This window comes from Lepidochelys kempii, chromosome 13, assembly GCF_965140285.1.
Source record: "Lepidochelys kempii isolate rLepKem1 chromosome 13, rLepKem1.hap1, whole genome shotgun sequence".
NCBI classification, from domain to species: Eukaryota; Metazoa; Chordata; order Testudines; family Cheloniidae; genus Lepidochelys; species Lepidochelys kempii.
In genome coordinates, this window is record NC_136392.1 from 5389134 (window position 1) to 5456268 (window position 67135).

General features: G+C 44.2%; 1 protein-coding gene across 1 annotated transcript; it reads left to right on the top strand.

The window, feature by feature from the left end:
- The first annotated feature begins 19482 nt into the window (after window positions 1-19482).
- On the top strand, window positions 19483-55588 carry OPRL1 (opioid related nociceptin receptor 1). Its single transcript, XM_073308999.2, has 4 exons — window positions 19483-20093; window positions 20628-20880; window positions 49170-49525; window positions 52664-55588. Exons 2-4 carry the CDS (start codon window positions 20657-20659, stop codon window positions 53185-53187), a joined length of 1104 nt encoding a protein of 367 aa, XP_073165100.1. The 5' UTR covers window positions 19483-20093; window positions 20628-20656; the 3' UTR covers window positions 53188-55588.
- Window positions 55589-67135: the final 11547 nt, after the last annotated feature.

Below are 67135 nucleotides of genomic sequence, written 5' to 3' on the forward strand. Positions count from 1 at the left end.
CAGAATGAGTCCAGAGAGTGTGATGAGATCATGTGTCTCAGAACCAGACCTGCTGAAAGCTTAAAAGGCAGGATGAGCTCAGTGTGTGGAGAGAGAGAGAGAAAGAAAAAAAAAAAAGAAAGAAAGAAAGAAAGAAAGACTGACTGACTGACTGAGCTTCCAGGCTAAAGGCCTGGGAGAATGCAAGCTTACAGGGAACAGGAGCTAGCTGGGAGGGCTGTAAGAACAGGCCAAAACCCTACCCCAAGGGTGTGAGCCATTTAGGGAAGTTGTATGGGAGTTCTGAACTTTATGTTCATCATCCACACTCCTAAAGGGGGAGAAACATCTGCAACATGGAACTGTTTTACTAGGGAGAAAGGGGAAACTGAGACAGCAGCAGAGCCCAAAGCCAGACTGAGTAAGCTGTGGTCTGGGCTCTGTCACACACACAACAGATTTCACTTTCTGGGCATCCTGATAAATTCACACTGTTCCTCCCAATGTGAGGAAAAGGGTAAACATAGCAATATCAGAATTTATATGTTGTTTATTTCAGGAAAGACAGGAGGCCATTTAAGGGAATAATAGGATGCAATGACCTGGGGAGAGACATGCTCTGAAAAGTATGCTTCTGTTTATACTGCCACTCCTGCAGTGAGAGCTCTCGATACTTAATTCTCCCTTTTGATTGTTGTTCACTGCGTCGCCCCACACTGCCGCAGTCTGCTCGGATAGATCTTTTCACTGAAGGAGTAAATCTATCCCCTTGCGTTACTAACTATTACTGCAGCTTTCAAGAAATGCAGCTTATCTCACATGTGGAGTGAGGAAGAGAGACCGGTTCTCAGTTTATCCCTTGCTGGGAACTGTCCGTTTTAATAAAAGAAAAATTGAAAATACTCCTAATTTAAAATTATTCAGCCCTTTGAAGAAATGCTTTTGGATTTTGGTGTCATGTGGCAAGCTAGGGAAAGGAATTGAAAAGGAGTGGGCCTGGAAAGACAACCATTTCCCATTTGAGGTTAGGATTGTTAATCTGTGTCACTTTGTGGGTAAGGGGCTTGGTGTATTATACCTAATATAATTAAAAATATGACCAGGTTTTCAAAGATGTGTGTAACTCAGCTATAAAACCTGGCCAGACAGGTTAAAAGCAAGTTTAAACATACACACTTGTCTGCCTTTCTGTTTATACACTGTGCTCCATATGTAAATCTATGTATGCACACACCCCCACGCAATTAATGTGTGCATCTGTACAAACATCAGAATACATTACATTTAGCTAGATTTGGAAGCATTTTGTTGTCTAGTTAAAAAGTGGCAGAGGTGTATTGGAGTTGATTTATGCCAGCAAAGAATTTGATGCTAAATTCTACTTAACGATATAGGGAACAGATATTTTTATATTTATAAAAAACAGGTTACACGTCAACTTTTAAAAATATTCACCGCAGGAATATTAAATGTATTTCACATAATTTTCCCAATGATTTATGCACTTCATATCAAGCATCATAACGGAATGCAACACATAAGACAGTTACAGACAGCATACCCATTATATAAATATTCTGTATCCAGTTCGTGTTTCAAAGTTGAACTATATGCAGGTTTCCCTTTCCTAATGATAAATTTTCTAGGGAGACTTGAATTGTTTCAAAGCGCATGTTCAAATCTCTTGAATAAATAAAAAGCAAATGGATTATATTTTTCCACACACGGCTGCATATTTCCACGATGGAAACCATAGGAAACAATTTGGATTTTCTTAGTAATTGAAGAGTTCCCCTGCCCTTTACTTCCATTAACATAAACAATCAAATCCATGAAAATAGTTGTAGATGAAAAAGTTAAATTTAAACGGGTCAAAATTGTGAAACAAATTGACCAAAACCAGAATGTCAAACATCTGTAGCTACATCCATATCTCAAAATGACTGAAAAAGATTTGGGGGTTGTCAAGGTTCCTTCCCCACTCTGAACTCTAGGGTACAGATGTGGGGACCTGCATGAAAACCCCCTAAGCTTATTTTTACCAGCTTAGGTTAAAACTTCCCCAAGGTACAAACTATTTTACCTTTTGCCCTTGGACTTTATTGCTGCCACCACCAAGCGTCTAACAAATATATAATAGGGAAAGAGCCCACTTGGAAACGTCTTTCCCCCCAAATCCTCCCCAAACCCTACAGCCCCTTTCCTGGGGAAGGCTTGATAAAAATCCTCACCAATTTGCATAGGTGAACACAGACCCAAACCCTTGGATCTTAAGAACAATGAAAAAGCAATCAGGTTCTTAAAAGAAGAATTTTAATTGAAGAAAAAAAAGTAAAAGAATCACCTCTGTAAAATCAGGATGGTAAATACCTTACAAGGTAATCAGATTCAAAACATAGAGAATCCCTCTAGCCAAACCTTAAGTTACAAAAAGACACAAAAACAGGAATATACATTCCATTCAGCACAGCTATTTTATCAGCCATTTAAACAAAACAGAATCTAATGCATATCTAGCTAGATTACTTACTAAGTTCTAAGACTTCATTCCTTTTCTGTTCCCGGCAAAAGCATCACACAGACGGAGAGACCCTTTGTTTCTCCCCCCTCCAGCTTTTGAAAGTATCTTGTCTCCTCATTGGTCATTTTGGTCAGGTGTCAGCGAGGTTATCCTAGCTTCTGAACCCTTTACAGGTGAAAGGGTTTTTCCTCTGACCAGGAGGAATTTTAAAGGTGTTTACCCTTCCCTTTATATTTATGACACGCCCCCCAAATCACAGATAGGGTGAAACGCTGGCTGTGATTTCTTCCTGGAGCTCTAGGAGAAAACAGAGTTAATAAGACACATGCACCTCTAAATATACTACCAAGTATATAAAGACTAACAATATTTTCCACATCTCAAGGATGATTTTAACCAGTTGATTCTGGGAAACTTTTACGGGAGAGTGCATCAGCCACTTTGTTAGAAGCTCCTGAGATGTGTCGGATGTCGAAATCAAAATCTTGGAGAGCTAAACTCCACTGAATAAGTTTTTTGTTATTTCTCGGGGTGGTATGAAGCCACTGTAGCGCAGCATGGTCGGTTTGCAGGTGGAAATGCCGTCCCCAAAAAGATGGGCTTAGCTTTTCCAGAGCATAGACAATGGTGTAACATTCTTTTTCACTGACTGACCAGTTGCTTTCCCTCTCAGACAGCTTCTTGCTGAGAAACACTACAGGGTGGAATTCTTGATCCAGTCCTTCCTGCATTAAAACTGCTCGCACACCACACTCAGACGCATCTGTGGTTACTAGGAATGGTTTGTCAAAGTCTGGGGCCCTTAGTACAGAGTCAGACATGAGTGTCGCTTTAAGCTGGTTAAAGGCCTTCTGACACTCTTCGGTCCACTGAACAGCATTTGGCTGTTTCTTTTTGGTTAGGTCTGTCAGTGGGGCGGCGATTTGGCTGTATTGCGGTACAAATCGCCTGTAATATCCAGCCAAGCCTAAGAAGGACCTGTTTCTTTGACTTTGGGACAGGCCACTTTTTTGGATAGCATCCACTTTGGCCTGTAGGGGGTTGATAGTTCCTTGACCCACCTGGTGTCCAAGGTAAGTCACTCTGTTTAGGCTTATTTGACACTTCTTAGCCTTAACAGTTAGTCCTGCCTCCCTTATGCGCTCAAAGACTTTTTGTAGATGTTCCAGGTGTTCTGCCCAGGAATCCGAAAATATGGCCACATCGTCAAGGTAGGCAACAGTATATTCTCCTAATCCCGCTATGAGACCATCTACAAGTCTTTGGAAGGTGGCGGGTGCATTCCGCAGCCCAAAAGAAAGTACATTAAATTCATACAGCCCGACCTGTGTGGTGAAGGCCGACTTTTCCTTGGCGGATTCATCTAGTGGTACCTGCCAGTACCCCTTGGTTAAGTCCAAGGTAGAGATGAACTGGGCCCATCCCACTTTCTCTAATAGTTCATCTGTGCGTGGCATTGGATAGTTGTCTGGGCAAGTTACAGCATTTAGCTTACGGTAGTCCACGCAAAAACCTATCTCCCCATCTGGTTTGGGAACTAGAACCACTGGAGATGCCCATGCACTGCCAGAGGGACGGATTACCCCCATCTGTAGCATATCCTGGATCTCCCGTTCTATAGCAGTTTTAGCTTGAGGAGACACCCGATAAGGTTGGACTTTAATTGGGTGAGCATTACCTGTGTCAATGGAGTGGTATGCCCATTCAATCAGTCCTGGGGTGGCTGAGAATGTCGGCGCATAGCTAGTCCACAAATCCTTGATCTGTTTTCGCTGCATATGCCCAAGGGTCATGGAGAGGTTCACCTCTTCCACGCCACCAGCACTTTTCCCTTCGTAGTAGACACCTTCAGGCCACTCAGCATCATCTCCTCCCTGGGCTGTAAACTGACAAACCTTTAATTCTCTGGAATAAAAGGGCTTTAGAGAATTAATATGGTACACCTTAGGCTTTCGGTTGGAGGTGGGGAATGCTATGAGATAATTAACAGCCCCCAGGTGCTCCTGGACCGTGAATGCCCCTTCCCATGATGCTTCCATTTTATGGGTCTGGAGCGCCTTTAAGACCATGACCTGGTCCCCTACTTTGAAGGAATACTCTCTGGCATGTTTATCATACCAGGCTTTTTGCTCTTTTTGAGCATCCTGTAGGTTTTCTTTAGCAAGGGCTAAAGAGGTTCGGAGGGTGTTTTGTAGGTTGGTTACAAAGTCCAGAATGTTAGTTCCTGGAGAAGGTGTAAACCCCTCCCATTGCTGCTTCACCAGCTGTAATGGCCCCTTAACCTCGCGGCCATATACAAGTTCAAATGGTGAAAACCCTAAACTGGGATGTGGTACAGCTCTGTAGGCAAAGAGCAACTGCTGCAACACTAGGTCCCAATCATTGGAATGCTTATTTACGAATTTACATATAATGGCCCGCAAAGTTCCATTAAACATCCCCCGCATGCCATTTGTTTGATGGTGGTAAGGAGTGGCAACCAAGTGATTCATCCCATGAGCTTCCCTAAGGCTTTCCATAGCTCCTGCCAGGAAAGTAGTTCCTGCATCTGTGAGGATGTCGGAGGGCCAACCTACCCTGGCAAAAATGTCTGCTAGTGCCTGGAACACACTTTTAGCCCTGGTGTTGCTTAGAGCTACTGCTTCTGGCCATCAGGTGGCAAAATCAATGAAAGTCAGTATGTACTGCTTTCCTCTGGGTGTCTTTTTTGGAAAAGGACCCAGAATACCCACAGCTACTTGTTGAAATGGAACTTCAATGATGGGGAGTGGCTGGAGAGGGGCTTTGACCTGGTCTCGGGGTTTTCCCACTCTTTGGCATACCTCACAAGACCGGACATAGGTAGAAACATCCTTGCCCATTCCCTCCCAGTGGAATGACCTCCCCAAATGGTCTTTGGTCCTGTTCACCCCAGCATGGCCACTAGGATGACAGTGGGCTAAGCTCAAGAGCTTGACCCGGTACTTAGTTGGAACTACCAACTGTCTCTGAGGATGCCAGTCTTCCTGGTGTCCACCAGAAAGAGTTTCCTTGTATAAAAGTCCTCTTTCTACAACAAACCTGGATTGATTAGAAGAGCTGAAAGGTGGTGGGTTGCTCCGTGCCACCATCCAATCTCTCTGGAGGCTTTCATCTGCTTGCTGTTCAGTCTCAAACTGTTCCCTTGATGCTGGAGACATCAGTTCCTCATCGGATTGTGGACCTATGCTTGGTCCCTCTGGAAGTGATGTAGGGGATGGCGCTGTTTCCGTTGACTGTGAACCGCTCACCGCTGGTGCACTATGTTGGGGTTCAGGCTCTGGCTGAGCCTCTTGTGTAAGGTTATCGGCTGCTACCGGTTCAGGTTCGGTGGGGCCCTCTAGTGTTGGGGTTGCAAGTACTGGATTCAGTGCTGGCAATGGTTCTGGTGCTAGTTGTTCCACCGGTTCTGGTTCTGAGACTGGCTCTGTCTGGGTCTCTGGGACTGGATCCACTACTGCTGTTGCAGACTTTGGCCTGGGATCCAGGTCCTTCACCTCTGACCGGGGCCTGGTAGAAGTTTCTGGAATAGAGCTAGGCATGATGGCTTGTTTAGCCTGGCTGTGGGTGACCATTCCCACCCTCTTGGCTAGCTTCACTTGATTGGCCAAGTCTTCCCGCAACAGCATGGGGATGGGATAATCATCATAGACTGCAAAAGTCCATGTTCCTGATCAGCCCTTGTACTGGACAGGCAACTTGGCTGTAGGCAAATTGAAAGAGTTTGACTTGAAGGGTTGAATTGTCACTTGGATCTCTGGGTTGATTAAATAGGGAAGCATGGATAGCCGACACTTGTGCTCCGATGTCCCTCCATTGCTGTCCTGTGGGCAGCCTCTTGGTTTTTCTCTGCCTCTTTCGCTGCCTCCATTTCTTTGTCCTTTGCCTCCATAGCTCTCCTGTGGGCAGCTTCAAGGGCTTTTTCTGCCTCTTTTGTTGCCTCCAGTCTGGTTAACTCCAATTTGTGTTGTGTCTTGGTTTCTGTCATGTTTGTCTCTCTGTTTTTAACTAACTTTACACCCTAGAGTTAGAAATAAAACAAACAAAAAACTTGGCTTGTAAAATTTTGCTGTGCTGTAACCAGATACCTATGTTCTCTGATAGTGATTGTCAGCCTACAGAAAAATCCTTAACCCCCCCCCCCCAAAAAAAAACAAACCCTAACACCTTTGTCTCCAGGCAAATAGACAGAAAACCCCTCTAGTTGCTCTTAGGTAAAAAAGAACTTCAGGTCTGTGAAGACTGGTGAATTTCCCTGCAGGAGGTTAACTACCCTGCCTTTGGGTAGAGAAAACTCCAGCTCACAAAAGACAATTCCCTTTTGTCTCTGCTCTGGCCCTCAAGCAGAGATAAAAAACAACACCTCTAACTGCTTTCAGCTTAAAACCTGCTTTCCAGCAGCCCAAAGGAAAAAAAAATTCTTTTTCAAATCTGTGCTTCTGGTTCAAAAAAATTGATCTCAAAATGATTTCACATTAATCCCACCACTCTGCTACCATGTCAAGGTTCCTTCTCCACTCTGAACTCTAGGGTACAGATGTGAGGACCTGCATGAAAACCCCCTGAGCTTATTTTTACCAGCTTAGGTTAAAACTTCCCCAAGGTACAAACTATTTTACCTTTTGCCCTTGGACTTTATTGCTGCCACCACCAAGCATCTAACAAATATATAACAGGGAAAGAGCCCACTTGGAAATATCTTTCCCCCCCAAAATCCTCCCCAAACCCTACAGCCCCTTTCCTGGGGAAGGCTTGATAAAAATCCTCACCAATTTGCATAGGTGAACACAGACCCAAACCCTTGGATCTTAAGAACAATGAAAAAGCAATCAGGTTCTTAAAAGAAGGATTTTAACTGAAGAAAAAAAGGCAAAAGAATCACCTCTGTAAAATCAGGATGGTAAATACCTTACAGGGTAATCAGATTGAAAACACAACACAAAACAGAGAATCCCTCTAGGCAAAACCTTAAGTTACAAAAAGACACAAAAACAGGAATATACATTCCATTCAGCACAGCTATTTTATCAGCCATTTAAACAAAACAGAATCTAATGCATATCTAGCTAGATTACTTACTAAGTTCTAAGACCTCATTCCTTTTCTGTTCCCGGCAAAAGCATCACACAGACAGAGAGACCCTTTGTTTCTCCCCCCTCCAGTTTTGAAAGTATCTTGTCTCCTCATTGGTCATTTTGGTCAGGTGTCAGCGAGGTTATCCTAGCTTCTGAACCCTTTACAGGTGAAAGAGTTTTTCCTCTGGCCAGGAGGGATTTTAAAGGTGTTTACACTTCCCTTTATATTTATGACAGGGGTCATGGTGGATGATTAGCTGAACATGAACTCCCCGTGCAATACTGTGGCCAAAAGCACTAAAGCAATCCCTGAATGCATAAACAGGGGAATATCAAGCAGAAATAGAGAGATTATTTTACCTTTGTATTCATCACTGGTGCAACTGCTGCTGGAATCCAGTGTGCAGCTCTGGTGTCCACGATTCAAGAAGGATATTAATAGATTAGAGATGGTTCAGAGAAGAGCCAGGTGAATGATTCAACCTGCCTTACAGTGATAGACTCGAGGAGCTCACTTTATTTAGCTTAAGTCACCCCTTAACTTTCTCTTTGTTAAGTCTGCAAGTATCTACAGGGGGACAAATATTTGATAAAGGACTCAACAGTCTAGCAGACAAAGGTATAACAAGATCCAAGGGCTGGAAGCTGAAGCTAGACAAATTCAGACTGGAAATAAGGGTGTAAATTTTTAAGTGAGAGTAATTAGCCCCTGGAACAATTTACTAAGGGGTGTGGTGGATTCTCCATCACAGGCAATTTTTTAATCAAGACTGGATTTGATTGTAAAGATCTGCTTTAGTTCAAACAGGAAGTAATTCAGGGACATCCTATGGTCTGTGTCGTACAAGAGGTCAGACCAGCTGGTCACAATGGTCCCTTCTAGCCTTGGAATGTAGGAATCTATGATCACGAAACTTTAGCCACCAAATTATACAGCTAGAGAGTTGATGGACACCCGCTATGTCTAGAGGAAGTGAACCTCGCTAGAGTAAAGTAGAAAGTCCTAAATGGTTTCTTTCATGGGTATGAGCAGTTTTTTCGTTATGGCAAACCTCTGCCACTGGAGAAGTTGTTTACTAAATAAAATGGGGAAAACTTGCAGGGCTGTAATGAAGACAAAATCAATTAAGAACTATGAGATGTTCCATTATTAGGGTGATGGAGTCTGGATAGGTACCTGTGAAGACTGGGATGCAAAAACTCTTGCGTCAGTTCCCTTCTTTGCCACTGACTTCCTGTGTAAACATGGGTAAGTCCCTTAATGACTCTTGGCCTCAGTTCCCCATCTACAGAATGGAGCTAGAACTTCTGGTCTTTCACCCTTTTTCTTGACTGTTTAGACGGCAGGGTGAGGACTGCCTCTTACTAAGTGTTTTATACATTATATGCCTCTGATCTTGACTGGGGCCTCTGTACATTACAGTAATACAAATAAGAAAAGGTAGCAAACCTCATGGATACCAGATTGTGCAAAAGATCCGTTCCCAGCATGGTGGAGATTATTTAGGGCCCAGTTCTGAACACACAGGGCTATGCTTGTGCTAAACCCCAAGGGGGGTTGAATATGGGTTGTCTCATCTGCAGATGCCCTCTCAAACCAGTGTAAGCGTAGTAAGAAATGAGATAATGAAAGAGAGTGTGCTGCTCACCAGCAGCTGCTGATGCGTCTTTCATTTATTTAAGATCCAAACATAACAAAGAGAAGAGGCATCACCAGACATGAGGGGACAAAAGAAACCAGGGGACATGGTGGATGGGAAAAGAAGTCAGCCAGAGAGTGAAGTGGGGAAGAGAGGTGGCAAACAGTCAGGACAAAAGACAGGGGAGGAGATCACTAAAAAGGGTCAGGAAAAAAGAGAGCAAATAAAGAAACGTCAGAAACAAGCAAATGGGAAAAGGCAGGAGAGAAAAGGGGAAATGATCTAAGGAGAAGGAAGAAATAAAATGGGGACAAATGAAGAGAGAAGTTGGAAAAAAAGATGCGTACGGAGCGTGTGCTGAGGAGATGGGGTAAAAAGCACGCGTGGAGGTGCAGGACTGTGGGGCAGAGGGTGAGTGAGGAGTAGATGGGGGATGAGGGTTATTTTATAATGAAGGAAAGTGTTGTTTGAATGCTGAGGTTACACATTTATTATACATTGGAAAACAAAATCTGAGCTGGGATAAAAGAATGAATCATGGTAAATGACAAATATGACTGAAAAAATTAAATATCTGCACCTGGTGTTATTCGAGAGCCTGTCTGTCACTCTTGATATCAGTAGAGCTGCAGGACATTTTAAAAGGGTTTTTTGTGTGTGCAAAGACATGACCAACTCTCTTTGAGATATTATTAAGCTGAAAGGTATCAATGGCTGCCATTAGGAGAGTCTTTGATCCTAGTTAAATGGACGGAGCAATTAAGCCCTATTATGTAATAGCTACAGAGAATGGAGGTTACTGCCCAAGGCACATGGTAGGTTTGAGCTAAGCCATGTGAGCGGAGGTGTTTCCCTGATTGCAAACACAGGCGATAGGACATTGGTTTTGCAGCCCATATGTGTCAGAGACCGAAAGCCTGGAGAAAGACAGCAGAGAGCCTGGAGAAGCAGTAGTGAACTTGATCTCAAGAGGAAGTAGAAAGACAATGTTTCTTGGGGCACAGAACTCACTGGAGTGGCAGGCTGGGGTGGTTTCTGAGCAAGCAGATTGCCTGCTATTGTTATTTTCTGCTGTGTGGAGGGCAACAGGAGTCTGACAACATAGTTAATAAGATCACAACAAAGAATAAACCTGACTCATATTATTGATTTCAGATCCTATCAGAAACAACCCTGCAAGGCCCAAGTTTTGGCTAACTGGTGCAGCCAAAGGGTTGTCAGCGATGAGGGAGGTGTGTAATGAATCCATCTGGTAACATGACTGTCTACACGCCTTTCCCAGATTGCATGGCCTCCTGTCATGTATTCTTAAACCTTTTAACTGACTCCAGAGTCTCTTGAAAGCGTTGTCATTTGAAGTTCTGGAAGCACTCATGTTAGCTCCATGGGGGGATGGCAGGGGAGGGTAAAGCGTCCCACACAAGCCACTTTTTATCGGTCCCTTCATGTACCCTTTCTTGTCCTACTGTCCTGAGCTTTGTGTGTAATGCTAGAAAGGAGTTGTGAGCCTTGTGGGAAGCTTATGTAGAGCTATGGGGATGAAACGTTGCTATTGTTTTACCCTCCGTTTGTCAAGCATCCCAGGTGTGACTGAATACGCAGCACTGTCCTCACCATGGCTGCAATGCAGTACCCGTGTACAAAATACACCCGCAACCTACCTCTCCGATCTGTATGAGCTTGCACGCTCCAGACACCACAGCTCTATACACCCATTTCCTGGTTCTCCTATCCATGTTCTCATCATGGGGCAACACTCATATCATAGACTGTACTTCCAAGGATTCAGGTGTGTTCACTTTACCCATCCCCTAATAGAAGAACAAGGAAACAGTGAAGCTGAAAAGCAGACGGTCATCCACACATTAGCAATTAGCAGGGGATATGATCCCATGAATAGTGGCAGATAGAATTCAAGCTCTTTATTCATGAGTGGCAGGGTTTTTTTTTTCTTTTTTTTTTTAACTTATTTGACCAGCTCTAATCTTACCCAGAATGAAATCCAGCCCTGCCTAGGGGCAGTACTTCTATTCCTCTGTGTGTGTGTGTGTGGGGGGGGGGTTGGTTAATTTTGGACTGGAACCTTGTGGGGTTCTAAGCCCCTCACTGCCTTCCCTTGGGTTGCTTTGAGTAGTATCTGACTTCCAGACGCTTGCCTGGTCTCAGCCTCCTTAGTTCCTCCTTTGAAATTGCTCTGGTGGCTCCTGAGGGATTCTCAGAGCTTGGTTTGTTCTGTGAGGTGCTGTACTTTGGTGCCATACGACCTTGCTCGTACATCGGATTACCTCACACTACCTTCTGCCAGGTTATGGTGTAAGTATTATGCTGTAAATATTATCATCACAGCTCTCAGGGCTCTCTCCTGGGTCCCTGTGATGAACTGGGAATATGTCTGTACAATTTATGAATTCTAAGTGAGATTCTGGACCCTATTTGTCTGTGTAAGGCTGCAAACTCCATTCTGAATGTGCAGTCTTTTGCCTTTTCTATGTTCTACTCTGCCTGCATTGTGGGTTGGAAATTCCAAAGACTGGTGGCAGAAGAATAACAATAGAGGGTAGCTGACTGTTAAGTGCCCAGTCTTTGAAAATCCATTCACTCTGGACAAAAGACTGGTTCCTGCCCAGAAGAACTGGTTTACCGGGGGAAGTCACCTTAGCAGCAAAGTCGCCTGACGTGGGTCTGTGCTCATGTGGGAAAGCTGGCAAGGGTGTCACCTGCCACAGGGGGTTGAAGGTTTTAAAAGGGCAGAGGCTGGTCAGCTTGAAGGCCATTTTCTCCAGTCATGAGGGAGAGACCACTCACCATGCCTGCCTTCCTTCCTTCCTGGACCTGGGTGGTTCCCCAAAGGCTCACGAGGGATGGGTGAGATGGAAACAGAGGGACATTTGGGTTTCAGATATTTGTTCTTTTATATGATCTGTACTCTCCTGTACTTCACATGATTTAGGATAAAAGATCATAAAGGTGTTTGACTGGGCAAAGTGTGTATACATTGACTGCTTTACAATTTCCTTGTGCCTCTGAGAAGGTTAGATTGTGAACCAGAAGCTTCACACCTTTGGGGTGGAGTTCTGGGAAAGCAGTGTGTTTAAGTACTGGGGAATCTGAAGGGTCAGCACTGTGTCCAAAGAGGCTAGGTGGCTGGTGAGTGGGCCCCAACACTCAGAGGGGGTGCCAGATGGAAGGTCTGGCCCTGAGAGTATGCCTAGGGACCCAAAGATTGGGGCCATGTCTGGACTCTGTTCAGGCTCCAGAAACGTAACATACTCCAAGGGGTCCATAGCACAGAGACTTGGATTTCCCTCGCAGCAGTCCTAGTGGGTGGCCAGGCAGGAGTACCCGCTAGGATCTGTGACAGCTCCCTTCTCTTCTCCTGCTACACCTTCTCTCATCTGCTGACACAATTTCTACTACCATCTCCATGCTTGACAACTCACAGATCTGCTTCTGTATTCCAGATCTGTCCCTTTCTGTCCAAACTAAAATCCCAGCCTGTCCCTCTGACAGTTCCTCATGGAGATCTAGCCATCAGCTGAAGCTCAAATATGGCTGAAACAGAGCTCCTAGCCTTCTCCTTTATGTCCTTTCTCAAGCATGGTGGACAACATCACCATCATGTCTGGCACTCAGGCCTGTAACCTGGGCATCATCTTCGACTCTCTCTAGGTTCTCACATCCAGGCTATATCTAAATCTTGCTGATTCTTTCTGAGTAACAGCTTTGAGATGTGGCCTTTCTTATCCATCCACATAGCTAAAACACTCATCCAGGCCTTCATCCTATCATGTTTTGATTACCGTCTTTCTCCCTGGTCTTGTCAAATGCAATCTTGTCCCACTCATATCCATGCAGAATACTATTGCAAAGATCATTTTTCTAGCTCATCACTTTGATTATCTCTTTGCATCTCTCCACTGGTTCCTACCTCTTTATTGCTTCAGACCACAAACTGCTCTCACTTTGAAGGCCCTTCACAACCTAGCCCCTTTCTGCCTATCATCCTTTATTTGTGATTGAGATTTTGATTCCCGCCTCTGATCAGCACCATGGTGCCATTCTCCATCACCCAATTTTCAAACAAGCACCTTTGTTCTTCCTCTCATACTGCCCTTCACATTTTGGGAGGTGCTTCCCATAAACATCCACTAACCTAGCACATCAGCTTGGAAAAGAAATGCCTAAGGTGGGGTAGGATTGAGGTCTGTAAAATCATGACTGGTGTGGAGAAAGTAAATAAAGAGGCGTTATTTACTCCTTCCCATAACACAAGAACTAGGGGTCACCAAATGAAATTAATAGGCAGCAGGTTTAAAACAAACAAAAGGACGTATTTCTTCACACAACGCACTGTCAACCTATGGAACTCTTTGCCAGAGGGTGTTGTGAAGGCCAAGACTATAACAGGGTTCAAAAAAGAACTAGATAAGTTCCTGGATGACAGGTCCATGAATGGTTATTAGCCAGGATAGGCAGGGATGATGTTCCTAGCCTCTGTTTGCCAGAAGCTGGGAATGGGTGACAGGGGATGGATCACTTGATGATGACCTGTTCTGTTCCTTCCCTCTGGGGCACCTGGCATTGGCCACTGTCAGAAGACAGGATACTGGGCTAGATGGACCTTTGGTCTGACCCAATATGGCAGTTCTTATGTTCTTATTATCTGCCTTTAAACTCCCCTTTCCCACTATGCCTTCAAAACTTGGCTGCTGGTCATGTTTGCCTGTTATTATTTATTATTTGTATTGCCGTATTGTCTCACTGTTCCCCTGCCTTCCCCATCAGTCTATTTGTAACCATATGTAGTGTTTTGTCTTATACTTCCATTGTAAGCTCCTTGGGACTAGCACTGTCTTTTGTTCTGTGTTTGTACAGCGCCTGGCATAATGGGGACCTGGTCTATGACTAGGCCTCCTAGATGCTTTGGTAATACAAATAATTGATAATCCATCACAAATAGAGATTATTAGTTATTATAGTTTACTATGAACCTAATTTCACTGAAATAGAAATGATTTTGGAATGATAAGAATATGCAGCAATTTTTTACATCTGGGATAAGGACCTCAATCTTGGGCTCATTAAGATTAATGGGGCTTTTGGTGTTGATTTCAGTGGAAGCAGGATTTCAACAGTAATTGGGGGCTTCTGCGGAATTTGTGTGTGGGCAGTGGCAAGACAAGTGATTTTCTGAGTGTCTATATTTTTATGAAGGTGAACATTTACCAGTTGCTGGATGCATAATGTGCAATGATTAATGACAAACAATTCAATATCTTCCACCATCAATAGCAGGCAGTGCAAGATGTTGCTAATTTGCAACCCGCACACACACTGCAGGTACCCATCATCCAAGAGAGACAGATGGATTTTCTGACCTTTCCTTTAAACCGATCAGATGTACTTTGCATTCTCAATAAACTTTCCTCTCTTGCTAGATTACTCACTTGTATCTTTGCGTGCAAAATGATTTCACACCTTGGAAGATTAATTCTCTGCTCCTGGTTGGCTTGATTAACAGTTCAGCAAACTGTGCTAAATGTGGCAAAACAGCCATGACACACAGACATCTTCACCTCCCAAAAGCAAGGTCAAAAAAGGCAAAGCTACAGATTGCTGCCATTGTGAATTGCAGGGGGTTGGAGCTGTTTTCTGGAAAAGTAACAAACATCTGCTGTATTTTGGAATACTGTTTATGATTTAAAAATTTATTTCTACAACTGCCAGATTCTTTAGTTATTGGCAGCAAATTTTGATTGATTAGCTACAAACGTACGACATTTTCTTCTCTGGGTAGTTTTCGTCTGGCTAAACATTGAACCCAGATGGCGGTATGGTGTTTTTTGATTATGCATTGAAACTCCTGCGATTTTGAGATAGGTCTGATACAGACGCACTGTAAAATTAAGGACCTGATGATACAAACCTATACTCATTCAGTGATACTATTTACCTGAGTAAAGACTACTCCTGGGGTTAAAGCTTTATACAGGCTACTGCGAGTGCATCAGACCTGTCCCCTGCTCTCTGCTCTGACTTCCTATAGAATTTCAAAGCGAGTTCAAGGTCTCAGTCCTTATCTTCAAAGTGCTCTGTAGCTGGGCCTAGGATATTTAAAAGACAATCTAAAGCTCTGAAGACCGTGGTTGACAGCTGTGCATCCCTGGCACAATGGAACTCTCAAAGATAAGAGTAAAACCTGTCTGTTCAGGACACAAAACCTTCTCTGGGCATGGCCTGAGACTGTGGAATGAACTCCCCCAAGAACTAATGACCACACAAACCTCACCGCTTTCTGCTCCAAGTGCCAGGCATGTTTCTTTGCCCTGCCTCCTCTAACATAAACACAGAACAACGGGAACATTAATACACCCCTCCCGCAACAACCCTACCCAAAGAAGACACTCCACCACACATGCTTCTCCCTCTGGGGACAGGATGAGCGAACAAATTACATGTGACAGATATGTAGTGACCTTGCTTATGGCACGACTGGAAGGCGCTCAGATAGTACGGTGGTGAGTGCTCTGTAAGAACTTACATCATGATGATGGAGTCTCACACTGGTGTCAACGTATAAGAATTCAGCAAACAATAGAGGTGAACACATATGTGAGAGGTCAGAGCAATGTGAGAAACACCAGAATGGTTACATGTGGGACAGCTAACGCTGTTCATGACCAGTGCAGGTTGTTGTATCCTTGCTTGCGTTGTTCAGGTTTTTCCCATAAGCTGTTAATGCACCTTGCTTCACATGGTTAAGATGCAACATGGCCAATCTACCACCGCGTTGGTCTGTGTTGGCTGTTGATTCCCAACTGCCAGGGTCAATCTGATATGCTTTCAAATTTGACTTTAGTGTGCCTTTCTATTGTCTATACTGACCACCATGAGAATGGGTGCCTTGCTTTAGCTGACCTAAAATATGGCCTTGGGTGTTCTTAGGTCAGCCACATGTCCAGACCAACACAGCTGAGCTTTCATGAACGTACTTTGAATGCCAGATATCAGACAATGAGTATGGATTTCAATATTGGGAATTTTGTTCCCCCATTTGAACATCCAAACAGACCGAAGATAGTGTGTATGAAACTGATCAAACTTCCTAATGTGGCAGCAATATGCTGTCCATGTCTCACAACCATATAGAAGCATCGTAAGCATGTCTGCCAAAGGGTGCTAATGACAGACTTAAACTCCTTTGCAAAAACGTATATAGAAGAGAATATGTAATCCTACCCTAAATGTGATTTTTCTAGCATGCTTTATGATGCAAACTTCTGAGACTTTACAAAGCAAGTCAAAACACAGCCAAAAAAGTCAGTTCAAGCACGTTATTTTTATCAGAGTCCAAAATATTTGTTAAAGTGACTGCCAGACTCTCAGATAATATGGATTTGGCACTAAAATTATACAATAAACTGTTTCACATATTATCAGAGTATTTGCGTCATGCCGGGCCTGATCCAACGCTGATGTTGGATCAAATTGAAGTGGGTAGTGGTCGTCTTCCATTAACTTCCATGAGTGTTGCAATGGGCACTCAATGCATTCATGAGATGTATGTTTTTGTTAGGAATCCTGTACATGTGCGCTGGACTTTAACTCAAATATCAGCATTTATTCATGTACATATTTGTTTACAAGCATAACCCATAAAATGATTTCATCTTGCTGACAACTTGGTTCTGCCATCTGTTGTTAATTTGGGATAATTATAAATCGGGAGCGTCAAACACTGTAGGTTGACATTGGACATGTCTACATCTGTCTATTGCCATTTCAGTTAAAGGTAAGGTAAATATTCCATTAAGTTATTTTCATGAAACATTTGCTCTTGGATCTCCCCGCCCCCTGTGAAAAAATTAGGAGCCACTGGTCTAGGTCCCATACAATATATATACACTATGTGTCATAATTGACAATCCCTGCCCCCAAAGAGTTTACAATGTAAACAGGCAAGGCAAGGAGGGAAATTGAGTTGCAGAGAGGGGAAGTGACATACCCAAGGTCATACAGCAGGTCAGTGGCAGAGGTGGGAACAGAATCCAGTTTTCCTGACTCAATCCGGTGGCCTATTCACTGGACCTCATCATCTCTCTAATCTAGATCCACCATTAGTATCTTTCACAGAGGACAAAGTTTTTTGTTGCCTGTTGACATTCCCTACAGCAGTAACACTGATCCCATTGGTGTGTAACTAGAAATATGCCAAATGTTGGCACTGACCTTCAGGCCTGTTCAAACTGGGCCTTTGGTTTGAGGCTTGGTGTGATTGTGAACTTCAGCCCCCAGCTCAGTGAAAGTAGGCTGAGGATGTTCACGGAGCAGGAAAGGTGACAAATACCCCCTGTCTGAGAGCTGACCTCCTTGCCACGCTGCCTCCCAGGCTCCCCAGCTAGTCCTAGGAGACCTGGTGAGAGCTAAAGCCCGGATCCTGCGACCCATTTTGGGTGGATAGATCTCTGCATTTGTGGGGAGACCCACTGATTTCATTAGGGTTCCATGTGGGTGGAAGGGTCTATTCACATGGAACAACTTGCAGAATTGGGGCCAAAGGTAGAAGGAAAGGTGTCCTTTTGGATTATTATGGGAGACAGGGTGGGTATGCAGGATGAAGGGGCCAGGCGAATGGGGACGGGGGGTTCCTTGATAGATTCAAGTTACTTTAACTCAAGCCTTCAAACGAATCTACAAAGAATCATTTGCTCCCAACTTCAGGCAACCAACTGCATGGTGGAGATCACACAACCCCCTTTACTCAGCCCCCTGAATAGCCTCCAGTCTCAGTTCAAAAATCAAAGCAACTGCGACAAACCAAACAGCTTTAACACACTGTATTTGGTGCATAAATTAACATAAAATGAATATCCGACGACTTAAAAGCATTAATCAGATTGGGAGCCAGCAGAAAAGAGCCGAGCAGAATTCATAAGTGTTCTTCTCTGAACCTCCTGCCTCCAGTCGCGCTTCCTGCTTCCTTGCACTGATAGATCACTGTCCTTCCTGCAGGTTTGGAAAATCAATCCATTAACAATTAAAGTAATGGCTATCCCATTACTTATCTCACACATTTTTTAATGCACTGACCAAGAAAATGTGATGAAAACATGCCCAGATGTGTCCCACTCTGTTTTGAGCCCACCCCTTTTGATGTCTGCTGCTGAGTCCAGAGACCAGTGAGTCTAGGAGTTGCTATTAAGCCCTAAATCATTATTATTTATATTCTAGTATCCTTTGAGGCCCCAGGAGATCAGAGCCCCATAGCACAGAGGACTGTAAAGGCATAGTGAGAGACAACACCTACGTCAAACATCATACACAAGACAAACAAAGGATGGGAGGGGAAGGCAACTGACCAAGGTCAGTAGCAAAATCCTGTTCCTTATGCGAGTGCCCATACCACCCCGCTGTCCCTGGTTTAGGATCAAAGTAAAACTAAGGGCCCATCCCACAAGATCCTAATCCTGCCCATAGATCTGAGTGGCAAACCCCTGCAGCTTGCCCAACTCCAGCTGTGGTATCTCCCACTGAAGTCAGGTTGTAAGATGGTGCTCTCAGTTGTTGTGCAGCGTTGAAATGCCAAATTTACAAGCATCTGCTGACCACTTGCTCTTAATGCTTTGGTTGTTTTCAAAAGGACAGTATTCTGCTGGGGCCAGATTTTTTAGAGGGTACTTTTGCGCATTTTGGGGGTTGCCTGAGGCAACCCCAGCTGGCCACTCATGTGCACATGTGCAACCAGGTGCTATTGTTAATCTGGTTCCAGACATTCTGGCCTGTGTTACAAAAACCTGAACTGGAATCAAAACAATTTTAAAAAAAATCCACAAACCAAACAACAGCAACAAAAAACCCCAGGACACTGTACTTCCCCCTTGTTATGCTGCTTCCGGTTCTCGGGCACTAGCAGAGGGCATAATATTTGAATCGCAAGGAAACACTGCAGGGAAATGTTAATTTGTTAAAAAGAAAAAATAACCCAGTTTCCATTTGAATTTTAAAAAAGAACCATGGGGACATTTCCATTGGTCTGATACTTTGTATAAGCCTTTTTCTTGGGCCCACTTTGGTCTCCCGCTCTCCCCTCAATGTCTGGTAGATTTTTCGGCCCATCTCAAACTCTGTTGTATTTCTTTAAGGTGGCCATCCCTAGAAGAGCACCTCGTGTGGCTTTGTCTGGCGCTGAGCTCCAGCTCTGGTCTGCGGTTCGCTGGCAGAGAGATGCATTGACACTATGCAAAGGGAGGGGTAAGGAGGGTGGATTGCAGTGCACTGGCAGCGTGACTGGCCAACAGGAGACTGCTTCCCCCAAGTTTGCTTCGCTCTGCAACTGGTAGAGAGGTGATGTAAGCAGAGCTAAGCCGGACCCACTAGAAGGCTTTCAGACTGGGGTGGACAGTTATACATGGGAATGAAGGGGGAGGAAAAAAGCCCCTCAGGTGTTTTACACATTGGGAGAAATCACAGCCCAACTGAGCTAGGCTGGAACTGCAAGCCAGTCCCTCTGCACCGGGAGACCTAGAACTGCAGACGGCCCTGGAGCAGCTTTGGTTAGCAGATCCGCTCTGCTCCGCTCACACTTCTCCTCACCTCCCCGAGTTTAGAAACGTGTGCATGGGTGTGAGATTTCCCCCTGTCGAAATATCTTCCTTCTCTGTGAGCACCACATTCAAACGCCTGCTAAAGCAGCAGCAGCATCTCACAATCAGGGAGACCGAAGGCTGGGAGAGCTCTCCTGCATTTGCTTTGTTTCTCTTTTGTCATCCGGATTTAATTGATGGACCAGAGCACTGCTGAAGCCAAAGGGGGGGAAGATCTAGTTTCCTAACCGAAGGGAAAGGAAGCGTGTGCATTGAGGTAAGGCGCAAGCATGCTTATTTAACTTTACCTAGTCCAAGATTCCAGCTGAATTATTTCTGTTACGCTAGGGCTGCATGCAAGGGCAGCTTGGGGCTCCCATAGCAATGAACGGAGACGACAGACAGCAGCTGACAATGGGCATTGCAAACAACGATGTGTTTTCTGTATGTCATTTCACCTGCCAGAATACAGAGGTGTTCATCTAGCCAGTTCTGCAGCAAAAAAACAGGCAGGGCAAGACAGATGCTGTGTGTGTGTGTGTATGCATGCAAAGGGACTGGTGCTACAGTAGATAGGGACATACAGTACCCCCAAATGAGTGCAATGTTTTTGTGTGTTGTTGATACATTTGTGTGTGTGACACAGAACCATACATAAGATGACGGTGCCTGTCTTGCAGAAGCAGGGCTCCGCTTGCTTGACCATATCTATTTCCCGAAGGGTTTGCCCCCGGTGTATGGTTATTTCTGCTCTAGACATTTATTGATTGTTATTAATCCCATTTTCATTATTGGTCTGTTGGTGCCCCAGGTCTTTGCCACAGGCTGGATAGGTTCAGGATGGATCCTCTCTTTCCTGCTCATATTTTGGAAGACCCTGATCTGAGGAAACTGCTGAACGACTCCTCAATCCTGAACCTGAGCTTCCCCAGTAACTGGTTTAACAACGGCACAGGAGACAGCTTCCTGCCACTGGGCATCAAGATCACCATCGTGGTCGTCTACTCCATCGTGTGCATAGTGGGGCTGGTGGGCAACTGCTCGGTCATGTATGTTATTGTCAGGTAGGCAATGCACACATCTCACCAACCCCCCTCCCCTCGCTATTCTTCCTGAGAGTGGGGAGGGAGCAGAGGGCAGTGGGGTAACTTTAGACTGCAAGTGGAAGTGAACTGATGCCCTGGGTGATAGAGACCATGTTTGAAACTCTTGCACTTCTCCAAGTTCTTTCCTTTGCATTTTAGCTAAGGAATCCCCCCACCCCCAATGGTTCATCAGGGATGATGAAGGTTTTCAGCCACAGTTCATATTAAACAACCCTCTGGTGCCTCCTAAAGGAAGCAGAGTTAACCCAGAGAACAGAACAGAGAGGTAAAATATATTTCAAAAGGTGGACTCTTCAAATTGTGTAAGGCGCTGCACTGGCTGTCAGCAGGCAGAGCAAGGATTTGGAAATAGTCAGCTGGCAGTCTGTGAAGGTCCCTGGGGGACCACAGGCGCCCCCGTTTCACACCGCAGCTCCTGTGCCATGTTAGGGTTTGGATTTAGACTGGAGAGGGAGTCTAATCCCTTCCTTTGGTTCTATGCAAAAGGGAAATGAATTGCTTGGGTGGCCTCATATCTCTGTAGGGTACAAATCCTAAAGTTCCGAGTGTCACTATTTTTAAAAACGCCATAGAAATAGAATGCAACACAATGTTCCAGAGATGAGGGCAGCATCTCTAACTGCAGATGAACGTCCGGCTCTAGATAAATTGGATGGATTTTCTACAGCAGAAAGACTTGTGTGTGTGTGTGTGGGGGGAGAGCAATGAGCAGATGTTGTCCCCACCAGGGTCCATCTCCCAGTGTTTAGTGACATGTTTCTGGTCTTTAATATTTAATATATCAATGGTTTTGATGATTCTGTATGTAGAGAAACTCAAAGGAGTAAAAACTCTCATTTTCTTCCATGATTTAAACCACCTCAACCCATGAATCCAGAGCAAATCATTTCCTGTAAATTAAAATAAAAATTTGCATCAAGATGGGGCATCCCCTCTGTTGATAAAACCAATGTGTCACTTTTGACTCAGGTCACTGCTTATTTAGGGCTGGACTGTGACCCCCTTTCTATTGAGAATGGAGTCACTCAGGTGAGTAACTGCTCACTAATGTGAGGGTGTTCACAGTCTGGCCTTGAATTTGGAGCTCTAAATGCTGGAGTTATTTTATACTGGTCTGAGCACATCAGGATGGAAAATGTTTATTGAAATAAAATAAAGGGTTACATGATTATATTTTCTTTATTCTGGGCCTGATGCTGCATCTCTCATTCATGCTCAGAAGCCCTTACTCTTGTGAGTAATCCCAATGGGACTACTGTGAGTAAGTGCTGCTCAGCAGGAGGAAGGGTCGCAGAACCTGGCCCAAAATATCACAGCCATTCAGATGAGTCCGGACCTTTGAGAACAGGGCAAAGGCTTGCTTTTTCTGAGCAGGCAGCCTTTCAGTGCTCTTACGGCAGGGAAGTTGGTGGATGGAAGGAGGAGATCATGACAGGAGGGGCTGACCCTGGAGCGTGTGGAGACATGGAGGCCATGGTGCAGCAGCTGCACCATGTTTACTTGGTCTGTTGCGAGGGGATCAGTGTTCAGCTAATCTTTGCCTTTCTGATCCATTTATGTTGTTGTTAGTATTATTATTCAGTACCATCTGTTTAGCACCAGAGTTAGGCATGATGCTTTTTGATAGCCAATCAGGCAAGGCCTTCTGCATCCTTCCCCATTCTCCTCGTGCAAGCCCCAGGATCAAGAAGTCTCTGCATTTTCAGGAGCATTGGATTGCTCCCACAGTGCCCCTCCTGGGCCTAATCCACTCCAATTGGTACAGGGAGGAGATAGGGCTAGGGCTGTGATCCCTTTTCCTTTCCACCCTGACTGGGTGCGGAGAGGGGCATAGACTGTAGCATGCCAAGAGCAGTCCCTGCACTGGGAAGGGCTGTGCCTCCTGGGGCTTCCCCGGGGGTTGTTCGGCTGCACAACTCGTCCAGTGCAGGCTGGGGCCTTCACTGCATGACCTGTCTGCAAACGAAGACCTGCATCCACTGACATATTAAGTACTGCGCATGACTGAGTGGAGGGTGCCGGGAGAGGAACTGTCGGGTGACAGAAATGGGAATGGGGACAAGTTTTGGGAGAGCTTCTGAAGTTAGAATGAAGAGAACCCTGTAACTCTCGGACCATCATTTCAAAATGGGGTACACGGGTGTTCTCCCCCCCCCCCAAAATTGCACTCATCTATTGCCTCTGCAGAGCGCCTGCATGTAGTCCAGTTGGGGTTGCAGAGGCCCCAAGTGGTCTGGCTCAGAAGAGGAGCATGGGGGTGGGGCAAGCCAGGGCCATTAAATGTGTCCTAATGTGCTCGGGGCTGCAGCCAATATTCCAGTCTAAGAGCAGCAACCGAAGGCAGCCTGCAGGTTGCGGGGAGTGGTTTCTGTCCCGTGGAGTTCCCCCCACAAAGTCAGACTGTTGATGAAATTTGGTCTCAGTAACATTCAGAAGGAGACGCACCCACAGAACTGCATGGTGTGCAAATCGATACAGTCATTTCACATAACTCCGCACTCTGGCTCACAGCAGGAGCACATGGAAGTAGGCGATTTGATGCTTGTTTACTGCGCTGTGGCTGGGATATTGTGCAGCTGGCCACATTTTGCCTGCACTGCTGAGTAACTGGAGAGGGGTCCCCCACAGGTTCTGTGCCACGCCTTGGCTAACACTACCATGCACTTACTTCCTCGGCCAAGCTAAGTGCTGGATCGAAATGGCTGCACAGGTGATTTGTTTATGATCTGGTTTTTTAGGCCCTTGAAAGCTGTACTCCTTCCCTGCTGAAATGGATCCCTTCCCCACCACCCCCGCATAAGAACTGCCTAGGAAGTTCAAACCCTTCTCCCAGTGAAAAATATGTGTAGGAATGTTTTATGAGTCCAGATATTCCTGCTATACCGGGAGACGGGCCTGAACCCCTGCCCTGGATCTGAACAGCCCTGAACTCTAGGGAGCTGGAGAAGGGGTTTCAAAATCCACATCCAAAGAGCCCCGATTCTGATAAATGGCCAGTTCCAAACCCCAAATCTTAACACCCCTGCAGTTTAAAGGTTCAGAATCCAGATGCAGCATTCTGGGGTCCTTCAGGGAAACCTGCGCTCCAATAGGGGTGAGAAGGGTCTGTGCAGGGCACAGAAGGAGTGAACTGGCTAAACTGGTTGGCGAAGGGACACATGTCGTGCTCCCACGAAAAAGTCCGTGGGAGGCTTTTATACATAGATCCCTTCAGCTCAGGCACCCTACTGACTCAGGTTGCGCTAAAGCTGGATGAAAAGTTTCCATAAAAGCATTTTTTCAGTGAAAAGTGGGGTTTTAGATTAAATAAAAAAATGTCACAGAAAATGTTTGCTTTACTTGATCATTTATCTTTGTGTGTGTGTGTGTGTGTGTGTGTATGTAAAACTAAAAACATTTCCGGTTTTGGTCCAAAAAATTCAGCTTTTGGCATCTGAAAATTGAAAATACTTTGGCTTCTAGGTTTTTGAAAAAAAAATACAGCTGAAATTTTCAGTGGAATCCCTCCAATTTCACCCATTTTTCTGACCAGCTCCAATTTGTACCATATAAATGACCTCTTCCAGGGCATCTTCACTCTTGCAATTTAAAAAAAAAGTATATTTCAATGACCCTTTCTTTTAGGGTGATTAAAAACAGACATACAAACAACCCCATCCCCCCCAGTATTGTGAGCTGTGATTTGTCTGTAGAGTTCCTAGCACAGTGGATCTCCGATCTGTGGTTGGGGTTTGTAGGTGTTACAGTAATGGAAATAATAAGACTGAGTATCAAAAATTTCAGTGGAAAGGTCTCCTGTCCTGTCAGACATGGATGTCGCTGCAGTCCTCTTCCATTAAGAAGCTTGTGTTTAACTGAAGCAAAGTGCCATCTCATATTTGTGTCTTAGGGAAATGTGAGCAAATGATGCTAATTCTCTCTGCTTGCTAATAGAGCAATTCATGCCTAATGTAAACTGAAATGTATGAAAATTTGGGGGGAAACAACCCATTCTAGTTTCGACCGTCACATAAAGAAAAAGGAGAAGCAGAGGAGATTGTGCTAGTCCTGGTCAGCACCATCCCTGTGCCCTGGCAGGTAATAAATATATATTGGCTGGATTGGAAGGAGTGTTACAAGGACAACCAGGAACATCATTCATTCATTCATTCATTTCTCACAGGCAGTGTAGGCAGAAGAACATCAGCCTGAAACATAAACATGTCTGGCCAAATTTTCAAAATGGTGGCCACCATTTTGCTCCTGAGGTTTGCTATGTGGATCCAAGATTGCAGATGCAAATTTTTCAGAGGCAAAGTGCACCTACAAAAAGACAGGCGAGCCTCAGCATGATGCATTTAAAAAAGCACGCTTATGTTTTCCCTGTTTAGGGGGTGTGGAAAAACAGAGGCAGGATATTTTGACCAATAGTGACCCTTCCATCTTCACTGAATACAAGACCATGAACACTAGAAAAGGGAGCTGTAGCCCAAATCTCCCCAGAGGTCCATGGAATAGTTTCATGGAATTTTCGTGGCTTGCCCGCGTTTGTGTTTTCATAGATATTTGCGTCTGGCTAGTGGGTGATGATGTTTGTTCTGAGGAGGTAGCATGTAAGTAAATGTAAGTCTGAAAATAGTGTATATACACACTGTATATATTGCATCCTTAACCCCTCCCTGAGGATTGACTTTAACTCAAAAAATAGTGATACAAACCTCAGTTTCCTCCCTAAGCTTGATTATTCCTAGGGTTTCCTTACAGCTCCCTTTCTGCCCTCAACCCCTGCTTCCCGCTGTCTCTAGATATTCTCCAACCTCACTTATATCCTAGTTGGATATGTCTCAGCACTATGAATCAGCCGTAAGTACCCAACATCTTTGTACAGGGTTCAAGCACTAGGCATGAGAGTGACTGGAAGCAGCTCTGCATCCCTATGAAGACTCTCAAATCTGCCACTTTCCTGCAGTCTCATTCATACCCACTAAACAGGCAGACAATTGCACCAAATAAACAATTTCTGCCACCTGTGATGTTTACAGGGTGTTTGTTCTTGAAGCTGTTTATTTCTCATACTTCCATGCCTTCGTACTAAACTGATATACGGTTTGCTGCATTGTCACCTCTGACAAGAGCTTTCAAATGGAACACATCTTTAACTCCCTCGCACTCACTCTTTCTAGGTACAGCAGCCACTCAAGATTGCTTCATGATCTGCTGACACTAAACTTCCAGCAAGGCCAATAACAACTTTGTGCACAAACACTGTCCTTTACTGAGACTTGCAAAGAACATCTTAGCCAAAGCTGCAGAGATTTTTGCTTATGTTAGGAGAGCAACAGGGAGAATTTAAATGTGATCATGATTTGTGGCTATGTAACCTATCTATTTCACAAGGTCTTAGCCATGAATCATAACAAAGACTCACAGAACATAGAAATGAGCAATACATCAATGAGTCCATCTCCCTGCTCATCCAGGATTGTTCTTTACAATCCAATTGTTTCCTTGGTTTAGTTTTAAATGTTCCAAGAGATGGAGCTTCTAGCTCTTCCCTCATGAGATTTTCCCACAGCATTATGTATATCTCCCTTCTCTGAAATTTTCTGCTGTATCTTTTAATCAACATTCTTCCCTCTTCCTTTGAAATTTTCTTCTACCTTCCCAACTAGACAGATGCAAACTTGGCCATTCTTTGCTAAGATTTTCCTATATTATCATCTGGTTTTCCAAGGAATGACCCTGACAAGGTTTCTTGAATAGTGTGTGTGTTGTGGAAAACCATAAATCAGTCTGCACATTTGCCTGCAATGCTGCTGTCTCCAATTTATCCTTTTCATTCGACATCTACTGGTATTCCAGGATCCTGTTTTTAAACTAATAATAATAGATAGTGTCCAGTAGAAGAATGCTTCCTTGTCCAGTGGGTAAATAAAACTGCTTCTATCGTGTCTGGTCACGAATCTATCCCACTTTCTCAGGCCTTATCATGTCTCTTTGGTTTTTCAACAAGCACCTTAGCCAGTAGTGTTAGACAGAAGGAAAGTTTTGCAGTACATTTGCTTGCTCAGCTGGTCAGATAAAGAAGGCCACTCAAGTCAACACCAGGGATGAACTCGGCTTAGCATTTACAAACTCTGGAAGCTGGCCATTTGTCTGTAAAGAGTTATGGTGACAAATTAGCTTACAGCAAAAGGCAAGCAGAGGTTTGGCTCTGTACCATTTCCTAAGATAGCTAATGGCTGTGATGACACAAGAAAAGTGATTCACCTTGGGACAGAAGAGAATGTCAATGCTTATTAGCTTCAGGACTTGACTCTTGTCTTTAATAGGTTGAAATTCGGGTGCTTGCTAGTGGAGCCGGGATTCAGCTTTTGATAACCTTTGTGTGAGCCCCCACTCACAGTCTTTCTGTTTATGGAGAACAGAAAGGCAGATAAGAGCCCAGTCAGTTATAACAATATATTTTGCCCAATCTCTACTCTTTTGCAGAAGCAAGCTCTTTGTTCCAGTGCTCACGTTCAAGCTGGCACAGCCAAATTTTATGAGATTATTCTGCTTGCATTTCTCCTTGCAATTTTCAGTGACTGAAGCTTCTCTGCTCTATCTTGTAATGCACACAAGTGTTTCCCTGTATGAACATTGTGGGTGACATGTTTACAGCGAAGGAACGTTGAGCTGCACAGGGACAGCAGAATCATCCAGCAATGTCTAAATAAGGCCAACAAGAACCAGCAACTCATCCACAAGAAGCTCATAGACGGTGATGGCCTAGTTGGCAAGAGATCATGCATGAAAAGGCATGACCTGAATCTTGGTCTCTGCTTATTGATGTCCCTCAGATAAGGCCATGGGAAAGAACACTAAGGCAGATAAAAAGTCAAATGTATAGCCCAAGTGATGAGAGATCCTGTTTGCACATGGCTCCCCTTTTCTGGTCACAGTCCACCCAATAGCTATCCCTGTGGAGAAACACCCAGGAAAGTAATAGGAACAGCCTCTCATACTTTCTGTCCACCTGTTCTTACCTCAAATCTGGCGAATAACACTGATATGCAGGCATTGTCAAACCACTGACAGCTTGAAATGTGATCACCTTATCTTGAGTTGTGTGGGGATCACATGGGATAAGAAGAGTGGGGTTTGTATCCTCACAATGACTCACATTGAGTCACACACCAATGCCCATTTTCAGTGCAATGCTTAGCCCTTAACATAGCACTTTTCACCCCTGTATATGAAAGTGCTTTACAAGAAGAGGAATAAATATCATTAGCTACATATAGGGGAAACTGAGGCACCGGCAGGTGAAGTGACTTGCCCAGGGTCACACAGGAAGTCTGTGGCAGAGCTGGGAATAGAACCCCGATGTCCTGCCTCTCAATTTGATAATTGTGCTACTGGATCCAAGGGGCTACTTGGTCTTAAAGGTGCATAGTAGACTTTTGTAAATCATGTGGTACCTGAGAAATAATATATACCAGGGAGTTAGCCAAAAACCCCCTGTCACTCCACATCTCCCATGAAAGGAACCCAGATCCACTGTATCACGAGCCAGAGAATACTTCTTGCCCATTTTTCAGTTATTAGTGGAACACGGAGACTCTAATGCTCACATTTCAGCAATGTTAAGGCTACAGGGTGGTTTGCTGTTTATCTCTTTAGGGGAGACGAGGATGAATTTCCTGAGATACAGAAGGAAGATTCTAAACCTTCTTGGTGTTTCCGAAATGACCTGGAGCCGTTTAAAAAAAATCCCAAAGCTTCCTCTGGGTTTTACTTTCCATCATATGGCTCACCCTACATCTCTCTTATATTTGGAGTGACTGAAAAGGTGAAGTGATTAATTTGTTGGTATTGTAATCATATGACTGTCCAATCCACCTCTACTGCTGAGCTGTACTAATTGGAGAAGACTGAAAAGGGCTCTCCATAGGAGTTCTATTTCCTTTACAGCAAAGGGCTATTGGTTTAAGTTGGCTGCCTCTTGCTGCTTCATATTACTGACCATTGTTTGAGTTTCCTGCAAATTCAGATAATTTCTCCCCCACCTCCAGCCCCTCTGTCTCCTTGGTGCCTTTAAGGTGTTACTTATGCATGTGTTTCCCCTACAGTTTCCAATGAATTTGAAGCAGGTAGTTGGGCAGCAGCAGAAGGAAAGGGTTATCTGAGAAGGGAAAAGTCGGCACATTAAACTTGCCTGAATTCTTCTATTTCCCAGTAGTTTGATTAAAGGGAAAAAAACAAAAAAAAAAACAACCAAAAACCCAGTTTCTAATGATGCTTCCAAAGCAAGAAGATTCAGAAACAACACCCAGCCTCTGTGACCTCCTATTGCCTGTTACTCCCAGACACCCAGTTGTGTGTGTAACCCACTGGTGAGTGCATGTTATGAATCCCCCTATGTGCCAGGCCAGAGGCTATGAGCTGTAACTGTTGTAGCTCTGGAGGTCCCAAGGTCACTCCCCCATGTTTTGGCCAAGAGGGTGACCATCACATGTGCCTATTTAATCGCGGGGCTTTAGGCACAAGTACCTGTGCAATTTTTTACTCCCACAACTCCAGGAATATTCAGATGGGTTAGGACTTGTCGCCCGGAACGTTGATCTCCTTCCAGGGCTCTTTTCTTTCTATGCAGCTCCTATTTCATACACGCCCTCTGAGTAAAGACATTTGACTGAACTCCTTGAATTCTTCCACCAGTTTGCTCATACTTGTTTTTCCCCAGCCCTCAAGTCTGCTACCTGGTCTCTAATTCTCTTCCTTCTATGGTGAATTGGACTCCTTTGCAGCCTAGTTAACTCAATAGCGCGTTCATGGCCTTTCAGTTCTACTTACTTATTAATGGTGTCTCAAGGGCAGATTTTAAAAAGTATTTAGGCACCTAAAAATACCTGTAGGCATTGACTTTTACCTACAGCTTTAGATACCTAAACACCTTTAAAAATCTGGCCCTCAGTCCCTAATGCATGAATCAAGATCAGAGGCCCGTTGTGAGAAATTATAATATTTCAGTTACGTGACGTCTTACAAGAAGGCTCCCTAATGGGAATGGTTTAACAAGCTATCCTTCACGGAGTATAAAGTAACACAAATCCAGTGGACAGGAATGAACCCTTTGAGACCTTCTGTCTCTGTGTCCTTTGCTTTCCTTTTCCCTTGGTGCAGTTTGGATAGAAATGAAATTAATATTGAGTGGTCTGTAGTGTGTGGAGTAATCAAAAGTTATTATACCATAAAGAGTGCAGAAGAACAAGAAATACAAATGACACAAATGGATAGAAAATGAAGTCTTTTGGTTATTACTGTGGTACAATGGCAAAGGAAACTTGATTTTTCCAAGATCAAGGCTGAAATATGCATGCTTGCAACTCACAGCTTGCATGTGCACATACCTATATGACTAACATTCCCCTCTAGTGGATGGCCCATGGAGAGTATAATAGCCCACCACTGCTACCAGCTGATGGATTTACTTCTTTAGCTCAAGTGGTAGATGCCTGTGCTTTTGGAGCTGAAAGGTTCTGTCCCTGTTGGTATTGCATGTTTGGTGGGTTGTCACCATCCAGGTCAAATCCTGGCCGCACACTGTCTTTGGGATGTACGTGAGCACAAGTCAGTTGCACACAAGTGCATGCGTGCTGTTAAAAATCGGTGCCTAATGTATGCCAGCAGCTGCTTTCAATGTCAAGAATGTTACAGGCTGAGTAGGATTTTCAAAAGCACTGTAGGACTTGCAATCTCACATCAAAACCCAAACATAGTTAAAAATCCAGACTAAAAACACCGAAATGACAAACTTTGGTGAGGTTTCTAAGTACTGTTTAATTGGAACTAAGTCCACAGCACTTTTCAGGTCAAGTGGCAAGAAGTTCCAGAGGCCAAAGGCAGAAGTGTCAAGTTCAAGATGGAAGTGGAATCCTAGTAAATGTACCAGGAGGAGAGTAGATTGCTACAGAATATTTTCAAACAGCCATACTCCTTAAACCAAAGCAGTGTGGCTCATAATGTGCCACATGGCTGGTTATGCATCTGTCTACGCTTCTGAAAGGGCCTGGTTGCCAGGCCTGTGGATTAAAGTGCTCTGCTCATCCACAGAACAGGCATGGCACAGGTAAGAGCAATGAAATTGTCCTGTGCACTGGCCTAGTAACGTATTTCAGTCCTGTCCCCAAGAGATGGACAGAGGGAAGAGTCAACTGCCAGGTCTTCATGGCACATTCAGTCCTCTGTCTATCTTCTGAAGCTAATAGTAAAGAAGACACTTGTGCAGGAGTGGTGCTTGTTTGCATTCTTCTATGGAGAGTCTGCTGGCTCATTAACCCTTGTTAGTAGATTGCAAGCAGCTAGGTAATTAATTGGGTCTTGTTTGACTATAAAGTTGGCAGTTTCTGTTGCGACATCTGGCTGCTTAGTCCAGGATGGTTAAGCCTCTGTGTGGGATCCATACACTCATTGGGAACAGAGTGCTGTTGAACTGCCATGCAGGCCTGAATAGGATGGAAATCTGGGGGACAGGATAGTCATGTGATAGTAGTAGCCAGGATAAGACAAAGGAGATTGGAGTGATTGTAACACCTACAGAGGAACCTTTCTCCTTACTGTTGCTGGTCAGGTATTTGCATAGGTCATTCTCAAAAGACTACAATTTCTTGCTGAACATGTATATCCAGAGAGTCAGTGCTGGTAGATCAACTATCCTCATGCTCTTCACACTAGGGCAACTGCAAGAAAAGTGTCAAGAACAAGGAAAACCTCTCTACATGGCTTTCATGGAACTTAGTACAGCTTTTGACCTCGTCAGCAGAAAGGACCTTTGCCAATTGCTAGATAGACTTGCTTGCCACCCAATTACCCTCAGTCTGATTTAATTCTTCCATGAAGGCTATAGTCCAATATGATGGTGACAGCTTAAAAATCCACAGTGGTGTCAAACAGGGATGTGTTTTGGTACATTCTTCTCTCTGTTGCTCCATCGTGCTTTTTCATTTTGCACCGAGGTTGCACATCTCCAGACAAGAGCAGATGGAAAACACTTCAACACCGCACATCTCAGACCACAAAGCAAAGTCAAATTCCTGCTGCTAAGAGAACTTCTTTTCGTTGCTGGTGCAGTGCTCATGGCATGCAGTAAAGAGGACCTCCAGCAACTTGCAATAGCTCCGCGCTAGCTTGTGATGAGTTTGGACTAACCAACACTCTAAAGAAGACAATGGTTATGGCACAAGTTGTGTTGATGGTGCTAGAAGTTGTGCACAGGTAATGCTACATGGGATCAATTGTATTGGATGATTTATCTCTAGATGATAAGCTTAATTCTTGCATCAGAAAGGCAGCCACCACATACGGTCAACTGACCAAACACATGGGAGAGAATAGGAAACTAACATTGAACATGAAGATATTGGTCTACCATATGTGTGTTCTAAACATGACACGGTTGTTCAGGTGGTGAAGCCTGGACTGCCTACGGCAGGTACAAAGGAAGGCTAAACACCCTGCACACCCACTGTCTTTGCCATATTCTAAATGTCAAGTAAGAAATCAATGTTCCTGACGCTGAAATACTTGAGAAAGAAAAATTGCCATGTCTGATCACTGATCTCAAAGACCTCTCCGTTGGTGTGACCATTTGCAACGGATAGACAATTCTAAAGGATCTCCTGTATTGTGGATGCTTCAAGGCCACTGGGCCAGCCAAGGCTCAAGTTCAAGGACATTTGCAAGAAGGACTTGTTGAAAATTTTCAACATCAACATGGCAAGCTGGACAGATGTAGCTAGCAACAGGCTGCACTGCAGGGCTGGGCTGCACCAGAGTGGTTGAGAGAGAGGAAAGCAAAGCGAGTGAAGAAGAAAGAGCAGTAGGCTTCAAGCACTATTAGTGCACTGGTTTCATCTGTTAGCCCTGTGCCTTGTGTCTACATTACCTGTTGCTCGGGAATTGAGCGTTTTACCCATGTATGGCTGCAGCGTGACATTTAGTACCTGAATGGCTTTGGCATGTAAACCATTGTCTCTGAGACAGACAGCTGCCATATAGTAACAACCAGTAATAGCAGGGATGAAACCAGAGTTAATGACATGGGACAATGATAATGCTGATGGCATGTGATAGGGTTTCCAAGATCTGACCCAAAATACACGGGCCAGTCCCTCGGCTGATTCAAATTGGGAGTGCTGACTTCAACGAGGCTATGCTGATTTACGCCAATGGAGCTGAGAGATGTGAAAGAGCAGTGACCTCTTTTGTCTGTTTCATATCCCTTGTCATTCCAGACACTGCAGCCCTTACTGAACACAACTGTCTGCCGCAGGAGGGGAAGAGGAAGCGTGTCATTGCAGCTAGAGGTTTAGTGGGGGAAGGAATGCGTACAAGCTGCATGCAGATGGATGGCACCGTCTGGGTCTCAGTTAGATGGGATTATGAATAACCTAATCAAGAGAATCAGGATCCAGAGCCAAACGGTAATGCTAATGGCTCCCTAGGGCGAGAGGTTCTGTCTGTCCCTTCCCCCTGCCTCTTCCCACCCCAGACATTTGTATTCAGTTTGTGACTCTGATGTCAGTGAACAATCTGTTCAGAAGTCTCATTTTTGCAGCCTGGCTGTTAGTTCAGTGACGGGGCTTCATGGATCTGATCGCTAAGCAAACAGGCCCTGAGGCTGGTAATTGTGGGGAAAGGTAGCTATGCCGTCAGAAAGGAAGCTTTGCAACATGCTGTGGAGATGGGCTAAAGAGCACCAGAGGATACATTATGCATCTCTGTGAAAGTGGTAAGACCTCAAAGTACAGGTGCAGGAAGGGACATTTCCATCTTCTCTCACCGCCTGACCCTTTGTGAGCTGCACCTCTACCCAGCGCACATGCTTTGGTCTAACATTGTTCAGGGCTTGCTTGGTGGTGGTGGTGGTGGGGTGAGGCAGAGCTGTAGGTTAATGCACCTGGCTTTTACTTCTGAGAGCTTCGGTTTAAATAGTGGCGAGAACAATACATGAGCCTGATCTTAATTTCCTCCCCAGTGGTAAATTAAAGCTTGGGTCTGAGTGTTATATTGGGAGAACAGTACAAGAAGAGGGAAAAATAAAGGCAAAAATAGGCTGAAAAGGGACAGGGAACATAGCAAAAATAATGAGAGAGCAAGCAAGCAAGGAGCTGAGACAAGAGAAAATCTAAGGGCAAAAGGGAGAGTCGATACACTGTATCCTGGGCTGCACTCAAATCAGGTTGAGCTCATGAGGGCTCTTACCCATAGCACAGCTTCCCGCTCCTTAGTCATTGAATGACCTTGCTAAAAACAAAATTGCAGGAAGACAAGGTTGGCAAACTCCAGTCTAGCTCCTGATTGAATCTTCTTTCAGCTCCTTATCCCAACCTCCTCACAGTAGCACCGGTGCACCTTCCAGCAGTGTATTAACTGACGCGTCCAACATCTGCCAGCTGTGATTCTTTCTTTGTCCTTCTCTCTCCCCAGGGATAAATTGTTGCATGGGGTTTTAAAAATATCCACTGTCGCAGATGCATGCGGTGCTGTGTGTTATTGAAGAAAAGGTTGAAAAAGTGCGCTTGGAATAAAGGGTGGTGGGTGTTTCATGTACTGTGTGTTGGGTAATAGCCTCAGAAGACTCCATACTTGTGAAACTAGACTGGCTCTTTATTAAGAGAATGATTTATTGCAGCTAACATTCCAGCCATGTGCACACAGACCGACTTCCTAGTGCCTCCTCCAGACTCTTCCTTCCTGCAACCTGAGTTCCTCCATCCAGGTCCCATGCAGGTTGCTATAGAGGGGTTTGTGGTGGTTCTTCGAGCCTGGAGACAACAAAGTCTGGCTCGGGAAGGGTGTGGTTTTGAGCTAACTTTGCACACCACCAATCTGGGAGCCAATGGGGCAAAGCTGGTCCCTCTGTACCTCTTAGGGAAATGAGCCAAGGGGCCATTCCAATTCCAGCAGCTGGAGATTGCAAGACTGTAAGGATGCCCTGGCCATACCCTCTGTGCAGGCAACTAGGAGAGTGCTGTTGGAGTTGCTATGGTAGGAACCTAGATGACCTCCTGAGGTCCCTTCCAACCCTGATATTCTAAGATTCTATGAAATATAACCCCAGCTGAGAATTGGTAAGGGGAGCAGATGGTAAATGCATATAGCTCCAACATGCAATCTTTAGTTTAGGATCAGTTACTACCAAATTTGAAGTTTTGTTCATCCCAAAATTTGAATTTAACACCTGTAATCTTTAGATCAACTAAATTCCCCCCCCCCATATCTAAAAAAACTAAAACACCTCACAGCAATTTGTGGACTTTGAGAGTTTGTAGACTAGGAAAGTTCAACCATCCCCTGATTACCACATCCATTTTATAGATGGTGTCCAGGGACGGGTAAATGACTGGCTCAAAACTACCCAGCAAATCAGTAGCAGAACTGGGAATTCCCAGTACCTCACTCTGGCCAGTGGAAACATTGCTCCCTTCAATACATTTCCTGTTCAATCTCATGCAAAAGCAGCAGCTCTGGCTGATTGCTCCTTCCCCAGCTGTGTTCATATGCTTATTTGCACAGGGACTGTGTTGATAAGGGAAACTGTCTCCATCTCTTAAATCTTACATTTCATTTCTGCCTTTGTTGGGACAGATTTAAGGATCTGTTGATCTGAGTTCCTGGCAAAAAATAATCCACAAAAGATTAATTGATTTTGCTTGCACTGAATATTCTGGAAGTGTTTGCGAACATTGGTCAGCTGGGGAGATGTTTGCTTTCTTGGAGGCTGTCAGAAAGCAGAAAGAGTGAGCTAGCTGGGTTAGCATGGGGTGAGAATTAATTCATTTTATTTTTTGATCATCTTGTAAGAGAACAGCCAATGCCATCTCCTCTTTCAGAAACCACTTAGCTTCCCCAACTCATCTTTAAGTGCTGGGCCAGATGATCATTCATTCTCGTCTCCTCTGTCCATTGTTGCAGAAGGGTGAAAGTATGGGAAACCTGTTAAAGGGACCCCAAAATTCGATTGGCGGCAGAAAACCCATATGGTATCATCCCCTTCTGACTACACCTCTATGTGTGTGTGGGGGGGAGGGGGGGGGCTCTGCAGGATTACTGAAACATAGCTGGGCAGGACAAGGGCACAGGTGGGGAAAAGCAGTTCTACATAGACTCCCCTCTAGAAAATGCCCATAGGAATGAATGCTGATTGTTCCGCTCTCTGCCCTGGGCTGGCACAAGCCCTCAGAAGGACTGGGGCAACAGCCAGGGGCAGATGGAAGAGCTTTGGCAACACAAGTGCAGAAGGAAACATTCTGGGCAAGGCGGAAAGGGAACCAGAGAGTAGAAATGAGAGTCTGGCTGTCTATATAGAAGCACCAGTCCTCCAGGGATACTTTGAGACTCACAGGATTTCTCAGTGGGTCTTGGGACAGGGGTGGAGTTGGGGGGCTATGTCCTCTGCTCAGTCCATGGGGACACAAACCCCACCTCTGCTAGATTTTTGACCCACTCTAGCTAGTAGTATGGGGAGGTGCATTATTGTTCTGTGCACACAGAAAAACAATGGCTCCCCCACCCCCTCAGTAATGTAGTGTTTTTTCTTTGTTGTATCATACCGGTGTTATGAATCTGAACAATATTCCTCCAAGTGATAATATTTGCAAAACAGGTCAAGGATTTGGGGGAGGGCGGTGTTAAGCTATTGACAAATTTCCTCAAACACAAACTCCCCTGAAAAGATCACTTGGATGAGCTTTCATGGTTTATCACTCAGCAAGGCTATTTCCAAATACGTCCTTCAGATGTTAAAAACCGCTGTCCCGAACACGACAGCTTTCCTCCCTCTCAGAATGCTTAAGATGTCAAGGGATAGTCAATTATGGTCTGTTCATGTAAGAAGTCTCCTTCAGCCTTTTCCAGGCCTTGGGTCAGCCAATGGATGGGTGATCAAGGGTCATTGTTATAATCTAGTGGAACAGACAGACGACCTACTGTAGGACAATGACTTTGACCTATGGAGTGGCACAGGGATGGTTAAAATCATGGCCAAATTGTGCAAGAGAACACTGACTTTTTGCAACGTGCTTTGTAATGCACAACAAATCTGTCTCAGGTGATTTCAGAGTAGAAATTACCCTGTGCTCTAGAGACTTTTGACTGTTAAATACCAAGGTTAAAGTTAATCTTAAACTAGGTATTTGTTTGCCGCATCAGTTTCTGGAAGCTTTGTCTAAAAGGCCAGCTGGAGTGCCATCTTTTTGGGCATCAAGGGTTTGATGGATGCTCAACAATTTTTCCTTTGAGCAGAGAGGGGCCTGAACTAAAACCCTGGATCTGAACAAGGTTGACCTTTAGATCTATCTGTCTGAAAGTTATTGGACTTTCCAGGGCCAGATAAAAACAATCCAGGCAGCTAGACTCACCTTTTTGCTGAGACTGCCATCAAGAATTGAAATAAATTCCTGTATCCCAGGTTGAGATTGCTAATTTACTTCATGTGGACAACATAACTGCTCAACAGATGATAGTGATTTTCTGTTACTGCCGAACTAGGCCTGCTCTGAACCATTGATCTTTATAGCCATTTTCCAATTTAACTTGGTTCCCAAATGTGATTAATTTCAAAATTCATGCCAAATTTCAAAAAAAATTACACCTACCCATAGATCTGATTGCCCCAGATTGGATGGCGTTCTTAGATCCTTCTTTAAATAGACTTGCACTGAAACAGAGCAAGCTCCAAACTGCACAGGGTCATCCTGCCTCCTAGATATGTTGGGTCAACCAGCTTTATTTGTTTCCCTGAAGAAAAGAAAAGAAACCAATCTCTTTCCCCAGCAGATCTGAGTCATACTGCTCTATCTGAAGTGAGCTGGAGTCTTGAGAATCTACCTTCTTGCTTGGTGTTTCTGTTTCTGCACCAAGAGGGGTTTTGTGCTTACCAAATATGGTCCAATGCTTCTTCTCCCTGGCAGATTCCTTTGATAATCACAGTCAAGCATTAAAGCCAACAGCTTTTTGCTTTTTAAAGCCAAAGACCTTTTTTCCATATTCAGTTGCATTTCTGTTGGAGGAACAGTCACATAAGCATCATTTTCAAGCGTCTGCAGTCTATGAAGCTCTGGCATCGAATATGTACTCAGCTAAGAGCCCTCTCCAAAAAGAAAATAGACTTGTTTTTTTGGAGTGTGCAAATGCTGGCTGACTGCATTGTTGAGACCAATATAATACAGCCACATTCCTTAAGGAGGCAGTCACACAGCCTTAGAGGCTCAATGAATTTCTGTAGACAAGAAACCAAAGAGACAGCTATGGGCTGGTGAGAGCCCCAGGACAGGAGGAGGATGCAGGCACATTTATGGAACAGGAAATTTCCCTTGGCAATAGAGCTATCACCAATTCAAATGAGCTAAGTAGGTTAATACAGCAACTTTCCCCCTCTGGCCACCTGGTTGTAAAACATATTCAGATCACCAGGGAAAATGAATTTAGTGGTGTCAGTTCCATCTCTTGAGCCAGATACCTGGCAATATCTGCCCAGGATTAGAATTCCAGTGGGTTGTTGCAGATCAAGATTAAGACGCATTAGCAGAGCTTTTTGGGCAAAATTCTTCTGCAGGCCACATCGTCAGCTCCTTGATTTCCATCAGCATTCAACTGTAACTAATAAAGTTGAGTGAAATCTGCAATTTCTGTCCTGCAGGAAATTCTGACATTTCAAGTTCTCTTTTCATAGAATCATGGAACTGGAAGGGACCTCAAAAGATCATCTAGTCCAGTCCCCTGCATAGAAAATATCCCATAGAAAATATTGATTTTGCAGAAACTGCATTTTTCATGGGAAAATCATTCTGATGGGAAAATCTAGTAACTAACGAGTGAATTCCCTACTTAATAATGATAACTGTTGTTATCTGTAGTACTGTACCACCGAGGAGTCCCAGTCATGGACCTGGACCCTATTGTTCTAGGTGCAATACAAAACCACTTCTTCCCCCTTTCCTAGATAGCTGGGGTCAGGTCACTGGATCAGTCTTTTCCAGGCTTGCCAGTCCAGTGCTCACTCCATAGCTACTCTGTTCTTCCATAAATAGTCTATCTGTTGATTTCTTGGCCAACCTCTTGTTCTCAGCCTGCGAATTCTAGTCTCAAAAGGTGCCCTAAAAGGACTCCCTTAATCTATCCTGGCATACATGCCCATGCTATCTCAGCTTCTTCTCTTGCAGCTTCTCTCTCATACCACTGACCCCGGTCTCACTCCTGATGACATCATTCCACAAGCATTCAGCAATGTCACTCCTTTCCTCTTTTCACTGCCCTCAAACATCTCCTTTCAATGGCTTTGAGTTTTTGCAAGTGCCTTTCTTTGGTCCTCCATGTCTCTGATCAGTACAGAAGAGCTGATCTTACCATGGTTTTGTATAGAGATAGCTTAGACTCTATGTGCATCTGTTTATCACAAATCACTCCACTTATCTTGCACCAGACTTCCCCTCTGTTCAGCAGATTTGCTTGCAGTTTTGCTGCTTTCTCCATTTGCTGCTAACCAGTCCCCATGGTATTTAAAAGCAGAAACCTGATTTAGATGCTGGCCCTCAGGGTTGACATTTTATCTGTCTTGGTTCTGTACAAGTCGCCCACAGGACTTCAGTCTTTTCTTTACTAATTTTGAGGCCACAGTTTTAGTTTGCTGCCTATAGGACCTCCACGTGAACAGGAAAGCAAGCAGTCAGAAAGGCAAGAAACCTAGCTTTAGACGAGCTATATAATGAGCTGGAAAACTGTCCTCAACTAGATGCTATACAAATATAGAATTAAAAGACAGTTCCTCCCTGAAAGGGCTTACAGTGTGACACCATAACAGCCATGTCCTCTTCCCTTGTCAGTTTATGTCCCCAGAACAGGTGTCCATTTGGGGGGTGGGGGAAATAGCCCTGATCCTTCCCCTCCCCAAGTGTTAATGTCCCTAGGAATTTACCAACATATCCTCCCTTCCATCTGTTGGCATATCGGAATACCTCCTGCTCCCTTCCCCTGCCAAGTGATGTGGCAGGGGGATGTCCCACCCTCAGCATGTGTTAGCCCTCTCATGTAGTGTGGCTGCCACAGAGCACCTCCTGTTGGCTGAGTGTGGCACTGCTGGTGCTCCCTGCCTCAGTTTCCTCCTCCCCAGGGTTTTCTGTCTGTCCCGGAGTTCATGTAGCTGATCCCTCCAGCAGGATTCCCCTTTTGGGAACACAAACACAAGTTGACATGAACACAAGTTCTTTTGCCTCTTCTGGGCTCAGCTCACAGTTCTTCTCACTCTCATCAGAATGCTGACTCCCAGGGCTTTCCCCCACTGGGTGTCCAAGTACATCCATAACCACCATGGTCTTCCACCCCTCCAGGGCTTCTCCTTGGTTCCCTGTTCCTCTTGAAAAACACCATCCACAGGACTGCCTCCCTGGAGCCTGGCTCCTGGAGTTAGTTCCACTCCTGTGGCTTGGCTGTCCTCCACAGCTAGTCCCAAACTGCTGGGCTTCTCCCTTTTTAAAGTCCCACACCCAGCACAGGTGTGGCAGGGCTGGGTGAATTAAACAGGGTTGGCCAGCCCCAAGTCTCTTGGCCTTTAAATGGCCATCCCACCCTGTTACACCCTCTATTCCCCATCCCAGCAAACACATAGGGTCCCCTTTAAAAGTATCATTAATTAAAATCGGTATATATCTTCCCAAATGGGATTCAGGACTGGAGGGAGTACGCTTCGGAGTCAGGGCTCCAAATGCAATTGACGCTGAGGTAGCTGGAAGCTTTTCCCTTCTGTAGGTTATTGAGCAGGTGAAAATCTTTCCAGTTTGTCAAAGAGCTGCCAAACAGCCACTTAGCAGAACGCACTCTATGTATCAAACTTATGTGTAGCTAAGAGCTTTCTTCCTTTGTGCAATCACTGGGAGGCAAGCTATGCATTTGTAACTGAAAACAAGAATAGAGAGCCTGTTGGAAATTCAGTTTCCCATTGATCCGGTTGTAGCAAAATGAGACAAGTGTAAATCACTTTAGCCTCTTCTGATTACCTGAAGCCTCTTGAGCATAGGGGAACAAAGGTTCACTCTCATCTCTGGCACCCTTGTCGTGATATTATTACTTTGCCTTCTGACATTCCTTTCCTGTTTGAAGATAGAGATTGGTCTGAGGTGCTAATCAGTATCAACAAAATGGGGAAAGGAGCATGCGCTGGTTAATAACACACATTATTCTGTCTGTTACCAACAGGCAATGATGCAGCAAACACCCATTAGTGTGGCAGATGGCCGGACAGGACAGGACTCATTTCAGATTGGTAGGATTAAAACCTTACATTAGGATTGTCATTGTTTAAAGGAGAAGTTGGTTTTGTGGTTAGGGTGCTGCACTCAGGAGTTCTGCGTTCAGGAGGGTGTGTGGGATAGGATATTTCAGGCGAGGTATTTCTGGTCAAGCTAGGGATGTATTAATGCCATTGTACAAGGCACTGGGAAGACCTCATCTGGAATTCCGATCACCCGTGTTCAGGAAAGATGAATTCAACTGGGAACAGGTAAAGAGAAGGGCTGCTGGGATGTTCAGGGGCATGGGAAATCTGTCTTACAAGAGGAGACTAAAAGGGGCCAAGTAGAGTGAATGCCAAAGCACCCAGTCAAAAACCTAAATATCGCACCTGTGAGGACAGTGGTGCATGCCTGATGGACGGGGCTGTTGGGTGTGTACCTGAGGGACGAAAACACATTTCAATAAAGCAATAATCTTCAGTTTCACGTTTTCAAGGTGGGAGGAGGCTATAAACAAAGAGGACTTTAAAAATGATCAAACCCCCATTACCTTGGCCGTGACCTTATGTAAAGTGAATGCAAAGCCTGATGCCGAGGCTTGCCCTAATGGTGCATGGGCATCCCATAGATTCCTTCTACAAAAGTTCCAAGGCTCTCTTAAATGTATTTGGAGGCCAAAGCTACCCCTGAGAGCGCAAAGTTCACTTGAAGGTACTTTTGCCTTCTCTTTCCGTTCAGCTGTGCTGGGTCACACACTAGTGCATTTGAGCATCTGGCTCGCTGTGTATAACAACAACCGACGTACAGGACCTTGAGAAATAGGCCAGCTCTCTAGATGGCCATTGTTTTTCCTAAATGACATGAGTGGTGCAGGGCGGTGGTGGGCTGAGGATTTTTATTTCATAAGAGGATCTGCTGGGGTGTTTGCCCATTGTTAAAGGGGAGGGAACGGCCCTTTAAGTGCATAGAAATCGTTTGTCGGATTTGTTTTGAGATATTTGTTTGTGAAAAAATTGTGTTTTGGGAAGAAGCAGCCCACGTTCATCTGCAACTGGAGACTTTCTATCCTGTTGTGTTGCTCTGCTCTGTGGATCGTGAAGCAAGGCGTTTGTAATCTCCAGGAGATGTTTCTTCCATGGCATGATACTGGCCTCTCTTCCTTTTAAAGTAAAGCAGTTTATGAACCTTTAACATGGAAATAGTTGAGGATTGGTCCTGCTTTGAGCAGGGGGTTGGACTAGATGACCTACTGAGGTCCCTTCCAACCCTGATATTCTATGATTCTATGAAATATAACCCCAGCTGAGAATTGGTAAGGGGGGCAGATGGTAAATGCATATAGCTCCAACATGCAATCTTTAGTTTAGGATCAGTTACTACCAAATTTGAAGTTTTGTTCATCCCAAAATTTGAATTTAACACCTGTAATCTTTAGATCAACTAAATTCTTATGTTAATCATTTCACTATTGACCAAGAGCCTGATCTGAAGGCTATTGAGATCAATGGGAAGATTGCCACTGAATTCTACATGCTTTGGATCAAGCCCCTAATGTACAAGAATCCCTGCAGAAGTTATCCAGAACAATGCCTATTAAAATGAGTGGAAACAAAGGAAGATCTGTTTCAAACCCCACCCCCGCATTTCAAGTGTTACTCCTCGTGCCTAAGAGACAGCACTGGCCATTCAGCCTTGCTGAATGCTGTCAGATCATTCTCGGAAACGCAACCAAGGGACAGTGCTACTGAGAACGCCATTTAACCGAATCTAAGTCTGCAGAAAGGATGGCTGTGGGGGAATGCTGCCCTGCCTTTGTGATAAATGATTAGAGCCTGCCTTTTATTTACCAGTGAGCCAATGAAGTGGCACTAGAAATAATCATAGGCGTTGTTTAGCTATTTCAGCTCAGCTAGTGGCCAAGCTGCTGACTTCTGAGCCATTTGCTGCCTTGCAGATAGCTTATCGGGTAAAATTCAGAGCAGCATTATCCTACCTGGGCGATATGTGATAAATCCTGGCTTAAGCCTTACTGAGACTATGTCTACACTTGCAGAGTTTTTGCGCTGTCAGTTTCACCAGTGATAGTGAACCGGTCAAAGAAAAGTGCTGGTTTGTGTTCTCACTTCCACAGGCATCAGAGGGTGTTCGCATTTGCAGCACTTCCATCGCTGATGAGAGCAGCGCCCTAGGGCAGCTATCCCACAGTGCAGCTCTCCCATTTTGACGATGGGTCTTGTGGGAAGGGGGGTGGGTGATTGCGGGGCATCCTGGGTCCCTGCACAGTCTCCTCTTCCCAAACCCTGATCAGCTCCAGTCGCTCAGCATTGCTCCAAGCAAGGGATCTTTTGCTCCCTGGAGCAAGATTTGTCACCTGGCCAGATTATAAGTGAGCACTTGCCAAGAAAACAGGAAGGGGAGTTTCAAAGTTCCTGGGGCTTTGCAGGGGGAGGGGTGGATGTCTGTTTACCTGGCGTCAGAGTGGTCACCTAGGCACTGTGGGAGATCCTGCAGAGGTTAAAAGCTCTGTAAACAGGAAGACCATGTCTTCACTCGCACATCACCACAAAAGCATCCCCAGTAGGAGCCGTCTGCCTTTCGTGGAGGTGGTTTTCTTTCTTTCGGAGTTTCACTGCAAAAAGTCATTGGCAAGTGTAGACGCTCCCACGGTTTTTGGGCTAAGAAGGGACTTTTTCCGCTTTAAATGGCAAGTGGAGAGATGCCCTTAGTCATTTTTCAAAAGAAGTCACCTGAGCCTTCTCAACTGGTGGTAACCCAGTTTACCATTGGCCGGGATGTGCTTGCTGTGTCAGTACATTGTGGCATGCTGGCAGTGAATACATTTGGTAGTACTGAGGGAGACTTGGGGAAGGCTCATGTTTGTGTGTGTGTATTGTTCGTGGAGTTCATCTCAGAGTATATAACTGGCTTATGTATTCGGGAGAACAGGTCTGTCTTCAGAGCTGCTTCACCCTTCCTTCCTATTTATTAGAGAGTTGAAAGAGAGTGTGATGGGGGTGAAATCAGCTGGTTGTCACCCTTACACCATAACAATGCATACATTATCCATTGGGATATCGGGGATACCCACCATAAATATATGAGCATGATGATCAGGGGTCCTAGTTTTCTGTGATATCCTCCCCCCAAATTCTCCAATAAAAATATAAAAATCCATGTTTTTCCGCGATTAAAATGAAATCTGACATCTGGAGCCCCGCCACCTGGGGCTAACAGCTGGAGAAGCCCCACTGTCTGGGACCCTGGAGCCATCAGTCCAAGCCCTGCCGCCTGGGTCAATTTCCCATATTCCTATGTGTGCGCTGGTGGCAAGGGGTTCTACTGTATGTGTTTTTATTTTTTCACAAAATATTAAAACTAAAGATTCTCTGTAAAAATGCAAATCCCAGGTTTTTCTGGGGCAAATTGTTTTCTAGGATCCCTGATGATGAACCCCAAAGCAAAAGAATGCCTGAGGCAGCTGTGAGATATATGGCACCCCATGAGATGGCTCTCTCAATATTTCCAGCCCACTTCTGCAAACTCAGGAGGTTTTGAATAGTTTGGATGAGATCTGAATAAGGGGATCTTACCCAAATCAAACCCCACAAATGATCTGAAAGTCCCCTGTGATTGAATCTTACCATCAATCCTTTCCTAACACTGGGAGAGATTAATTCCACCTGTCTGATAGGGGGAGAATGACTTATTTGGCTGATAGTATTAGTGTGGGTTTCCCCCTCTTTCACTGGTGGGCATAAGCTAGAAAAGCTGCTGATATTCCATCTAAAACTGCTTCTATTATGGGAGAGTATTAATTCCAGGCTCATCTCACTGGAGTTAAAAACAATTTAATATTTTGTCTTAATTATTATTATTATTGCTTTTAGAATATTTAGTCAAAAATGAAAAAGTCAGAGCCTTTGGGGGCGTTTCAATTTTTCTTAGCTGTCAGACAGTAAAATTAGTCCCATAGGAAAGAGCTGAAAGAATTTTGAAGCAGAAATAAATACCAAAACTCTGTTGTCTTTTTGCTTTTTCTGATGCTTGAGAATCTATAAACAACATTCCTCTCCATGGAAATCTGTTTGTTACTACAAATTACTGGAACATGTTCCCACCTTTAGTTATCTCATTACACTCCACAATTGCATTTTTTTTTAAAAAAAAAAGAATTCATATAAGCTCTTTGCAGTGTTCCGGAACGGTTTTAATAATTTAGATGCATAGACAGGTTCCTATTAAATAAACCACTAAATAATTGGGAATTGATCAGGGAGCAGTTGAGCTTGAAGATAAAATTATGTCATATTTGAGGCTGGTAATGGGCTGTACCTCCCACAGCACTTGCCAGTTAATTTTGATAACCAGAAAAAAAAGCCACGCAAATTATTTCTTCATGCCCCTTGACATTGTTTAAAACACTCGAATTCTATCCATAGTGGTCTGCAACAATGGTGCAAGACATACAGTTGTGGCTTTTTTATGTAACCTTCACAGAGGCGGATGTAGGTGTCCATGAATTTGTTGATCTAATCACCACCCGCAGAAGGACTCAAAATTCTACTTTTTAATGCAAAACCGGTCAGACCAAGAAGCTTGTTGGCTCCTGATTGTGGAGTAACATGCACCTCCAACTTCAATATCCTGTGAAGAAATCCATCAGTGAGAAATCATAAGACAGTCTGAGGGAGGCATGGTCATGTGCTAACTGCATGCATGCAGATATAGACAGGATATATATATAAAGTAGGACATTTAGCTGTGTAGGCAAAGTCCATCAATATTCAGGGCCTTCAAGGCTACGATCAATTAGAGAGCTTGAAACATAGACCTCAGAGTCTGCAGAGCCAGCCAAAGCCCTTATTTTCCAATGTTTTCTGGTATTTTCTGAGCCTTCTGGATGATTGAGGTTGTGCAGTATTGTACATATACTTTACATACATTGAAGTATGTTGGGGGATGAATGGCTGAATACAATGAAGAATGAATGAAAATACCATGCAAAGTATTTGACTTCTAGCTTCAAATTCTGTTCTACATGCATTCTTTTATCACCCTCATCAACATAGCATCTGATAGTTTTCCAGTAGTGCATAAGTGACACAACTAACATCTGTCACGCATGGTTCATGAGAGCAGCGTAGTGTTATGGTAGGCTATTTGTCTTTTTTTCTTTGTATGTCCATGGTGCTCCATGTCTACATGAGAGAAGGCAGGTCAGAGAAATATGCCTTGCCTTGTGAGTGGCATTGTGACGTTTGTGACGGTCCTTGGTTCCTCTGGGAGTTTGTTCCATAGGCTTGGACAAGCCTCCAAGAAAGCTCTGTTTCCTGCACAGATGTGGAAGAAAGTTCCATTGTGCTCCAGAACTCAAGGTGCTTTAGGCTGCAGCTGACGTTCTACAGGAAAAGTGCTTTCACTGCCCCTGTAGCTAATTATGGAGGTGCCATTTGCAGCCCCATAGTTAAGGTTACGTCTTGTGCAATGCAGAGGGAGTCAACCTGTAGTTATATATGAAAAAACACAGCTTATCCTCCCCAAAATTACAGCACTTACTCTTTAATAGCTCTCCTTATATACAGCTGTTATTCCAGCACCTGTCACCAGCACTAAACATGAATAGAGCTGGGTGCAACGTTTCAATTTTCAAAACCATTTCAAGACATGTTTACTGTTTTTTCAATCAGCCTGAGAAAACAATGATTAAAAAGTGCCACCTACACTTACTTTCCAAGGGAGCAAAACGAGACAGGTCACCAGCAGTTGTTGGTTCATGGTTCCCAAGCCCTTTCATATTTCTGCATCACATACAGATGATTTCCAGGCTTAAGGAAATGTTACTGGTCCAGTGGGAACTTGTGGTTCACACCTGAGCCGATTAGTTCTCAGTTCACTCACTGTCTACAGCTGTTTGTGCTTGCAATCAGTGAAAAGTCTAAACACCCTTGAGCCTTACCACTGTTACCACTATTTACTTTCAGCTGCTTTGCACTGCCTCTAGTTTGAAGAACTGCTAAACTTTTCATCGATGTCAGAGTCAGATCTAAACATGCTCCAAAACAAAAAGAAGAAATCAATTTCTATTAGGGCTGTTACCTGTCCCAGTTTTCCCAGGATTGTCCCCTTTTTTAGGTAGCTGTCCTGGGAAATCCTATAAGGCTTTCTGGGACCTTAAAAGCACAAGCACCAGAACTGGGAAGGCCAGGTGCCCCCACTTTTTAACAAAAGAAACATAAGCGCAGAAGTCATGTCCCCCGTAGATTCCTCCCACCCCCCCAGCAGATTAACAAATTCTGCTGGGGAGGTGCTGCAATTATATCTTTTGCCCAACAGGGGCTGCTGTGGCACCAGGAAAGAGGGCAGCTGGCTCACTACCAGAGCAGCCAATTGAGGAGAGAGAGGGGTCACTTTGGCCTTGCCCTTGCCCCCCAATTCTAGAAAGGCTCCAGCGTCCTTGCTTTAAAGTCCTGGCTTTTGTCCATTCTGAGACCTCTGGCTCCCCCAATCCCTCGTGGTTAGAGTGGATAGTCAGCTGTAGGCTTGGTGATTTCTGATTTCCACAACATTTTTTAATAAATACAATGCTATAAATACTGAGCACAAAGAATGCTCACAAGAATTAGCAGCGCTGATTTCTAAAATTCGCCACATATTCATGTTCTTCCCTTTCTAGAAGAGGCTGCCAAGGTTTTTATTTTATTTTTAATCTCTCTGTCAAGATTTAAATGCCAACAGATGAAAGAGGTTTATTTCCAGAACATCGTCTGCTTTAAAAAGTCCTCTATAGTCATAAATATGATTTGACACTGATTAGTAGCAAATGCAAACATAAAGCCAGCATCTGACAATTTGATGTTTGCGTTTGGTAACAAACTGTCCACAGACCACACTTAGGCCAAGCTGGGGATTTGTAGGTTATTAGTCCACAAGTAAGCAGTATTTTGAGCTATTATCATTCATATTTGCTTTGCATTGAATGGAGTGTTTGGAGATCTCTAATGAAACCTGCAACGAGCCTAAAACTGCTGAAGGAATTAGAAGCCCCTGTACAGAGGATGCCGCTTAATGGGCAACCTTCTGTCTTAAGAGATTGCCCTCAAAGTATCCACAAACATGATAAGCACAGTTTACTGTACCTTCATTGGAAAGCCTTTTCTGTTAAACCACTGATTTTTCCAAGTCCTTAGCTAGTTGTGATTCACTGTTATTTCAGCCCTGAGTGCATTTTTACAGAGAAATTATACATTTGAAAATAGAGATTTAAAATGGAGATGTTGAACCCAAAATGTGGGATGCCCAGGTTAAAACATTTTTAGACCTGATCTGGCTGTCCATGAAGTTAATGGGAATTTGGGCATTGCCTTCAATGGAACAGGATCAATCCCCCCAAAAGCACATTTCTTCACTCCTTTTAATAATAATACCTTAGATTCGGAAAATAGATTTTTAAAAATATCATTTGCTTTTGACCATTTATGCCGTTTATATTTTGCACTACAATTAGCCTGGGGAGACAATGAAAATAGATGGGTCAGTTTTATCTTCTGGTTCTCTTGCACTAGAGCACTGACATCTGTGGCTTGCAAACATGGCAGGGGCTTAAGTCCTCTCCTTCCGATCTGGTGTTGCATTGGAATTTAAAAATCTAGAAGTGTGTTAATCAACACTGTGCTTGGGAGAAGCCAGCAAACCTTTGGGAGGAAGAGAGGTGTCTCCTGCTGGGTTATTTGGGCTGGGCATTGGGAAGGAGGTTTTAGGTATAAGTCTTGATCCTGAATGGATCTGGATGGACAGTCCCATTGATACCAGCGGGAATCCACACAGGCACAGGGCTCTGCCTATGTGGATTTGATTGCACGATCCAGGTCACAATTTGTAAATGGTCTTGTGTTCCTTCTGGAATAAGTGTAACTCATTGCCGATGCTAGTCCTATCATAAGCAGTGGGGCTGGAAATCAAGTGGAAATCTGTATATCGATCTCTCCTTTGTTTTAGATTCACCAAGATGAAGACAGCCACAAACATTTACATCTTCAATCTCGCCCTGGCCGATACCCTGTGTCTGATAACCTTACCCTTCCAGGGTACGGACACGTTCCTAGGGTTCTGGCCATTTGGAAACATCCTCTGCAAGATCGCCATCTCCATTGATTACTACAACATGTTCACCAGCACTTTCACCCTGACCATGATGAGCGTGGATCGTTACATCGCCATCTGTCACCCCATCAAAGCACTGGATATCCGTACCCCCCACAAGGCCAAAGTGGTCAACATCTGCATCTGGGCCCTGGCTTCAGTCTTCGGTATCCCAGCTATGGTGATGGGGTCAGCAGAGAATGAAAATAATGGTCAGTAAAAGTGAACTAACGGGATATTCTCCAAACTAGGACTCTGCAACCATGTGATAGGTGCACAGGGTCCCACAGTCTCTAGCTCATTAAGTCTGGTACTGTAACAGCCCTTCCCTCCTGGGCAAGAGTTATGTTTTGAACCACAATCTTCATCGCCACAATACAAAATATTACTTGAGATAAAGTACTAGTTCCATTAGCTAGTAGCTGTAGTAGGCTTTTATCCTCTGGTGATGAGAGCAATGCTGCAGGTGATTGGGGAAAATAATCCTTTCCTACCCCAGTGGCACTCAGTTTACAATCTGAAGCATGAGACTTGATTTCCCTAATGTTACATATGCATCTGTTATCCACCCTCCTGCATGCAAGAGTCCCTCGTACAATCTTACAGAGGGTCCTTTAAAAAAAGAGTGTTAATTGTGATCCTTTAGTATGGACGGATACATCATGGTGGAAGTAATTGTCTGGCAGCTCAGCTGGTGGATCCTGACCAATCAAAAAATGTAATGACAATCTCAAAGCAATCGCTGCCAGGTGAGAGTCAGAAATGTAACACCTTTACCGCTGTCTTCCTAGCCCATTTCCTTAGAATCTTTCCGTTCCTGGAAATTCTGAAAATCCTCTTGGTTTCCCACAACTTAACCCCTCTTTCCCTGAAAGGCTTTCTATCACAGCCACTACGTTTCTAACTGAAGGGGGCTGGATGCAGGATCCCTTCAGAGCCCACCGACATTGATAGTCAGTATTCACAGAAGCTATTGTAACGCCGGCAGACCCCGGTCATTGGTGGGCGGGATCGAACCTGGGACCTCTCTGTGTGCTACTAGATGGGGTAGAACACCACAGCCAGGAGGCGTCTGGGTTACTCTATCACTCTTTAAAATCTCTGCAGCCAGCAGTTGCCATGTCCACACTGTTGAAACCATAACAATTACTGAGTCAGGGAAGCTAATCCTTATCTTGGCACCCAGACTATTTTTTCTAAACAAATAAATAATTAATTAAAAAATAAAATAAAATCATTGCTCCGGCCTTTGCCGATTCTCGTTTCAAGTAGGCTGAGAATGATGAAAAGACCATTATCTTCAGCCCGTTCTTTCCACTTGCCCACAAGCCTCAAGGGACCAATGACCTTTCCTGACTGCTTGCCCAGCTTGAAATGAGGTGGGTAAATCTTGGGCTTCTGGGGTTGTAATTTTCACTTTAATACCATCCTTAGCATGCAACTCAAATGATCAGCACAATTTTTGGAATTGAGGAGGAGGAAGAGACTGTATCTGTGGTGCCATAAAACGCAATGAATCATATTTCATGAACTTCTGGTCAATTAAACCTGACACATTTCATGATCTTGAATGGTCCCTTTCGAATATGTGTTCAGTACTTATGCTAAACTATCGGGTCAATCTTTTATTTAGCTGTGACGCTCTCACTACCTGTCCCAGACCTGAAGAAGAGCTCTGTGTAGCTCAAAAGCTTGTCCCTCACACCAGCACACGTTGATCCAATAAAACATATTATCTCTCCCAAGTTGTGTCTCTGCATTTCATCAACATACTTTCTAAAATTCTTCCTAAGCACTTGTCCTAATTTGTGGCTACATGGGAAGCTGAATGCTAAGGCAAGATGCCTAGAGCTGTTAGCTGTCCTTATGCTTTCACAAATTTGGTGAAAGGGTCTCTTCCTTAACATGACATCTCTTTTTTTTTTAAAGCTCCTTTGAGACAGCAGCAGTTGCATCACCTACATGTGCATTTATTCTCAGTGTGACAAGGAAAGTTTTAGCCCAAAGGGTATCATCCTTTAGACATGGCTTTGTTAATGAATTACACTTGGAGTGCCTTTACATTAGAATCATAGAATCACAGAATATCCGGGTCCGAAGGGACCTCAGGAGGTCATCTAGTCCAAATATCCAACCTAAACCTCCCCCACTGTAACTTGAGACCATTACTCCTTGTTCTGTCATCTGCTACCACTGAGAACAGTCTAGATCCATCCTCTTTGGAACCCCCTTTCAGGTAGTTGAAAGCAGCTATCAAATCCCCCCTCATTCTTCTCTTCTGCAGACTAAATAATCCCAGTTCTCTCAGCCTCTCCTCATAAGACATGTGCTCCAGTCCCCTAATCATTTTTGTTGCCCTCCGCTGGACTCTTTCCAATTTTTCCACATCCTTCTTGAAGTGTGGGGCCCAAAGCTGGACACAATACTCCAGATGAGGCCTCACCAATGTTAAAAGAGGGGAACGATCATGTCCCTCAATCTGCTGGCAATGCCCCTACTTATACATCCCAAAATGCCATTAGGCGCCTTGGCAACAAGGGCACACTGTTGACTCATATCCAGCTTCTCATCCACCATAACCCCTAGGTCCTTTTCTGCAGAACTGCTGCCTAGCCATTCGGTCCCTAGTCTGTAGCGGTGCATTGGATTCTTCCGTCCTAAGTGCAGGACTCTGCACTTGTCCTTGTTGAACCTCATCAGATTTCTTTTGGCCCAATCCTCTAATTTATCTAGGTCCCTCTGAATCCTGTCCCTACCCTCCAGCGTATCTACAACTCCTCCCAGTTTAGTGTCATCTGCAAACTTGCTGAGGGTACAGTCCACGCCATCCTCCAGATCATTAATGAAGATATTGAACAAAAACATTCTCTGGGAATACTGATATTTCTAGTTTAAAGACAGTTACAGTGAGACAAAAGGGTGCTGGAAGAGAGAAGGAGTGAAAACTTCCTGTTTGACCTTTGGCAAGTTGCTTATCGATCTCTCTGTGCCTAGTTGCCCATAGAAAGCACCATGCTTTAAAGGGTAGGTCCCTCGACTGGGATTCCAGAGACCTGGGTTTTATTCCCAGCTCTGAAACTGAGCTGCTATGTCTCCTTGGGCAAATCACTTCACCGTGCCTCTGTTTTCCCTCCCACCCTTTGTCTGCTTAAATTGTAAACTCTTAGGGGCAGGGCTGACTCCTGCTCTGTGTTTGTACAGAGCCTAGTGCAACGAGGCCCTGAGCTGTATTGAGCATTAATAAAATAAATGAAATTAGCAACAAAAGTGACTGCAAGTGAATTATCGGATTTACAGATGGTACCATGTTGTTCTCAATACAAGTTGTTGTCTTTTTCTTTTCTTTGCAGAGATTGATTGTCTAATTAAGCTCCCTAAGCCTGTGGATTACTGGGATCCAGTATTTGGGATTTGTGTCTTTCTCTTCTCCTTCATGATCCCTGTGTTGATCATCACCATTTGCTACAGCCTTATGATCCGGCGTCTTAAGAATGTCCGCGTCCTCTCAGGCTCCAAGGAGAAGGATCGGAATCTGCGGCGCATCACTCGAATGGTCCTGGTGGTGGTTGCTGTCTTCATTATTTGTTGGACCCCCATTCAGATTTTCGTGCTGGTCCAGTGCCTGGGTGCAAAGGCTGAAAGCGAGCTCGAGTTAGCCATCTCATGCTTCTGTACTGCACTGGGATATGCCAACAGCAGCTTGAACCCTGTTCTCTATGCTTTCTTGGATGAGAACTTCAAGACATGCTTCAGAAAGTTCTGCTTCCCCACCGCCTTCAGAACAGAGCTCCAGATGTCCAACAGGATGTGCAGCATTGCAAAAGATGTGGTTTATGCCTGCAAGAACTCAGAGGGGACTAACAATCCAGCATGACTAGGCATGGAAATTCCCATGGTGGCTGTCAGCCAGCAGAGCCCAACGACCCCCACTTCAGAGCTAACTCAGATAACAGCTCTTTAGCAGGAGCTTTCGGACCCAGAATTGGAGACTGGAAACCTAGGGGGCAAATAAAGGAACTGCAAGAGCATGCAGAAAAGTGAGCCATTTTGACACCTTTCTTATTACACCACTCTCCCCGTTAAGTACTATATTTTAACTCAGCCCCCCTTTAAGTCCTAGGAGCCACTAACGTCATGCACATTGCCTACAGTTATAAAGAATTCAGGAATTAAAGAGTCAAACTCAGACTTTGCTCCTGAGGCTTATTTTGCCATTGCTGCTGGAAAGCAGACAAAATGCTAATAACTTTTCTTGGTTGAGTTATTTCAGTGGCTCATCAAATAATATGGATTACCGAGTGCTTGTGTGTGAATTTTAGGCCAGTAGCATCTCTCTGAAATGAGGCTTCATTGATGCCAAAGCAAGGAACAGCGGTGAAACAAAACAAAGATCATTTCCAGAATTACTTATGACTGGGATGGGTGGGGGGAATTCAGACACTCCAGCCAGGAAAGAAAGAAGACTGGACAGCGTCACTGCATGGCTGGATATCTCAACTCAAAGCCACTTAAAGAGAAGTGGACAACTTCCAGTGAAGGAACATACTAAAATCAAACCGTGTGCCGCAGAGGTGGGCGGCAGGGCGGGAGGGGTGTGAAGGGATTGTAAAAAATGACAAACAATAGCTTGGAAGGGGTAGAAGGCAAGACAAATGAAACCAATGTCAATTCAGAGGAAAGAGCTGAAATTGCTTTTTCTATATTTTCATTATAACAATGGATTGTACTTTGTGTGTGTGTGTGTGTGTGTGTATGTGTGTTTGTGTATGTATATATACACACATATCTATACAGATATATAATTAATATTTCAACTTGCCAGACATTTCTCAGAGGCATTTCCCAATGGAGTCAAGATGAGGTTAAATCAATGGAGTGGCTTAATATGGAAATACATTTCAAGTTAGTTATGATGGCTGTCCTGAAGAAAGTACTGATATTTTAACAGCAAGGCATCCGAAAACACTCCAAATTCCTCTGGTATCCTCCCTTCTGGTCCCTGTAATATGGACAAACAGTTCTACAATCAGATAAGCGTTGCCGACAGAATTCTGGAGGAGGGAGCCTTTTCCTCCTCAAGTGCTCTGGGCTAGTGGGCACCCCCACACAGCTGTGCGTCGCTTTTATGACACAGCAGACTTGTCACCTCAAGTGAAACCATCTGCCCTGTTGTGTCATTAAAACATGAACGTGTTTATGAAGAATAAACCACTCAACCCTCCCTCCATGAGATGCCTCTGAAAATGGAAACTTTTCTTTCTGTAGCACAAGAGACCAGGAGACTGGGAGCGGCAGAGAGTGGAAAAAAACGTTTCCTGACTGGCTGAAAGCAACAGGACTTTTAAAACCAGTTTGAGCTGGGGGCGGGAGGCTCCAACTGAAGGAGGCAGCAATTCTTGCACTTCATAGCGATTGTACAGATTTTCTTGTGCTCTGTTCTGCGAAATGATGTATTTTTAATGTGTTGATATGCTGACATTTTAATGCTGCACTGTTCTTTATATATATGCTGGATGAGAACACAATGTTATATTTCTGTGTAAAGTTTTTCTTTTTCGGCAAGGCTTGGAGAACCATTACAAATCCTAAATCACACACCTAGGAACCAGACCACTTGTAAACTATGCTAAATTGAACATGGTCTGGGAACCAGAAGGAGTCTCAAGCATTTGTCATGGGATTTAAAGGGATATAGTAGAAAACTTTGTAATTAATATTTTCTATTAAGAATTGAGGGGGGGAAAAGACAGGCCCAGTAAGTACTTTGCAATGGATAGTTACCCCCCAAACAATTGCAACAGCAATGAGGACTGATATGATTACCCATAGTAAAAGATCAAGCATGCAGAGAAGTAATCATTTGACACATGCACACTTATATATATTAAAAGTTGGGTGGCATTTTTTAAACATAAATGATTTTGTTATCTTAACCTATGCTCAACAATCCTACAGAAACAATGTACTTGGTAAGTGTCTGCCTACTCAGCTTTTGGATAATTCGTGGCCTTTGCCGTGAGTGTGTTATACATTCTGATTTATGCTCAATGGAATTTGTTATAAGAAGAACAACTGCAACAACAATAGAAGCTTTATTGTACTGTGCCTCTGGAAGTAAAGAATCATGGCTGACTGAAATGCAAGCCCTTTAATTATCTTCTGAAATTGTTGTGGTGGTATATTTGAGCTTATGACTATTGCAGTGTAAATGGCAATTTCCTACATGGTTACTTGTGCTTTAATAAAGGAAAATAAAGTCCTGCACTTTTGAATGATGTGGAATGTGATGGCTTAATTCTGTGAACTGCCTGGTTGTTGCCACAGTGGAACTACCAGAATATTTAAAGGGTAGTAGCCATTTATGGGTCAATCCCAATCAGTAAGATTGATGGGGTTGATCCCAACACCCACTGAAGTCAACGGGAGTTTTTTTTATGTTACTTCACTTGAAGCAAGGCAACTTCGAAACAGCTAAAATAGAAATGATAGAAAATAGGCAGCTAGATGCTAACAGCCCAAGTTCAACTGTATCTGTTCATTAAATTAATCAGTAAGGGACTGATCCAAAACCTGTTGGAGCCAATGGAAAGGATCTCATGGACTAGGATCTGGCCCATAGTGTACAACTGGGGAAAGAGTCCACAACTGCTGATTGGTCATTAGAGACAAAACCAGATGGCCATTCCATAAGCAAGATAATCCCAGCTACTAAAATTTAGTCATACCCAATCACTTCTGGCTCTTGTGCTGTTAAAAGTAGCCATACTGTAATTGGTCTAGCTATAGGAAAGAATGTTAATACTTTGGAACTGGGAAAGATGGATCATTTGGTAAGACATGCAATAAAGAAACGTGTCTGCTATCAGCACTCTGTTCAATATTCTTCTCAAGCCAAGGAAATGTCAGTATTGGTTTGTTTTTGTTTTTTTTTTCTAAAAGAAGAACGAAAGTCAGTGTGTAAAAAAATAAAATTAAAAAAACCCCGACACTTGTATTTCCCCCTAAAATGTATTTCATTTTAAGCACCCGGATATCTGATCTCCTGGCATTTCCATAAAACCAACTGCCTTATTTGGTACTATGGAATTTGGTGATGATTCCAAGAGCTCTCCCTGCCTGAGATGGCACAAATTAGGTCACTTACTAGCAATCCAAGTGGGAAGGACAAAGAATAGTTAGACTTAGACTGAACTTTCATTCCTCATGGTCCTCCCTTTAGGCCAGGGTCAAGGCATGGTTAGATGATATGCTGGTGGGGAACTTCCACTTCTTAGGTGGTCTCTGCTCTGTGGATAATGGAATATTTTCCCCCACAAAGTTGCAGTCTGTCATCTCTCACTAGCACTAGACTCACAACTTAAAAACTAGAAATGGTAGAAATTTTTAACAGTGAGGGTACTTAATCACTGGAACAACTTGCCTAGGGAAGTGATAGGTTCTCCATCACTTGAAGTCTTTAAAGCAGGACGGGTTATCTTTTTAAAAGATATGCTCTAAATCCACCAGAAATTATGGGCTTGATGAAGAAATTCCTGGGTGAGCTTCTCTGGCCTGTGTTATTCAGGAGGTCAGACTAGATAGTCCCAATGGTCCCTTTTAGTCTTAAAAATCTATGAATCCATGAAAAAGGTAATAACTTCTCCCCCATACTGAGTTCTCAGTATTCCAGTGAACCAAAACCCCAAGGCACAGGAATAGTACCTGGAAGAAAACCTGATTGTGAAAACGTACAGCTGCAGCTTATCTGTGGAAGAATGCTTATTATTTATATTTCTTCTAAAGATGCGCCCTTAGTGAAAACATCCTCTGATGCAGACAAAGCACAGTCTATAAAGATCTTCATGTTAATGCAGAAATACTCATTAATGCTCAGATTTCCTGTTGAAGATTTGTTAAATCCCCAAAGAACTGCACCTCCGCCTCTGCACTCCAGTCTCTGATACATTATTGCTAGACGTGATAATATGTGCATAGAGACTCTGGGATTCTTCTCACCGACTGCTGCTTTATGGCTGCACATTTAAAGTGAATGCAGTTGATCGCTATTGTTTGTATATGCTAATGAAACAGACTTCTCCAGAAGAAGATTAGAGCTACAATCCCTTTTATTTCACATTAAACAGAAAGGGATTTTAAAAAATGGAACAAAAGAGAGATCAGCTATAGCAAAAGCCATTAACTTTCCCACTAATTTTCTGTATTTCCCTATAGATTTCTGAAGAACTTTCTCTCATTTATGACTCTATTCTATGCAGAACATAGGACCTTCCCTCTTTGCTGCAATCTTAGCTATCTACCCATATCTTTTTGATAGCTTTCAGTTCTGTTTCTGTTGTGCGTTTCAATGTTATCCTTGGTCTACCTTGTCGCTTTTTGCCCTAGGAGTTCCAGTCCAATGTCTGTCTTGTTATGCTAATCAGGTCTTTCCTCCATGTATGCCCTAACCATCTCAATTTTTGTTCTGTAATTTCCTGCCCTATTGGTTTCTGTTTTGCTCTTCTGCAGAGTTCTTTGTGATGTTTTTTCTGGCCATCTGATATTGAGGAATTGTCTAAGGCAGCTGCTTATGAAAACTTGGAGTTTAGATAGTAAGATCTTAATAAGTCTTCAAGTTTCAGTAAAACTGACTTTACAATGGGTGTTAAATATTTGAAGTTTAGTTTGGAGGACAAGATTTCTGTTTCTCCGTATCGGCTTTAGAGTTACATAGTATGCATCCGATGAAGTGAGCTGTAGCTCACGAAAGCTTATGCTCAAATAAATTGGTTAGTCTCTAAGGTGCCACAAGTACTCCTTTTCTTTTTGCGAATACAGACTAACACGGCTGTTACTCTGAAATAGGCATGTCTGGCTGTCACTATTCTGGCTTTAAGATCTTTAATTTGTTTCAGGTGTTGTGCTGAAAATGCTGCCAAGATAGGTGAAATATCAGACCGCTTCTATGTCAGTCCCAAAAAGCATTACTGACATTTCTTGTTGTGTGTTGATTCTCAAGATACCGGGACTAAACGAGAGGAGTTGGATCACTTGATGATACCCTGTTCTGTTCACTCCCTTTGAAGCATCTGGCATTGGCCACTGTCAGAAGACAGGATACTGGGGTAGATGGACCATTGTTCTGACCCAGTATGGCCATTCTTAGGTTCTTATTTACGAGTGTAATTCTAAACTCTTGTTGTGTTGTAATCTGTTTTGGCTTCGTGGTATTATAATGCGGGCATCTCTGTTGTTCAGATCTCTTCTTTGTTCTTATTTTTATTCCCAGTTGAGCTATCACTCGTATACATGGTCTGTTCCCACATCTGCCCTGTTCCTGCTGTATACATCTTCTAAATTTACATCTTCGTATATTTCTGAAGATATTTGTTTAAAAATAGAGCCTTGTTCTTCAAAAAGAAGAGTTTACTTTTGCTGCATCTTGAATTGAAACTCTATGTATTCCTGACTTCATGCTGTGTTGCTATGCATATGCTGATGTTTGCACAGATTCATCATTATGACTTTGCAGAATTCAGCACAACTTTCACATTCTGCACACTGCATTAATTCCGCATTGCTTACATGCAATTTAAGATTATAGTTCTCATCCTCAAAACCCTGATTGGAGGCTACATGAGGCACTACCTTTCTCTGTGTGCCACTCCATGAATACTGTGCTCAGCAAGGACAATGTAGCTGGCTGTAGAATTGAAGAGATAGGAACTGGAGGTGTGTTCTGGATGGTGAAAGCAGCAGAGGGGAAGGTTCTCATACCAACAGCTGGAAGAATGATTGAGAGGGGAATGACAGTTCAGCAGTTAGGGCATTAACCTAGCAGTTAGGAGAGCTGGGTTTATTTCCTTGCCCTGCCACAAACTTCTTGTGAGACTTTGTGCAAGTCACTTAGCTTCTCTGTTCCTCTGTGCCCTATCTCTAAAATGGGGATAATAGCACTTCCCTACCTCATGGGGCTGTTGTGAGGATAAATACATTGAAGATTTGGAAGTGCCTTGAAGCCTACTGATGAAAAGTGCTATGTAAGAGCTGGGTATTATAAGTGCTAGAAAAAGGGGTGACAGGTGGAGGTCCATGAGATAGGCTGACGTAAGTCTCTGGAGAGCTTCATCAAGAAAGCAAGCTCCTGAAATGACTGATAAGCCAGTGGTGTGGTGCGGAGGTTGGAGTCATCCGATCTTGCTTCTTTGCACATGAGAACTGGGGCAGTGGCAATCTGTCACAGTGAAGTCTGGAAGCTGGGGAAACCTTGGAGAAGTGAACTGGAATGGGCTAGGTGACAGGAGATGAAGTCATTGATGTGGACTTCAGTGGGGGATTAGAGGACGTGTCCTAACCAGTCAATAATAGGAGGATGCACAAGTATGGGAGCAGAGTCAGTGTCAAGATAAGGGGAGGCGGTGAACTGTCAGAGAGGAAACCCTTATCCCAAACCACGTGTTTATGACAACTAGCAAAACAAAGGAAGAAATTCCTGTAAACATGCACCATAGATCTACACTGTTAAAATGTATTCTAAGGGTTCCCTTCATGTAAAGGTCGCTATTCGGACTGATGTTTGAAGGGCCAGGCAGTCAGACTTGCATGTGCATATTTGTGTATATAACAATGTGTGTACCTAACTGGCACTCGACGTTCCTGTGATGGCGTGAGAGATGGTGGGCCGAGTGCAGGCAAATGAGCAGTTAGATGTCTAGCTAGGTCCTTGTACACGCAAGGGTAGTAATTGCAAATACAAATGGGATGTGCCAAAAGGCTTTCAGCAGTGTGCACAATTCTGAGGCTAAAGAAATCAATGATGCCTAATATTGGCTATACAGTTGCCATGTCATTTTTTCTAATACCCTGATTCCTGGGTAGGTTGCATAATATACCTGAAATAGTTAATACAGAAATAGCATCAAGAGGTGTTACAAATCTTGGCAACGACGTTAATTAATTAATCATATAAATCCACTGTGATGCATCTTTAACCTAAAAAGAGTAGATCCCGGGTACGGGCGTGTTCAAACCTGGCAGTGAGTCTCTACCTGCAGGGGAATGCAGATGGCCTTTTCACGGTCTCTTCTGCAGAGCAATTATTCTCCCTCTGATGGCAAAACATTGAGCTTCCTGCTTCAGCACCATGGAAACTCTAAACACACCCTGGAGTAGCAAGTGCACCATAATATCAGAAACAAACCGAGATCATATTCACCTCGCTCATGTTCTGCTTCTTGCTTATTGGTTCTTCATATTCACAGTGTCAGGAGAGTTACCTTGCTGTAGCTCTTGTGGCCCTCTGCACCAAACACCCGCCCACGCATTCCGGCAGACTTCATTACTCTCTGAGCAGGCTCCCAATTCCACTCAGACCACAGTTTGCTCGGCTTGAGTAACAGGCCTGCTGGGAATTGCTCCCTGATGCAAATAGCGTTCTGCAGATGTTACAGTCACAACTTCAGGATGGAAGGAATTGTTTTTACACTGACAGGAACTATACGCCTTGGTGTAATGACTGCCCCACAGCCCTGCCGGGTAAGGGGGCTGCTGAAGTCTGCTTGCTTTTTAATGCGGCAAGATGGGGGGTGGGGAGGAATGATATCTTTCACCGGACCTACTTCAGCTGGTGAGAGAGACAAGCTGAAGAAGGCAGCCTGAAGAAGAACTCTGTGGAGCTCGAAAGCTTGTCTTGGTCCAATAAAAGATATTACCTCACCCACCTTGTCTCTCTAATATCCTGGGACCAACACGGCTCCGTGCTGTTTAATGTGTCCTGGGGAAAGCAGCTATCACTCTGCAAGCCACAGTCAGAAAACCCTCTCTCGTGTATAGGGGCAAATCTTGTCCTTCTTGACAAGCAAGAACACAGGGACTTGGTGTGGGAGTCATCAGGGGCCTTTCCCAGGCTGTAGAGAAGAGGTGGAGATACCCACAGCCCTGACTGCCACAGGACTGCTGGGGCCTCTGCTCCATTTTCACAGTGAGGGGGGCCAACAGTTGCGTCTCTGAGTAATCATTGATTCCCGCCCCCCCAGTGCCACCCCCTCCCCACTCCCCTGCCTCACCTCTCAAGTCCTCCTAAAGTACTTGGGTTATTCACACAGTCGCAGCAGGGCCTTCCGTGGGAGTGGAGGAAGGAGCAGTATTTGCCTTATAAAGAATGTAGCTAAAGACAGGCAGAGACAGGAGGAAGATAGTTTACACCCACTGGGAGCCTGCAGATGAGTAATAAGTCCTCCCTGGCAGTACTGGACAATGCTCCAGCCCTTGCTGGGGGAAGGATGGTCCAGTGGTTAGAGTACTAGCTGAGGAGCTGGGAGACCTGGGTCCAACTCCCTGCTCCACATGGGCTTCCTCTGTGACCCTGGGCAAGTCACAGCCTCTCTGTGCCTCCGTTCCCCCTCTGTGCAATGGGGATAAGAGCACACAGTCCAAAAGCTCAGCAGGGAGCTTACGAGTCAGCAGCCAGGAGAACCTTCGCTGCAAGGCCCACATGCAGATGAGAGCTGGAACCGATTGGCTTTTTTAATTCCTGCAAAAAATGGTAACAAACTGAAAAAGGTTTTGTTTGGTTGCAGTTGTTCTTTTAAATGTTCTGTGTTTTCATGAAAAAAAAAATGGAATCCCCCCAAACTTGCAGCTGAAAACATATCGGTTCTGCAAGCCTGGGGGCCGGGCAAGCCACAAGCCGGCGAGCGTGGCCGCAAGACATCGCAACAGCCCATAAGGTCGGAAGCCTGGGATGGGATGGAATTGACCTGTGCTCATGGAATGTTGTGAATCTATTCAACCAGCATTTTCTGGTGGAAAACTGTCAAAAAAATTTTGCCCTGCTCTCCCCAGTTTACAATGCCTTGCTTTTGACCATTTTCCTTTCCACAGGCTCCAGATTCCATCCTCTGCAAACTGTTTTGTGGAGAGACTGCGCCAAACGGCCCCAGATGCATTGATTGGCTCAACTCTGCAGAACAATGCTGCGGATACGTAATCATGCTTAGTGGCTGTTTGGCTTACTTTCGTCCATGTGAAAACTCAATCCAGGGTGGTGGCTTGGCTGGCAGATTTTGCTGTTGAATGTTTATTTAACATGAAGCGTGGCCCCACTGCATGTTAATGTCATGCCTTTGTATGATATTTTGGATTTGTTCTCATCACGCTGTTTCAATGTATTGGCCTTGCTTCACCACGGAGAGGATTCTGAGAGATAATCACCTCCTCCAAGGAATAAGCATAAGAAAGCAGAAAATGAGCCTGACCCAGAGGGAGATTGCCCCGTTTCTTCCTGGAGAAGATGGAAGGCTGGGAATGGAAATTGTAATGATGAGATACCCTCCTTTTTCCTTCAGCTGCCAGACTATGGCTTAGCTTGAATGCGCTTTGCTGGAAAACCGCCACTGGATTTTCATTAGAATGTATTAGGAAGCAACTGAGGCCCTTTGGCTTGTAGCAGTTGGCAAGATTGGTGTGTGGTGATTACAGTATCATTATTTGGATCAGAATCAAACCCTTCATTACCTATGATCATTGCAAACTAACCAGGGCCACCTCACACCCTCCTCATAGCATCACATTAAGGACACAGAGGCCGAATCAATGTAAATGCCACCTATGCTTTACCTCAGTTCAAAGGGTTGCATGCAACTAAGATAGCTGGAGTGCACTAGTGGGCTGTGGGCGGCTCTCAGTTGATACTTCCGGCTCACAGGAGTCAATGAAATGGGTGCATTACAAAGCCCTGTACAGGACACTAAGGCCTTGTCTTGATGAGGAAAAAAGGCGTGTTCTTAACTCGCGTTAGCTAACATGAGGTAAACTCCTTCAGAAGACAAGGCTGGTTCTAGTTTTCACATCATTTAGCTGGTCAAGGCAAACCCTAGGTTCCCTCATCATTTAAAACTTGACCTGCTAATATGTGTGAAAACTACAAACTGCCTCATCTTGACAGGATTTGACCTCAGGTTAGTTACCTCATGTGAGCCAACACAAGTTAAGAACACACCTTTTTTCCCTGAGAGAAGATGCCCCCTAATAGGTGGTGCATGACAGTGCATGGCCAGTGGTTTCTACTGGTGACAGGCTTGCTTTCACCAGTAGAAACCACAGAGTCAGAGTGGCACAGAGTCAGGTTTCCCCAGAGGGATTGTATTCACCCTCCAGTGCGCAGAAGTCTCTGGGAGAAGTAAAAAAAAATTACATGAAATCAGTGGGAACTGAGGCCTATCCACACTTCTGAGTCCACAGGACGATAGGAGATAGTTCGAGATGCAGGGCGAACACATACGCTGCCGTCAGTAGCAAACATTGGCTGGCAGGGGGTGGATGATGAACATGTTACTCCAGCTCAGATAAGCAGCAAAGTGCATTTGGTTTACAGCAAATTACGCCATCCGACCCCAGGATTCCTGCTATGTGCTGGTCGGTGTCTCTGCTACCCCTTGCTTCTGTCTGTTCTGTGCTTTGAGATGAGGATGGAAGGTTGCAAAGTAACACAACTTTATTTTGTAGAATCCGTAATGATGACACACGAGAACCCCCAAACAGAGAGAGACAAAGCAGGCTGCTCCCTAAAAACTGAGAGGCACAACTCACCCAACATTACTCAAGGCTGGCTGTTTGCTGACTGATTGCTGGTAGGCCCAGATCTCAGGCTTCCCCATGGAGCCTCCTACCCTGCAAGCTGGACTAGAAAAACCACAGAAATTTAAAGTAATACCATATAATTTTAACACAGTTTTCAATACACCACAGTCTCCTCTCAGAATTTTTTACCTACCACGAGATCAAAGCTCACATCATTTTAGCTCCACAAATCTCTCTCTCTAGGTCTCACCCAGTGTGCCATCTGGCCACCTCCTCACCTGTTTTGTATTAATTTCTTTTCACAATTCTAGTTCAGACTGAACGGAATCAGATAGGAACACAAACTGCAGCTCATTCAGAGAGAAGCCAGAAGGAGAGCATTGTCTGAATTACACTGATAAGAAGTGAAATGTAATTAACTGCCTAAATCATTTACATAAATACAAAGCAGCAGAGGGCTGAGTTTTGAAGACCATTTTCATTACACTGAAATCTGATTTTATTAATGATCAATCTCTGATCTCATTAGAGGTAATTAAACAAAAGAAGAAGTGCCATACAGTCAAATCCCCATTTTTGTGTTTTAGTTATTAGATTTGCTCAACCTATGTCTTTCTGAGTTTTGTCTACAGACCCTTTGGGAAATGCAGACTGTTGTCTTCGGTCACTGGTGGCTTCTTACAATAGCACTGAGAGTTGATCATAGAATCATAGAATCATAGAATATCAGGGTTGGAAGGGACCCCAGAAGGTCATCTAGTCCAACCCCCTGCTCGAAGCAGGACCAATTCCCAGTTAAATCATCCCAGCCAGGGCTTTGTCAAGCCTGACCTTAAAAACCTCTAAGGAAGGAGATTCTACCACTTCCCTAGGTAACGCATTCCAGTGTTTCACCACCCTCTTAGTGAAAAAGTTTTTCCTAATATCCAATCTAAACCTCCCCCACTGCAACTTGAGACCATTACTCCTCGTTCTGTCATCTGCTACCATTGAGAACAGTCTAGAGCCATCCTCTTTGGAACCCCCTTTCAGGTAGTTGAAAGCAGCTATCAAATCCCCCCTCATTCTTCTCTTCTGCAGGCTAAACAATCCCAGCTCCCTCAGCCTCTCCTCATAAGTCATGTGTTCCAGACCCCTAATCATTTTTGTTGCCCTTCACTGGACTCTCTCCAATTTATCCACATCCTTCTTGAAGTGTGGGGCCCAAAACTGGACACAGTACTCCAGATGAGGCCTCACCAATGTCGAATAGAGGGGAACGATCACGTCCCTCGATCTGCTCGCTATGCCCCTACTTATACATCCCAAAATGCCATTGGCCTTCTTGGCAAGAAGGGCACACTGTTGACTCATATCCAGCTTCTCGTCCACTGTCACCCCTAGGTCTTTTTCCGCAGAACTGCTGCCTAGCCATTCGGTCCCTAGTCTGTAGCGGTGCATTGGATTCTTCCATCCTAAGTGCAGGACCCTGCACTTATCCTTATTGAACCTCATCAGATTTCTTTTGGCCCAATCCTCCAATTTGTCTAGGTCCTTCTGTATCCTATTCCTCCCCTCCAGCGTATCTACCACTCCTCCCAGTTTAGTATCATCCGCAAATTTGCTGAGAGTGCAATCCACACCATCCTCCCAGTTTAGTATCATCCACATCATAGCTATGAATGAGACTGATCGTATCTGCACTGCCTGAGTATTCAGACAACATTGACTAACTTCCAGAATCCTGTCCCAGAGTGTCCCTGGCCCACTGTCAAACGTGGACCAAATCTGCTGTAGGTGATGGCTTCTTTGATTGGTTCAAAGTCCCTGTCAGGAGCCCAGTTGGGACATGAGACATTATAGACATTTTCAGAGCAGCAGTAAAAAGTTACTTATTAGTCATCATTTTTACTATTTGCATATTACAGTGATGGCTAAAATCCCCAGTCAGGTTCTGAGCCCCACTGTGTTCAGGTAGATAGTGAGAGACAACCCCTGCCTTGAAGAACTTACATTCTAAATAAACGAGACAGAGAAACAGTGGGAAGGGAAACAGAGGTGCAGGGAGGGGAAGTGGCCCAACCATATACACATAGGAGATAAGTGGCAGAGTCAGGAAGAGCACTAATGTCTTCTCCAAGCCCAATCAACTGGGCCATGCTGTCTTCTCTAGTCGGTGCCCAGTGTTCAAACCTCTGACTCTATGCACACAATGGCAGCATTTTCACCCCCCAGGTGTGTGCATGTGTTAATAAATTAGTAAAAGACAAGTGATATTTTCTGCTGAAATACACAGCTAGCTTCCTTGGGCTGGAACTGCATTCTGTTGTGTTGGTTTTATAGATAATGCCATCACCTTCCATGGAATTGCCCAAGTGTTAACCAATGTTAAAGCAGTTAAAGCAGAGAATAAGGTTTTGCTTCTGCATGAAAGGACAGTTTGGTTCAAGGATTAAGGCTTTTCAATTGCAGTACTGTTATGTTCCTGGTATTGTGTTTATTTAAATATTCACTCTCTTGCTCTTTTTAAAAATAAAATGAAGGCCAGGCTCAAATAAGCAGAATAACTGACAGTAACAAATCACAAGTGTATAGTAGATATAAATGCTTTGGCCGGTTTTGCAAGCTTAAAATATACATAACACGAGAAAAATGAATTAAAACTTTTCCTGAACGGAAAAAAAAATCTACTTAAGCTTCACTGATTTCAGAGACCTAAATTAGTAGACTGTAAATGCTAATGACTATTGAATTGCTAACAGACTGTGATTCTGACTCTGCTTTAGATGCAAGTAAAGTGTGGTAGGCTATCATGCATGCCAAGTCATGTGATATTTGGTGTTTTTCTTAAAGCCTGTATGTCATAGTTACCAGGGGAACTGCATCTCTGACTCTTCCTGCTCTCCTTCAGTGCACCTCCACTCAAGTCTTGGGCTGTCACCTTTCCTGGCATGGAATCACATGATACTCTCAGCCTGGACCATGGGCTGCAGTCCGTAAGTACCAACTGCGATTACCTCAAGCTGTCTGATTTAGGTGCTTACCTGCAAGGTCATTTTCTTTTAGGAGCAGTGACCAGTGGTATCCAGAGACCACACAGCCTTTTACAGGAAAGTATTATTGATCAACATCACCTGAGCTGTGGCAGTCTAGCTTTTTCTCGTTTAGGGCACAGGGTTTTTGAAGATCATGACATTTAAACAGACACCAAGCTTCTTGTTTATCAAGCCATTATTCTCCCAGCACTATTGTATGGGCCTGAAAATTGGACAACCTATAGACACCAC

Coding starts and splice junctions, on each gene's coding strand:
- OPRL1 (XM_073308999.2), top strand. CDS start 20,657: ATGGATCCTCTCTTTCCTGCTCATATTTTGGAAGACCCTGATCTGAGG. Junction 20,881..49,169: donor GTCATGTATGTTATTGTCAG/GTAGGCAATGCA, acceptor CCTTTGTTTTAG/ATTCACCAAGATGAAGACAG. Junction 49,526..52,663: donor AGCAGAGAATGAAAATAATG/GTCAGTAAAAGT, acceptor TTTTCTTTGCAG/AGATTGATTGTCTAATTAAG.